Genomic DNA, 52,161 nt, shown 5'->3' with positions numbered 1-52,161 from the left:
TTCTGTGACATCTTTGGCTGTGGTTTGCTTTGCAGACATGGTCCCACTACGTGATAATTTTTTGGCAAACGGTTCCCAGCACTTGTTACCATAGCTTCTCCAGTCCGCAGAGGTCCGTTTTCTGCTTTGTAATTATTGCTCTCTTCTGTATTTTTGGCCCACCACATTCTGAGATCGCCAATGCCAGCCCACCACATGTTGTAACTGGTATTTGCTGCCTGACAACAGCGTCCACTTGAACTTGCAGAGATCAGCATCCCACTGAAATGTCTACATCTTGCGTGAGATGTGCTGACATTATCCTTTTTTGTGTTTGCTGCTTGTTGTTTTTCATCCTGGTGAGAAAATTTAAAATGAAAAATAAAAACTTTAAATAACAAAATAAATATAGATTCAATAACATTATAAAAAATTAGAAAGATAAATACAGTGATTGTATATACATTTATTCGAGTCCAGCATAGCTCAACAACAATGTATTTCAAAATTAGATTAGACAAAAACTACTACAGATGCCAGCCATCTCTTTGTTTAGCTGCTGTTTAGAGCATGAACTAGTGCTATTAGATCCAATTTTCATTGTTCTCACATAATAACATTAAAATTTAAAACACACTCACCTATTATTTCTCTCTCTGTATATATCTGTATCATCTATCGATGGATGATATTAAAATGTCTGTCTTTTTTTTAAAACGTATTGAGCAATCACTCCAACAGTTTAAATGCCTTTCATGACCGGCCTTTTTCACTCATTCTTACTCGAATACTACCGACTGACATTATTCTGAGAAATGATGAGACTTCTTGACGACCCAATTAACTCGAACTTTTTAGTTGCTCTAGAAGAACAAAGGAACTACGAACATAAGTCATGATATGAACCAGTATTTTGGCTGCCCTTCAAGATTATCGGATCAAAACAGGAACGACTGCCAAGAAGTAAGAATCAATGAAGCGAAATATGGCTCACTGACTGTGATATGCAAATTAAAAACATCAGTGGCCACAGTTTTTAATGGGTGATGAATCGTAAAATTACATTTTTCATTCATATCATCATCTGTAGGTTATGAGAATATGAGTCGAGATACATATTAATATCTACAGCCAATGATTAAAAACAAATATATTGTCACTGTTCAGGGATGTAATTTGGCCATTGGTGGTGTTGTTCTCAAGGCTTCTTCGAGGAGCATCCGGGAGAACTACTTTCAAAGTATTTAAATAAGAAGAAAGCTTGCTTTTCTTTAGAAGGTTCCCTTAATAAATATTTACTAGCAACCTCTTTAAAATGATAATTAAGGGTTTGTGTTTATACATAAAAAAACAAACTAAAATCATTAATCATAATAATATTTTTTTAATACAATTTAAAAAAAATTATATTATATATATTATATAATATCTATATATCAAACCTGTTTAGTGACAGCTTCAGTCTGCTCTGTGGGCACATCTGAGTGTGTGGTGGTTCTTCTTGATGATCCTTATAAAAATAATAAAATTACAACTTTACATGGAAGAACACAGAAAACTTACAGAACACACATGAAATGTATGTCTTTAGCAGAACTCATTTTCTCGATCTATATACTACATAGGTTTAGACAATTCAGTCTTGTCTTTGTTTATATGTTACTGCATTTACAGAACAAAATGTTAAGTGATATAAATGGTCTTCTACAACAGCATAACTAACAATAATGCTAATTATTCACTAACATCAAGTTATCTTTCTTTGCATTTTTCCTCCTTGTCCACAAGATTTATTGTAAATGGTGCTGATTTTTTAGTCTTATTTTTTACATGGTCATAGATTGTTTGAACAATCACATCAGCACATGCCCTGGCAGGGAAGGTTGTATATTCCTGAACTTACTGCTGGAATTGCAATAGAACACCAGTTTGTGCTCCTCTGCCTTTTGCAAAAACACTGATTATGGCCTGTCGCAACATAGGTTTTGCCTGTGTGACTTCTTTGGCTGATGGTTTGCTTGCAGACCTGGTCCCACTACGTGAATAATTTTTTGGCAAGACAGGTTCCCAGCACTGTACCATAGCTTCTCCAGTCCGCAGAGGTTCCCGTTTCTGCTTTGTAATTATTGCTCTCTCTGTATTTTTGGCCCACCACATTCTGAGATCGCCCATGCCAGCCACCACCATGTTTGTAACATTGGTATTTGCTGCGCTGACAACAGCGTCTCACTTGAAACTGCAGAGATCAGCAATCCACAATGAAATGTCTACCTCTTGCGTGAGATGTGCTGACATTATCCTTTTTTGTGTTGCTGCTTGTTGTTTTTCATCCTGGTGAGAAAATTTATAAAATGAAAAATAAAAACTTTAAATAACAAAATAAATATAGAATTCATAACATTATAAAAAAATTAAGAAAGATAAATACAGTGATTGTAATATACATATTATTCGAGGTCCAGCATAGCTCAACAACAATGTATTTCAAAATTAGATTAGACAAAACTACTACAGATGCCAGCCATCTCTTTGTATTAGCTGCTGTATTAGAAAGCATGAACTAGTGCTATTAGATCCAAATTTTCATTGTTCTCACATAATAACATTAAAATTTAAAAACACGCTCACATATTTATCTCTCTCTATGTATATCTATGTATCGATCTATCGATGGATAGATATTAAAATGTCTGTCTTTTTTTAAACAGTATTGAGCAATCACTCCAACAGTTTAAATGCCTTTCATGACCGGCCTTTTTCACTCATTCTTACTCGAATACTACCGACTGACATTATTCTGAGAAAATGAAGTGACTTCTTGACAACCCAATTAACTCGAACTTTTTAGTTGCTCTAAGAACAAAGGAACCTACGAACATAAGTCATGATATGAACCAGTATTATGGCTGCCCTTCAAGATTATCGGATCAAAAACAGGAACGACTGCCAAGAAGTAAGAATCAATGAAGCGAAATATGGCTCACTGACTGTGATATGCAAAATTAAAAACATCAGTGGCCACAGTTTTTAATGGGTGATGAATCGTAAAATTACATTTTTTCATTCATATCATCATCTGTAGGTTATGAGAATATGAGTACAGAGATACAATATTAATATCTACAGCCAATGATTAAAAACAAAAATATATTGTCACTGTTCAGGGATGTAATTTGGCCATTGGTGGTGTTGTTCTCAAGGCTTCTTCGAGGAGCATCCGGGAGAACTACTTTCAAAGTATTTAAATAAGAAGAAAGCTTGCTTTTCTTTTAGAAGGTTCCCTTAATAAATATTTACTAGCAACCTCTTAAAATGATAATTAAGGGTTTGTGTTTATACATAAAAAAATAACAAACTAAAATCATTAATCATAATAATAGTTTGGTTTATACAATTAAAATATATATATATATATATATATATATATCTCAACCTGTTTAGTGACCGCTTCAGTCTGCTCTGTGGGCACATCTGAGTGTGGTGGTTCTTCTTGATGATCTTTTATAAAAATAATAAAATTACAACTTTACATGGAAGAACACAGAATACTTACAGAACACACATGAAAATGTATGTCTTTAGCAGAACTTACATTATTCTCGATCTATAATACATACATAGGTTTAGACAATATACAGTCTTTGTCTGTGTTTATATGTTACTGCATTTACAAACAAAATGTTAAGTGATATAAATGGTCTTCTACAACAGCAATAACTAACAATAATGCTAATTATTTCACTAACATCAAGTATTTTCTGGGTAGCTGTTGCCATGTGTGGAGCTTACTATATCATGATTTTCATTACCAAAGTTTTCCTAAAAGCTGTGAAAGACTAATGATGTTTTTAATTCTAAAATGTATTATGGCACATAACATGGTTATTTGATGTATACAAAACATTTTTAACACATAGATGAGTTATAATTACTGTACATTTATGTATAGTTAACATCGTTATTTACTTTCATAAACATGCATAAAATGAATTAAATCACAGGAGCATAAAGAGAATTACAGTACGATTACAGTATTTTTACAAGCCTAATTGAACAATTGTAAAAAAAAGCAAAGCATACATTTAAATTTGATTACAACACACAACCTTTCAAATAGAAAATGTTTTAATGACATGCATAGATGAAAGAAAAAATGATGATACCTTACCTGTTTGACTCGTTTTCCCATCAGAGGAGTTACATAGAAGCCTTTTTGTTTTCTACTTTTTTTTCTTCCACTTCTCGGTCTCCACTCGGTAAGACTGAAAAGTATAATTTTGAAATAATTAACAATACTTTTTTAGATCTGATCTTCATGTAAAAAAGATTACGAACATGCAAACCGTCAAGGACATTTACTGTAATCCCAATTTATTGGACCGTAAAATGCTTAATGCTTCCTGTCTTTTGTTTAATTACAGTTGTTAGTCAAATAATCTCCTATATTTATCACATCAGAAATGTCATTCTAACCACATGTAATGCAGTTGAGAACATTTTTTTTAATAACACAAAGTCACAACGACAGTACCAAAGACATTTTAGACTAAAGCATGCACAAAAAACAGACAATTTCTAATGTGAATGGGAATATACATTACAGATTTGATAAATTCAACAACACCAGTGCGAATGACTTTCGTTGTGTAAAAACTGCACCAAATCTGTCCCAAAATTTTAATTATCCTCTTTAAACCTCACCTTCATCCTTTTTTGCCTACATCGCCATATTCTCGGAGAAGAGCATCATGTTTCCTTTGATATATCTGCACAAAGTCATCTAGTCTAGTGAGACGCCTTCGTTCAAAGCGAATCCGTTTCAGGTCCCATTGACTTTTTTCCATGATCCCTTGCGTTCGATTGTCTTCAGTGTAGTTCTGAAAATGGTAATGACATCATTTACACTTTGGCCAAATTCAGCATAATGTTTCTTTTACTGTATTAACTTATTCTACCTGCTTCTTCAACTGCGACCCACTATTGTACCGTTTACTGAGAAAGCCATACGCTGAGCCTTTCCCATGCCGTCCAAGGTCTCCTAAAGAAAAACAGAATTTTTAATCAATAAAGCACTTCAGTAACTACATATAAGTGTTGATTGACCAAAACAAGACATACCAAGCAGCATTCCTGACCACAAGGTAGCATGTGGTAGAAAGTACTTTGAAATACTTGAAATGAATGCTGGTGCATAGTACACATTCGGTGGTCCAGTCACATCAAGGTGGGCACTGGCAATTACTTCAGCAAAGTACTGTTTAAGTGATGAATGACCTATATCTGTCTGAAATAAAAATTTAAATATCACATAATTACAATGTTTTTTGATTCTTAAAGAAAGTCTTAATCTGTTTTAAAAACACAGAAATGTACTACAAAACGATGTTATTGGTGCCACACTATATCATGAACACAATTAATATCTTAACCATTGAAATCCAAGCTGAATTTCTTCAGCATCCCCATTCCCCGTCTGATCGATCAGCATTTTGAGGTTCTGCAGGTGTTTTTTCACTTCTGGTTAGTGATGGTAAATTTGATTCTTTTTACTGAATCGAGTTTTAATGAGTCACTCACCAAAGTGAATCGGGTTGTTTGAGTCATTTGATTCACTGAGTCAGTCGACCAGAGAGTGCAAAAAATGTACATTTTCACTCAAACTTAATTTGTTTCTCTTTTCATGTAAATCCTACTGCTAAGATGAATGATTCTAAAAGAAAACGACTATTTTATAGAGCAAAAAAGAGCAAAAACATTTCTTAAATTAAGCAATTTCCTTTCAAAATTGCTTAATAAACATTTATTTTATTTTATTTTATTAGTATTTTCCTTAAATGTGTTAAATATATATTTTCTCATCTAAATGTCCACTGAGCTGTGAGCCAGGGGGCGGTAATGCGCCTTAACATTGGTTGCCAACCAAGAAGAAGAAGAAGGAGCTGTGAGCCAGGAGGGAGGGGGTTCGTGAGTCCTGAGTGATTCGCTTAGGCTTACGATTCAGCACAGGAAGGAGGGGGTTAGTGAGTGAGTGAGTGAGTGATTCGTTCGCTCTATGACTCAGCACAGGAGGGAGGGGGTGAGTAGCTCAAATGTGCTGTTAGCATGTTAGCAGAGCGATGCTACTGTGAACTGAGGAGCTATTTTCTTGATTTGAGCTTCTACTCAGGTTTTTTCTTCCAGTTCAGAGCAGAAATTTTTTTGTTACGATACTGGATGTTGTGTTTTTCTACACAATTTTAATTATAAGCTAGATACATTGCTGCTAACAGCAACAGGGATGAGTCAGTGAGTCAGTTGGGCTTGTCAATCATGATTCATGAGTCAGTAAAGTGATGCGCGAGTATTGAACGATTCGTTCATGATTCGCGCATCGCTACTTCTGGTCCACTGCATGGACTTTTGAAAACAACTGTTGCACTTATAATGATGCCATCCATGTCTTTCAAGTCTGAAGAACAGGCCAGTAATCCAAAAACGTGCATACCAAATTTGTAGTGTTTCTGTAGTCTATAGTGAAAAAAAGCATATAAACAATAAGCATGCATACTAAACACAAACAAAGTCTAATCATTAGCAGAAACAACATTAACAAAATATAATTATAATAGAGATGAATTAGCAAGTCAACAATAACTACAAGGGCAAGAACACTAACACCAAAGAAATACTTAAAACAGAAAAATAACAATCGTACTCACAGACTCTAGCACAAACACCTCTTTTTGCAAAGATCCTTTGCGTTCTTCATGATGTGACTCAAACACCGGTGGAGAATGGGTATGTTGAAGTTATCCGTGTCTAACTGTCCTGTGATAACCTGGAAGCATCGCTCCAAAAGGTCTTCCAAACTTGCTCTGCAGAATGTTACAGCAATGGACTGGAGAAGCACCAGTGAGCCATCACATATGATCATTACTGGCCTTTTGTTTGCCCTGCTTCCATACATTCGTGTAAGCTCTGTTTGAAATGCTTGTAGAAAATATGTAACAGAAGCAGTGGTATGGTCACATGTTACAAAAGTTGCTGTTGGTAGAGGTGATGATCCCTTGAAGGGATTTCTTACGGTGGCCCCTAGAGACAAAGCACACGCAAAATACAAAACACATGCAAAATACAAAACACATGCAAAATACAAAGCACATGCAAAATACAAAGCACATGCAAAATCAAAAACAAATGCAAAATCAAAAACACATGCAAAATACAAAACACACGCAAAATACAAAGCACACGCAAAATACAAAACACACGCAAAATACAAAGCACACGCAAAATACAAAACACACGCAAAATCCAAAACACACGCAAAATACAAAACACACGCAAAATACAAAGCACAACGGAAGTGCTCCAGGACGCTAGGGGCAGTGTTGAGCTCGATTTGCAAAATAAACGGCAAATTTGTTGCAAACACACGGAGATGGATACCAGCAGAAAACACCAGCAAGGATAGACCAACCACGCCTCATAATAAAGGTAATGTGCAAACTGTTGTTAGTTTGATTGTTGTTGTTTTTTTATTACTATGAACGCTTGGTTTATGCTTTGCTCATGGAGAACTGGTTTAAAAAAATGGATAAAAGTATGAAAACGTCATGTTTTAGCGATTTCTGTCCCTTGCTAAACATAAAAAGTAGCATGCTGTGCCGTTTATATACATATATAGAATGAAAGTTAAGATAAAATATGTAATCTTATTTGAATATTTTGCTCTGAGTAATTGATTGAAAAACATTCTCATGGTCAAACAAGTATTTGCAAGTGAGGTTATAAAAATCTAAGTGTAATGTTTTTGGTTCAGGAGTCTTAATGTAAGATGTGAAATACTTGTATTTTCTGTGGGTTGTAGTGAATCTTAATTTTGTAAAACATTTGATGGGGTCATTTTTACAGATGTACTGTCCCTTCTGTGGACACCTCTTGGCAGACAGTCCTGCCTTTTGTAGTCTATGTGGTAAAAACATCAAGTTTTTAAAGGACATCACCAGCACTGTGTCGAGAAATCCTGCCCTTGGTGAAGAGGCAGCAGCTCTTCCATCTACCAGTTCCAGCATCCTGACTGGCACAACTATACAGACTACACAGGGTAAAAAACATATTTGTATTAAATAAATCTTCTTAACTGTCCGTTCCCTAAAATAATAATTTTTTTTTCTGTTTATAGCTGGGAAATCATTAGTGGAGTCATTTAGAAAATTTAGGGATGTGAAAGAAAGGGAAAGAAAGGCATTTTTTTCAAAGAAACACCAGGAACAGAAGGACCAGAAACCAATTAAGGTATGTCATAAATTTGAACGTGGAAGTTGACCACTTTTGTTGCTAATACAAAATCCAAATTACCTGTAGCACTGCCAAGGCATCGCTGTAAATTTCCATATGCATATGAAAGGAACTGTATATATTGCAAGGGTGGCCAACTATGTCCTCTACAGCTATGGACCCCCCCAGACTATCTCTGTTTAATTTACTTTGAGGCTGATTGCTGTTTATTACCTGCATATGGTGTGTTCAGCTAATCACAACCTTGGACATTAGTGTTTCTCGGGGAACGTTGAAGAAACTAGAAACGATCTAGTTGCCGCTCTTGGGGATTGTAGTTCACCACTGATACAGGGCTTACAATTGTTAACCTGATCAGAATTTCTTAATTGTCAGCCTTTGGTCAACATTCCTTCAATAATATATGCCCCCTGTTAAAACTATATTTAGTCGCTAATGTTGTCTTTTGAGTCACAGCACAGCTGGATCACAACTACAGATCAGAAATAAAATGGAAGACAGGGAACACCATGTAGGAGCAAAGATGTAAAAACATGTTATTGTTAATCTCATTCCTAGATACAGATTGGCATCATGAGAAGGACCAGTGATGGTATAAGACCTGTTCGAGGAAAGTCACTTCCAGTTGATGTTCATTCTCACTGGTCAACTGAGCAAATCTTGTCTGCCGGCGTGAAAAAACATAAGGACTTTAACCAGGACATGGCCGATGGACCCTATGTACTGCTATACCCTGATGCAAGGGAAGTTAACACAATTCCTGGAACCAACACCCCTTTCAACATCCAAAAATACAAGGATGCCATAGGGAAGGCCTATCAAAGAGTAACTCTCTACATTTGCAACCATGATGACTTCTTAAATTATGGTTAGTGATTCTGATAATGCAGTGACAATCATAAATTTTCGATATTAAAAATAATTCAAGATTTTTCAAAAAAATGTTGATCAGAGAGTGACATGGTTTTGCCACAGATTTTAAATATATTTAAATTGTGATTTATAGCCAAAGTGTTCTATATGTTTGCTAATTGTTCGATATAGCTTTCAATACATACATATATTTAAATTAGACTGTATGTTTTGAATCATTGAATATTTGCAGATTGCAACACAGAGTGTGAATCTGAAGAGGACAATGAAGTTCAAGTAAAAGCAGTAGAAAGCCCACTGTCGGACACTGTGGTTAGTCTTTTTTTCTTTACCATTGTTTTGTGTGTGTGTGTGTGTGTGTGTGTGTGTGTCTGTGTTTGTATACACCAATATAATCAAGAAAAGTTTAAAGTTTTAAAAAGTGCTGTTAAGCTTATTTTACTACTTATCAGGTATGGGATTTTCCAGATAATCACAGCACCCCGGAAAGAGCACCTTCAAGAAATAGGTAAGTTTTGTATTGTGGAGGATACACTGCGGCGACCGTGAATAGTGAGGAGCCAAAATACATTATTATGTATTATATTGTAAATTCTGAAATTATTTAAATTCTTTACAGGGGGTCAAACTTGCAAACTTCTTCTGAAGTAAGACTCTGAAAAATGTCATTAATAATTGTCATACAGGCTACAAACATAAAATATATTAACTGTTCATATATTTTTGATATTTAGACTCAAGGTCCCTGCTACAGGTATGTTTTGGACACAGAAATTTGTGTATTGAGACACTAGACCAATAAAATCTTAGTTAACTTTAGATTTTAAGAAATGTTCTACTTTGCCCACTAAATGTTTTTTATTGCAGCACATACACAAGTGTTTATGCACCGATTGTAATTGATAGTGACTCAGACAAAGAAGTTCTCATCGAAAAGGATGAGAGTGAAACACAAAGGTAAGTATACATTTAAATGTGAGAATGTAAATATGCTAAAAGTGAGTATTAACATCCTCATTTTATGTGATATTAAATAATTTTTTTATGTTCTAGTACAAATGGCCTGACTGCTGCAGAAGTACTTGAAGAGCTGGCGTCTAAGACAATAAAAACATCTGTCAGCAGATTTAATATAAACAGAGCAAATGTTTGGGACGGAGCAGCTCGGGGCTTTAGACGTGTGTCTTACAACCCAACTGATGATATACTTGTGAAGTTCAGCGATGATGCAGGACAGCGTGAAGATGGAATGGATAATGGTGGTCCTAAACGTGAATTTTTGACATTATTAATGAAATGCCTTAGATCACGACGAATATTTGATGGACCTGAGGACAGCAAATTTCTTACATTTGACAGCGCTGGTGAGAAAGTTATACCATCTGACTATAAAATTAAATTAATACATTCTGAAGTTAAGCTTGGATGATTCATTGTTTATTAAAATAAAAAGGCATTTAATTTAAAGCATTATTTTAGCATAACTAACTAAATACATCCATTACCAGCTGCAAGAGAGGATGAATATTTCCTTGCTGGCAGAATGATTGCCACATCATTGGTACATGGTGGTCCAGGGCCTGCCTTCCTCTCCAAGACACTCTACCAGCATCTGATTGGGACAACAAAGTCTGATGTGGTGGAGGTCACAATTGAAGATGTAACTGATGAAGCTACAAAAGCTTTTCTGTTGGAAGTATGTTGATTTAAATATTCTATTTTAAAACTACAATTTCTTTTGTTATCACAAAGATTGATGTGTTAATTGCACATTGGACTGTAACACTGTGCTCCAAAGTAGTTGTAATTTTAATCAGCATGCTAAGTGTACCGATGTTTGTTAATTATGAACAAAGATAAATGTTTGACTTTAAGTACAGGAGTAGAAAACAATACCAGAATAACATGCTTTAAAATATAGACCAAACATTGAAGTGCACTAGTAATTACATTTAAAATAATTTTGATGTGAACGTCATGCACAACAACCTGTGATACTGCAATTTTCTTTTTTCTTATGTAAACACTAGATATCCAATGCTGCAACGCTGAAGGAACTCCATGGGTGCATTGAAATGCATTGCAGCTTATTGCAGACAGCTGGCTGCTATGGATTTCTGGACTCTTTAGATGGTAAAGGCAACATCATTAAGGACTACCTTAGGTGGTACATCATATACCGCAACCACTTCTCAATCCAAAGGTAACATATTTGTAAGTATTTGGACTGATACAAAATAATGGGGCAATGTAGCTACACTATTTTAATAATAGTTTTTTAACAAAATTGTTTTTAAACCGTAAGCAACACTATACTGAATTGATAACAGACCACAGCTACAGAAGTGGTCTGCCTATTTTTTTTCTAATAATTTGTATGTTTTTGCTTAATTTTACAGTTTTGCATCTTGCCTTTTTATTTATTGTTTCCATGGTTAATTATACTTGTGTTTGTTATACTAATGTTTGCAAAAAGGTTTTGAGTTATCATGCATGTGGTTTATTCAGTATAGAAAAAATCATGTGAAGCTGCAAGGACAGAGATCAAATTTCAAACTTTTGAACACTTATTCTATTAGAATTCTTGTTACTTATCAGTCCCCACATAAAACGGACAAAGCTGCAAACACTAGTTCAGCTAGTGACCATGTTTAGGCAGGTACTTTAAAAAATCCAGTGCAAATTTGATGTTTGTAGGTGGTTTGATCTTTTACATTATTGGTTTTATTGAGAATAAACCGTACTGTACTGGCTGAAAATGCATTTGCAACATTGTGGCTGAAGTAAGTTAAGCTCCAGTTTGCAACATTCCCTTGCTGATGAATACAAATGCAGATGTTAAAATATAAATTCTGAAGGTGGCATGGTGGAGCAATGGATAAAACAGACTGGGATTCAGAAGGTAGCACGTTTGATGAGAGCACACACACCAGGTGTGTCCTTGAGTAAGACAGCCAGCACTAACTCACTGCTCACCCCAAGGGTGATGGGTTAAATGCTGAGATCTAATTTCCCCCTAGGATCAATAAAGTATTTAAAATTCATTGTGCTTTTGGAATAATTAAAATAAAACATTCAAAAAGTGTTTTTCATGTTTTTATTGTAGTGCTGATGACAATTTTCCCCTTATAGATTTAAGGATGGCCTCGCAACACTTGGTGTAATCCATGCCCTGCAGCAGCATCCTTTGTTGTTCCAACCCTTCATGTGCTCAAGACCAGAGCCACTGACATCTGACTTTTTAGAGGACATGTTTGCTGTGGTCCTGAGCGAACCTGGCAGTTCAAGACGGCAGGAAGAAACCAGGGTGCTTGGATTCTGGCGAGACTATCTGATAGACGCTGAAGGTTTGTATAATACAAAACTTGTACTGCAAACAAATTACTACGATCAGTGCAAACCAATAAAGCAGCTCTTTCATGAATATTACTTTTATGATGTTTTTTAAGTTTAAACTGTCAGGTGATATTTCTGCTATAGAACAGGTATTTGTGCTATTAATCTTGGAAAAAAAGGAAAAACATAATACTTTGGAACATTTGAGGATCCAAGTTTCTGATATTCTGCTTTGTATTTGAAATTTTTAGAAAATAAAGATTTATCTTTAGCTACATTCTATTTAATTCTAGATACCAAAACAGCAGTCTCCCTACAAGACATACTGATGTTTGCCACGGGCCTAAACAGCATTCCACCAGCTGGAATGGAACCAAGACCAAGATTGCTGTTTGGTGATGCATCACGTTTCCCAATTGGGAAAACATGTGCAAACACCATTGTGATACCAATGGCTCAGTCATATAAGCAGTTCCAGGATGATATGGACTTTGGAATATTAAACTCTCCTGGTTTTGGTCTGTATTGATCGACTTACAGTTTGATCCTCATACTGTAATGTAGTCTTCATGTCAACTGTGTTTTTGTTGTTATACAAAAAGGTTTGTTTAAAGAAATTGACTAGATATCTGTTGGGCCAAGGCCTTTGTTTTAGTTACAATGCTAAAGTAAATGTCTGTGATTTGAAATGATTACTTTTAGTACCCTTAGCTTTAGAAAGAATTCCCTTTATATCTATTCTAAATGGTGAATAGTAGTATTCATAGATATTGTACATTTTACACAATTTGTATGTCAGTGCAAAGTGTAATTTGCCTTGTTAAGGTTACCAATAAATCTTATTACTTAAATTAGAGTGTTTTTACTCCTTTATTTTATATCAACCTGTATTAATAAAGCTAATAATACCAACACGTGTCTTGCATTTAAGGTGGAGGTTAAGAGAGTCTTCACAATATCATCTGTTAGGAGAAAGAATTTATTTGATCGCACTGTCACAATTGATATTCTTATTTGGAAAAACACAAAGGCAATTTTTTTTAAGTGACTATAAACTGATGAACTATAATTGTGTTCTACTTGAAGCAAAAAACATTTTTTTTAGCCTTAACAAAAGTGCAGGTGGTGCATTATTATAACCACAAAGTGGAATCCACAGTTCTGGGATGTGTGGGAACCTTGGCATTACAACCCAGCAAGCCTTTTTAGTCTGATGTAGTTCTCCACACAAGATTCAAATGTCTGGGATGAACTGAAGCCACTGTTTAGTCCTTCAAAATATTCCTGTAGGTGAGGGTCTCCACAGAAATCGGGAGTTGAACTCATCCTGAACTGGCTCAGCTCTTGATGTCCAACTGCAAGGCCACAGTCGCGTCCACCAAACCTAAAAGTTTGTACAAGGAAAATCTTTAATATTAAAATACTAAGAAAATGCAAAAACATCCTTGTCTCTGTAAGGGGGGGGGAACTATGCTTAAAGTGAACATATGCTTTTGCTTAAGACCATTGGCTGTGTTATGGCATCGAATACAATAGAAGGTGGTCAGAGTTCCTGTAACTACCTGTCTTGAACAGGTAGTTATGTTGCTGAAAACATTGGCAGATTTTTGTTATGTATTTAAGGAGATAATATAAAACAGCTTTTCATAAATTTTAGCACTGGAATCAACATGTGAAAAAAGTAGACATATTTAGTCCAAATTTTTGGTGGTACAAACACTGTGGTGTCTGTTTTTTATGACCATACAGTAAAAGAAGACTATATGATCAAGTGCATAGATCAGTGCGCCCCAGGGTGGCTGTGGGTACAATGTAGCTTGCCATCACCAGTGTGTGAATGGGTGGATGACTGGTTGTGTAAAGCGCTTTGGGGTCCTTAGGGACTAGAAAAGCGCTATACAAATACAGGACATTTACCGTTTATAGATTAAAGGTGCTAAAAAAAAAAAAAAAAGTCATTTTTGTGATTTCTACTTAAATTAAAGAATTTTGATTTTTCACATTTGTAATTGACAAGTGATACAAACCTATGAGGCAGGTAATACATCACATCCGGTTTACCAGATGGACAGCGTGACTGGCTAACTGGACGGATCAGGTGCGTGTTCCACTTTCTTTTGCATTCATCCAGATCCCTCTGAAGCACAGCCATGAAAATGAAGCGCACCAAGCACATGTGTTCATAACTACCATTAAAGAGGTGCATTTCCTTCATGTCACTCAAAAGGTCCATCCAGAACTGTGTTCTAAAAAAGACAAAAACATACCATCAGATCACAAATCACCAGCCTTCAAAGCCTCACTATTTCTTACATTTATGAAATTGTTTCTTGAGTTGACGTAAAGTGCGTGCATTTTGGATTTCTATTCATCTCTCTTTCTTTATTGACTATTACAGTTTATATTTTCTATCTTATACTTGTATGTAACATAATGGCTACACATTGAAGCTATAAAGGAAAGGTGGTGTAATACACATCAAGGCTTCTGCATCACAGACTATATATTACAGCCACACTTTTATCTGCTTAATATAGTTGTTTCTTGAAAAATTTTAAAACCTACCGCTGTTTTCTGAAGTACGACCACCAGCTTTCAATTCTTTGATTTGTTATTGAAGATCCATACATATGACTGGCAGCTCCTGCAAAAAAATCCTGATGAGATGACCGTAAGGCACAATGCATTGCTGCCATCGTCCCATTTTCAGTGCCGCAGTCTGTGCGAAGTCGCACTGGTATGACTCCAAACTCTGAAGCACACTGAACGTAGTGTTGAGCTATGACTTCTGGGTTGCTGTTAGTTGCTCCGCAAACCAACCATAATACCTTCCGCGAATAGCCATCAATACAACCACTGATAGTCAAACCATATGGCTTTAATTTGTCATATCCATCAACATGCCAAGTGTGGTTTGGTCCAGGTGAATCGTAAACTCTTCGTACAAACTTTTTCCTTGAGCGCTTTTGGACTCCAGATGGGTCGAGCTCTGCCATTAGCACCATGACATCATGCCTTTTCACAGAAAGATGGCGTTTCTGACGCAGTGTCTGCCACATTGAACGGTATCCATAATGTTGACCAGGTCCCTTCAGCTCTTCTATTATTGCAGCACGAATCAAGGCCTGACTTGAGTAATCTTTTTTGCGGGACAGTGATAAACTTCTTAATCTACATTTAAGTGTGGTCAGACTGATCTTCTGTTTATGTTTTGAGGCCAAAATGTCCAAAATTTCATTATAGGAGTAACCGTCTCTGAAATATTTCTGAATGAGGTCTTCGATGGAAATGTTTTCTTGAATTGATCCTTATAAACAGAATTAAAAAAAAAAAAAAAAAAAGATGGGAAATGGTAAAATAGATCATCAGACAAGAAATGTGCAGTTTTAAATAACAATGACATTTTAAAACCAATGTATTGTTTCATTATTAAACTAAATTAATATGTTGCTTATTTGGGCCTCAGTAAATTCAAGACAAATAAAGTCTACAACTATAACCCTAACCTGGACGACTAAGAATCTTCACAGATATACCTTAATGGTTTAAATGATTGCAAAATAACGTGTATGCAATTTATATAACATAAAAATAATATAGTACATAAGGACTGCATTCAAATGTAAATAAACTGTAAACAGCCAAATGGCAGCTTTGTGAACTGGTTGAGACAACCTTTTTTTAATATGTAATTTGTGAAATACTTACTGTTGTCGACAAACGCCAAAAACTCAATATGTTTGCCACATGAACCGCAGAACTTGACAACTTCTCCCACGTTATGGCCACAATATGGACAAAACATTCTTATCCTGAAAGACACAGCATTTTTCTTTTAAAATAGAGTATTAAAACGGCAAAGGGCAGACCTAAGCTAAAGTGTATATACACAAACGCATTTCCAACACAACAGCTACGTTGCTAGCGTAAAACAGAACTTCCAAAACACAACTACCTACATAACTTAAATTACACAATCGAGAGTATATGTGTATTAGTTGTTGATTTATAGACAAACACTAATATATATTCAAATAATTAAAAAAAAAAGAAGGTTCATTTACCTTTTACTGCCACACACCAAATCCGGTCATTAGAAACGTCATGGCTTATGTAGCCACTAGGTAACAAAAACTCAACACTGCCCCTAGCGTCCTGGAGCACTTCCGTTGTGCTTTGTATTTTGCGTGTGTTTTGTATTTTGCGTGTGTTTTGGATTTTGCATGTGTTTTGGATTTTGCGTGTGTTTTATATTTTGCGTGTGTTTTATATTTTGCGTGTGCTTTGTATTTTGCGTGTGTTTTGTATTTTGCGTGTGTTTTGTATTTTGCATGTGTTTTGTATTTTGCGTGTGTTTTGTATTTTGCATGTGCTTTGTATTTTGCATGTGTTTTTGATTTTGCATTTGTTTTGTATTTTGCATGTGCTTTGTATTTTGCATGTGCTTTGTATTTTGCGTGTGTTTTGTATTTTGCGTGTGTTTTGTATTTTGCATGTGTTTTGTATTTTGCGTGTGTTTTGTATTTTGCATGTGCTTTGTATTTTGCATGTGTTTTGTATTTTGCATGTGTTTTGTATTTTGCATGTGTTTTGTATTTTGCGTGTGCTTTGTCTCTAGGGGCCACCGTAATTTCTAACTAGAACTTCATACACATAGTACGGAGTAGCAGAAGCATTATCTTTAGAGATAATGCTTCCTGTTGCATCAAAATATACTATGTCATCTTTGCACCGCTGGTAAAACACTGAAAGTGTTTTTTTTGGACCACAGCATTATACCTTTTGGATGCAGGAGCACTCTCTGAAGGACTTCGTTTGGAAGTCTTGTTTTTATTTCCTTTGTGTTGTGGCACACCTCACCTCCTTGGAAAAGCACATCAGCCTTCAGGGTTTTTTCATCTTTAACCTCCACTTTCACAGTCACTGGACAATCCTTAAAACGGCAGTATGCCGTACATGAGAATACAGCCTCTCCATCACAATCGTCTACATCCCTCGAAAAGGTAAAGTATTTTCCACATAACATTTCTGTCATGAAATTACATCACCTATTTTTAATAAATTCTTTTTTATGCATTATAGGACCGGAGTAGAAATTCATCAAACAGAAGTGACAGTAGTAATGCTGAAGAGGAATTCTACAAATGCTCGTTGCCACAGCAGCCATGTTTTTTTTTTTCATTGACCAGAAAGACTGGCAAGACCTAAAAAAACCACAGAAAGGGAGGCTTTTCAAAGGTATGCAGTGGACTAATGTTGTAGCCACTGGCATTAAGTCAGTACACCCATTTTGCAGTTTTGGATTTAAGAGGCATACCATCAAGACCAGTCAGTCACAGTCTAAGACGAGACACACCAGTTTGTTTCAATTCAGGAGAAATGTTTTGGACAATGCCATTGTCATCACTGTCCTCCACAACATCCTTTGAGTATCATTTTATTTGTCAAACAAAGAAATAATTTTTAAATAGAGACATTGTTTTCATCGAGTAAAAGTAGTTAAAAGTAATGTAATAAATAATTCCAACCTGTTTGAGCAAATAGAGAGATTCATTTCCTTCCATTGCAGATGGACACATCTCCAGTGTTTCGTCGCCAGTGTTTCCTTCATCCTGAGTGTGAAATAATTATTAACTCATGAGTATAGTGAGGTAAAACAAGAACTACATGTTTTAGTTTAAAAGGTTTAGCATAGAGCTTACTCTATATTACAAATATAATAGATGTTTATATAACCTATGCAAAAAGGCATGGGAACTGGATAATAGAAATGTGAAATCAACTACTCTGCATTGCATGGTGTCACAGCAAGTTCTTTAGTAGAGTTTAAAGCAATGTTTGTTGAACACCACAATGTTGTGAAGCCTTATATATATTTATATGGCTTTTATATGAAAATATTGTCTTCTGCAGTGTGGACATAATACAAGTAATTTACTTACTTTATGTTAATGAGAGTGTGGGGAGTGAGTTGGAGGGCAGGGTGGGCTGCTTTTAACCATGTAAAGCACTTTGTGCTACATCTTTGTATGAAAAGTGCTTTATAAATAAAGATTGATTGATTGATACACACACACACATAGATGATAAATGGACTGATTTATATATATTGCTTTTCTACTCTCCCGGAGTACTCAAAGCGCTCTGTACAACATACCACATTCACAACACCTCATACATGCACTTCTAAAATCAAGTGCAAACTAATAAACATCTACACACATTCACACTCCGATGAGCGCATCAGAGGGCAACTTGGGGTTAGTATCTTGCCAAAGGATATTTGGCATGCAGACTGAGCCAGGAATCGACGAGTATATCTGCTCTACAACCTGACCCACAGCCACCCAGTAGCAAATATAAATAATTTATATTTGTTTGATACAATATTGAAGCACAAGGTAGGCAGTGCTAAAGGTATTGGTGGTTGATTTAACTTACATTTTAGAGTAAACGTTAAAATCTGCATGAAAATGTGAAGGAAAAAAGTGTAACACCCAAAAAGCAAAACATAGAAATTCCTTTAGTGAAACAGCAGAATTGAAATAAAAAAAAAAAACAATCTTAATGTACCCTGCTCAAAGACTTGAATGGGTGTACTGTAGGTGGCTAGAGCCATATGCGTTTGCCCTTCCAAAAACAACGGTTCCTGTTTTTTGTGCCTCCATCCATTAATGCAATATGTCTCATGTTAGGTGTTATTATTAAACACTACACTACAATTGATAGAAAACCATAAATTCATGTGTAAATGATTGTTTAACCATGTAATCTAAACATTAATACAATTTAAAAAATGTAACTTTTGAATTCATAACAATATATGTAACATCAAAGAAATCATGTAATTTTGTTTTGAAGTACGTACCAGAGAAGATGTGTTCTCTCCGGAGGTCCCACTATCACCTTCAACATCGATACTTTTTGGTTTGTGCATGACTTCCATGATTCTCTGTTTAATACACATGTAGTAATTACGTTTTCATCTATCTGTAATGTAAAACAGTATCCTTCCACCTAGTTATACTTAGGTGTGCCTGTGCAAGGCACAATTTTTATTATTCATCCACTGTTCTTCAGGTCTAAACAAACTTCTGTTGCTCACTCAATTTTTGCTCTGTAATTCATTCAGAGCTTAAAAAATGTTTGCCACTCTCCTTGATAAATACTAAGTCCAGAGTAGTATTCAGACTCTAAACATAGATATCATAGAGTGCTTACCTTTTGGTAGTGCAGAGCAACATGATTAAGTTTTTTATGATTTGTACAATTGTTTGGCACTCCCAAGTCTTTGCACACGTTACTCCAGAATGCGTCTCCTCGGTGAACATTGTGTTTCTTTCTGTTTTGTGGTTCGGAGAAAGTCTCAATGCATTTTATTATATGTTCGTGTTTCAGACGAATTTTCCGTGTCTGTAAATGCAAGTAAAACAATTAAATAAAATAGAGAGATCTAGAACTATAAAATTATACTTTAATTTTTTTACACTATATAACTTCAAAATATTGTTTAAGAATAAAACTTGCCTTTCCAAAGGATGAAAATGTGGAGGTTCTGTAACACAAATAAGAAATTAAAAAACAAAGGCTTCAATGTATTTGCCAAACAAACAGTTTTTGTCATGCACTTGTTATATTTACATATTCCTGTATTACTCGAAATGATATATTTAAAACCACTGGGGTGAGCGAAATGGTCTCGGATGGAAACAGGCTAATCATATTATTGTTAACGCACCATTATAGTCAAAGATATGGACAAAGCAACAGTCTTATAATTTGTGTTTCAGGTTCAAGGAAATAAGCCTACATAGGAAAAGTTATTAAGTTATGTATTAAAATCAAATTTATTTCTAAAAAATTTGTTAGTTTATTTGTTTATTTGTTTATTTATAAGGAACCCCATTAGCTTCCACAACAGTGGTTGCTAGTCTTCCTGGGGCCCAAACCATCAAATACCACCAAATAAAATGTTACACAATGAGTTGGATGCAAATTGTCCACATAATTTGGCTCTTACATCCACAATAAGGTTTTACAATTCTGAAAATGTAAACATGTGAATATTAAAAATTATATAATCCCCCCCCCCCCCCCCCCCCCAAAAAAAAAAAACAAAAACCAAAACACTCAAACAAAATACACAATTTCCATTACAAGTGACATTACCCTCTTACAATTTTTACAAATAAATTAAAAACTGCCTAAATAGGCTTTTAGGTGATTTTTAAAATTATGAATAGAAGCCAATTCTGTAATTGCATAAGGCGACTTATTCCACTGAAAAGATGCTCTAAATATAACAGAGTTTTTCAAAAAGTTACTTTTAACTCGAGGAGTTACTAAATTGTGGTTAGTTGAGAATCGTGTAGCATGATTATGTATTTCATCTGGATACTGCAACTGAGCATAAAAAAGTGTGGTGTGTTTACCAGTATTGCTTTCTTTAAAAATACAAGTAAGCCATAGTATAATTTAGCTTGTACAGAAAGCCAAGAAAGTTTATCGTGCATTTTATCAATACTTGTATAATATGAACACCTTAACACTAATCCGGCCGCCCTATTTTGGACTAACTGAAGTCTGTTCAGATCTGTCTTATTAGCTGCTGACCAAATGACTGGGCAGTACTCTAGATGAGATAATACTAGTGCATTAATGACATCTTTCATAATTGAAGAAGTGATATAAAAGGAGCATTTCCTAGCTATCGCTATGCCCGGTCCCATTTTCTTAATAACAGAATTGATGTGCTGAGACCATGAAAGGTGGTGGTTTATGGTAACACCAAGTAATTTAATCTGGGTGACCTGTTCTAATACCGATCCAGCTATGGAAAGGTTTAGCTGTGGGCTGTTGACTAAGCGTCCTCTACTTCCTATTAACATGGATTTGGATTTAGACACGTTTAAAATCATGTTGTTTTTACTTATCCAGTCAAACACGTTCAGCAAATCGAGTTGTAACACGCTTGTCAGTTCAGAGTAGCTACTGGCTGAATAAAACATGGAGTCGTCAGCATACATTACAAGACGAGATTTATCCAGGACATACGGCAAATCATTTGTAAAGACTGAATAGAGAAGTGGACCGAGGCAGCTGCCTTGGGGTAGAGCACAGTTCATTTCACAGCCCTCTGAGAAATAACCGTTATAATAAACCTTTTGCCTTCTTCCAGACAAATAACTTTCCATCCAGCACAAAGCAGCTGGTGAAAATCCATAACATTGTAGTTTATCTATCAAAAGATCATGATTTATCAAATCAAATGCAGCACTAAAATCCAAAAATACCACCCCGGCCAAATTCCCATTATCTAGATATTTGTACCAGTTATCTGTCATGTGAATAAGAGCTGAACTGGTGGAGTAACCAGGTTTGTAGGCATGTTGAAACTGAGTGAGTAACTGATTTTCTGTTAGGTAATGTTGAATTTGTTCATAGACAATCCTCTCCATAATTTTACTTAGAACGGGAGCAGACTAATAGGTCTGCTATTGACACCATTAAAAACGTCATTCTTGTTTTTAGTAATGGGAATTATTTTCGATTCTTTCCACTGCAATGGAAATAAGCTGCATGCCAAAGATCTATTACATATGTGACATAGGGACACAAACTTGGCTGCAACTTTGAGCAGTTTACTGTCTGTGTTATCAGAGCCGGAGGATGTATCGTCAGGAAGTGATATCAATAAGCGCTCTACCATCTCCACACTCACTGCCTCAAACTTAAATTGGCTTTGCTTATTATTCATGATAACATCCTGTATAAGTGATAAGGTGGGATCGCCTCTGCTCAAATCAAATCAAATTCAAATTTTATTTGTCACGTACACAGTCATACACAGTACGATATGTAGTGAAATGCTTGGACAACTGCTCGTGACCTAAAGAAAACAAAAAAAAGGAAAGGCTATGAATAAGATAGGAAATAAATATGAAAAATTAAAAAGGGTAAATTTAACTAGGAAGGAATAAAATATAAATTAAGGTTAAAAATGAAATAACTGTACAACACAAATTAGAATGAAGGGTAAATTTAACTGGGAAGAATAAGATAAAATATATAAATTAAAGTTGAAAATAAAATAACTGTACAACAAAATACACAATATAGAACTATATAAGAATGTATGAAGAAATCTAAATCTAAATAAATATATACACAATAACAGCAGCTGTACAAGTATTAACCGGAAATGAAGAATATAGTGACCAGTGTTGTGGAAAAACAAAGTCCAGAAAGTCCAGTGTGTGTGTAAGAACCATATGTGTGGGTCAGTACTGTGTGGTGGTGTGATTGAGAGACCGTATCGCCTGCGGGAAGAAGCTCCTCCTCAGTCTCTCTGTGTTGGTCTTCAGGGAGCGGAATCGCTTTCCTGACCTCAACAGAGAGAACAGTCTGTTGTTGGGATGGCTGAGGTCCTTCACGATCTTCCTGGCCTTGGTCCAGCACCGCCTGCTGTAGATTGAGTGCAGGTCAGGGAGCTCGGAGCGGATGGTGCGCTCAGCTGACCGCACAACCCTCTGTAGAGCTCGTCTGTCCTGCATGGTGCTGTTCCCGAACCAGGTTAAGATGTTTCCCGCCAGGATGCTCTCTATGGTGCACGAGTAAAAGTTCCTGAGCACCTTGGAGGGCAGTTGGAAGTCTCTCAAGCGTCTGAGGTGGTAGAGACGCTGTCGGGCCTTTTTCACCACGGTGTTGATGTGACAGGACCATGACAGGTCCTGCGTGATGTGAGCTCCGAGGTATTTGAAGCTGTCCACTCTCTCCACTGGGCACTCGTTGATGACAGGGGTCTGGTAGTTCCTCTCCTGCTTAGTGCTGAAGTCCACTATCAGCTCCTTTGTCTTACTGACGTTTAGAAGGAGGTTGTTCCTCTGGCACCAGTTCTCCAGATTCCTAATCTCCTTCAGGTAGGCCGTCTCGTTGTTATCAGAGATCAGGCCCACCACGACGGTGTCGTCAGCAAACTTGATGATGGTGGTGGAGCTGGTAGTGGCCACACAGTCATATGTGTACAAAGAGTACAGCAGGGGGCTCAGAACACACCCCTGGGGGGCTCCAGTGCTGAGAGTGGTGGAGGCTGAGACATGTCCGCCCATCCTTACTGCCTGTGGTCTGCCAGTTAGGAAGTTGGAGATCCACTGACACATAGATGAGCTGAGTCCCAGATGCTCCAGCTTGGTGGTGAGTGTGGAGGGAATTATGGTGTTAAATGCAGAGCTGTAGTCTATGAAGAGCATTTTAACATAATTCCCCCTTTAGTGTCCAAGTGAGTGAGTGATGTGTGGAGGAGATGAGAGATGGCATCGTCTGTGGAACGATTTGGACGGTAAGCGAACTGTAGTGGGTCCAGTGTGTCTGGTAGTGAAGAAATGATGAAGTCTCTGACCAGGCGTTCAAAGCACTTCATCACTACTGAGGTGAGGGCTACAGGGCGATAGTCATTGAGAGAAGCAGGGTGGGGTTTCTTCGGGACAGGAACAATGATGGACTCTTTGAAGCATGTGGGGATCACCGACTGAGATAAAGAGATGTTGAATATCTCAGTGAACACAGGAGCTAGCTGGTATGCGCAGTCTCTGAGGATACGACCTGGGATGCCGTCTGGTCCTGCTGCTTTCCTGGTGTTCACTCTCTTGAAGGCTCTCCTTACTTCATGCTCGGAGATGACAAGCACGTTTCCGGTGCTGGCAGCATCTTCCTGTCTGCAGCCGTTAGCGCCGCTAACACTAGCATTGTTGGAGACCTTAGCTGCAGCCTCGAAGCGAGCATAGAAAGTGTTCAGCTCGTCTGCCAGAGTCACGGCCGCGTTCGTCATACCGGTTGTTGGTGCTTTATAGTCCGTTATTGTCCTTAGTCCCTGCCACAGGCTCCTAGAGTCACTCTGTTGGAGTTGTGACTCTAGTTTCCTCCCGTAGCGCTGCTTCGCCTCTTTCACCGCCCTCCGCACGTTATATGACGCGGCTTTGTACGGGTCCATGTCCCCCGTCGTGAGTCCCGTGTTGTAGGCAGCGGTGCGGGATCTCAGAGCGTCGCGGATGGTTTTATCCACCCACGGCTTCTGGTTGGGAAACGTTGTGATAGTCTTTGTCTCCACGGTATCATCCGCTAGTTTCCCGATGAATCCCACAACCGCTTCCGTAAACACGTTGACGTCATCGTCGGAGCTGTTCCTGAACATGCCCCAGTCTACGTCATCGAGTGCGTCCTGTAACGCGGCCACCGATTGGTCCGTCCAGCGCGCGACCTTCCTCTGAACCGGAACTTCCTGTTTCAGCCTTTGTTTGTATTTTGGCATGAGGAAAATGGCGGCGTGATCAGATTTGCCAAACGGGGGGCGGGATTGTGCCTTGTAGCCGTCCTTGACCGTAGTGTAGCAGTGGTCCAGTGTCCTTTCACCCCTGGTGGGGCAGGTGATGTGTTGATAAAAGTTCGGCGCTGCGCGTTTGAGGTTGGCGCTATTAAAGTCCCCCGTCACAATAAGCGCAGCGTCCCGGTGTTGTGTCTGGTGCTGTGTGAGTGCCTCATGCAGCTTGCATAAGGCGGTGACCGTGTCCGCTTGTGGTGGAATATAAACGGCACTTACAATGACCGATGTAAATTCCCGAGGTAGATAAAAAGGACGACACATGATGGACAGTAGTTCCAGATTTGGTGTGCAGGAGCGTGTGAGAGGAACAACGTTCGCACTGTTGCACCAGTTGTTGTTCACCATTAAACACACGCCGCCTCCCCTTGACTTCCCCGAGTCCCGTGTCCTGTCCATGCAGTGAACCGAGAAGAACTCGGCCGGCTGGATGGCGTGGTCCGGCACCGCTGGGTTCAGCCATGTCTCGGTGAAGCAGAGGAGATTGCAGTCCCGAATGTCTCTCTGGAACTTTATCCTGGCCCTGAGGTCGTCAAGCTTGTTCTCCAGTGACTGGACGTTGGCGAGCAGGATGCTAGGCAGAGGTGTGCGGTGTGCACGAGCTCTCAGCCTGTTCCTGACGCCGGCTCGCTTCCCTCTAGGCCGCCGCCGCTTCCCTTTGTTCTCCCTCGAGATCTCACTCGGCCAGCTCGGATCCGGAGTTAAAAACTTCGAATTGTGAGTACATTGTAAACCAATAGAAACAAGAGTGTCACTGTCATACCTAATGTACCCAATGGTGATGATTTTGCCGATTTAGAAACGCTGAAAACTAACTTAAAAAACAAAGACAAAGAAAAAGTGGTCGGAGCAGTCGTGACGGCAGCCGACCTCACCGGCGCCATCTTCACTGCTCATATTAGATTTTAAATTTGTTATTTTATTGCTGTAATAATTCACAAAATAATTGGCTATGTCCTTAGCTTTACTTACAAACGTACCACCCGTGTAGATGTGAGACATCACCGGAGCAAGATCTCTACCCGTTATATTATTTAAAACTTTCCACACCTTTTTGCTGTCCTTATTGGCCTCCTTGAGCTTAAGTTGATAATATTCTTTCTTCTTGCGCCTATTCAATTTAGTTACTTGATTTCTTAACTCGCGATATCTTGCCCACTCTTGTGGACTGACAGACTTATGTGCTTTTGCTTTTGCTATATCCCTTTCTGACATTGCAGCCTTAAGTTCATTATCTAGCCAAGGTGCGTAGTTCTTTTTAACAGTAAATCTTTTTAAGGGGGCATGTTTGTCAGCCAGGTAGCAAAAGTTTTCAATAAACATAAATAATGCCATATCAGGGTCACCCTCGAGGCAGATGTCAGTCCAGTGAATTTCCTTTACGTTGTCTGCATTGAAATTTTTGTATGATCTATGAAAAATAATCTTTTGTGCAGTTTTCAGTGGTTTCATTTTCTTGGTCAAACCTACAAGATTATGGTCACTATAACCAACTGGAATACAAACAATATTAGAGCAATGCTCAGGAACATTTGTATATATATGATCAATACATGATGATGACCTATGACCTCCTGCGTTGACCGTGACCCGGGTGGGAATGGTGATCATCTGAGACAGGCAACAAGCCGACGCTGATGAACTTATCTTTTTCCTTAAAGGACAAGAAGGAGCTGACCAATTGATATTAAAGTCTCCCAATAAGAACATGTCTTTGTTTTCCTCAGTTACTCTTTCCAGCATTTCACAGATTCGTTCTACATGCAACATATTACTACTTGGGGGTCTGTAGCAGCAACCTGCTAATACAGGCCTGCCATAGAGTGGGTGTAACTGAACGGATGATCTGATATCCTCGTGTTGGTGTTGTTCCCAGACCATCATGAAAATGTTGTTCCAGGTTCAACATTGCAAGTGACCAATCACATTGTTGTGACGTTATTCTTTTGCGCACCAAGCCATTCGTGCATTTACGAAATTCCAATGTTGCAAGGACAATATCAATTCTGCTTACTGTTTATTAAAGGGTTACGGTTAGGGTTAGGGTTAGGGTCCGTTGATCGGCGGACAGAGGCGGTTTCACGCAGCTTTAGTACAGTTTTTTGTTTTACGCCGGTTTTTCCCGAAGTCGTAAAAGTATGACGTCACAACATTCTGATTGGTCACTTGCAATGTTGATCCTGGAACAACATTTTCATGATAGTCTGGGAACAACACCAACACGAGGATATCAGATCAACCGTAACTGGACGCACACAATTTCCAGGTCGTCAAACATTAAGTCCATACGTAGTTTGCTTGCCATATTATCATTAATGTATAGGGCTACGCCCCCTCCAAATCTGTTTCTGTCCTTCCTATACAACTTATAACCGTTTATTTCAAATTCATTATTCTCAAAGGCAGCATCTAAATGTGTCTCGGAAATAGCCAGCACACTTATCGTATTTGTTGACAACAGTGACTGAATTTCCTGAATCTTATATTTAAGGCTACAAATATTGACATGAGCCACTGAAAAATCTTTACCGGAGAATCCGGGAATAAGTATAGGATCCGACATTTGCAGACCGATCGATCTCAACAGCTACAAACATTGCTGAAGTCTAAATATTAATTCCGGCGTTCTGTGACCTCGGTTTAACAATTAATTTGTCATATTTCAGGACGGCAATATCACCTCTGTCTCTGGCCGCTCTCAGCTGTGGTGACAGTTCTTTCCTCTTCTTCCTGATGGACTCTGAAAAAACCTCGTTGATGTAAAGATTGGTACCTTTCAGTTTTGTGGCAGATGAGAAAATTAATTGTTTATCTTTAAATCTTTGTAGTCTGATCACAATCAGTGTAAAGTGGTTGTTTGTTTATAGGGGCTACCGAGAGCATCACGTGGTTATACCACATCTATTACGTAATGTGTCCCTACTTAAATACATAGCACTCAAAAACACGTTAAAACCAAATTTAACTGTAAAAAAAGTAATAGGAAGCAAAAAGCATATGAAGCAAAAAGCCATAAGGAAAACTTCATAAAGGTTTTTGTCAATAAGGCAAACGTAATGATTTGCGGCTTAAGCTAATTTCATGCTTATCTTATCTGTCGTTTTGACTCACTCATGATTGTCTGTTGCAGAACCACAGGAACTCGTAACTCTTCCAAGTTTACAAACGTAGTTTGTTTAACACTGTCAAGTAAAATTGTAATTCCGTAGTTCCTACAGTTGTTGAAGCATGTGCACGCATCACACCGCCACCGCAAGTACTTGACTCATTGGGCTATAGGCTACTATCACCTTCACCCTTAATCAGTGTCCCGGATGAATAGGTCACCGGATATCATCAGACGCATTTCAGAAACGTAAACTAATGCGTGATTTAGAAATGTTCATAACTCATACTTGCCTGTTCAATTTTGATAATTTGGATAATTCCTATTAGTTACACATAAATAGTGTTTACAGATGACCTTTGACTTTATATGTTCAATTAAGCAACGCGAAAATGTATTACAGGCACATAAAAAACGAACCCATTGATGCATCAATTGTATTTAAACCAACAAATACCCTTGAAGGGGGTTTAAAATGGACATTTCAGTAGAAAAACGGTTGAAAACTGTAAAATTACTTTGTGTCACATTGAAAAAATATTTTTGACGCATAAAAATAATTTTAAATGAATTTTACAAAATAATTTAAAAAAGTCTTTTTTTGTAAAATTCCATTATGGTATAATAACCTTCATACTTCACTGATGAGTGAATACTCTTGAGCAACTGTTTTGTGATTTTGTTAACTGGTGTTATGGAAAAATTGTCCAGGTTTGTTGAAGTAGTTTTGGAAGATGATAACACATTGGTTGAGTATAGGAAAGTGTGTGTAGGACTTTGGAAAAACATTGACAACTGGTCCCCACTATCATTGTGAAAATAAATTTTAAAACAGTCTCCTAGAAAGCTAAATATTGAAAAAAGATGAGTAAAACTAAGAGAATTTGATACTCAGCACTGCTGTGCATTTTCGTATTACAGTGTAAAATCAACCAACAGTAAAAACAGAAAACAATGACAAAAAGAGATAAGATAAGATAACCTTTATTAGTCCCACACGTGGGAAAATTGTTTTGTCACAGCAGGAAGTGGACAGTGCAAAAGTTATATAGCAAAATTGGAATACAATAAGAATAAAATGCTGTACACAAATATACAAAATAGAATAAAATATACAATAGGATAAAAATAGAATGCAAATGCTTTGTACAGATAAGAGAAGACAAAGTCACATTTTTAACTACTTCAGAATTTTAATGATTCTGATAATTGCCACTGTGATAATCAATTCTTAAGTAATTAAGTAAAGTTTATAATTTTTGTCATAATGTACCAACTAGATTAAAACATCCATCTATTCACTTGCGCTTGTCCTCTTCAGGGTCGCGGGAGGTCGCTGTCATAGGGCGAGAGGCGAGGTACACCCTGGACAGGTCGCAAGTCTGTCGCAGGGCAAACACACAGGGACAGAAAACCATTAGCACTCACACCTATAATTTAGATTAATCAGTTAAACCCATGTCTTTGGACAGTGGGAGGAAGCCAGAGTACCCAGAGAGAACTCATGCAAACACGTGGAGAATATGCAAACTCCAGACAGAAAGACACCAGCCTGATGGTGGAATTGAACTCAGAACTTTCTTGCTATGGGGCAACAGTGCTAAACACCGTGCCACCGTGCAACTCAGATTAAAGGATCTGAGATTAAACTGAGTATTTAAAGACTATCAAAATTACCTTTTTAAAAGCTATTCTGCACCTCAATGTAATTTTATTTATGCCAAAAATAGAATCAGAATCGGAGAAGCTTTATTAATTTGACAGACCAGTGCAGTTACACACACCTCTGCTCGACATCAGGCCTCAAACAAAGACACAAAACACTAACTTGACTCTAAACAGAAGAAACGAGCAGCTGTTTCTGTTCTGTGCTTATTTATATTTGACACACATGCTTCTCTTTGTGCAAACACACATCGCACTATAAGGGTAACCTCGCACACAATGATTGGACAGCACAGTGATGATGCTGGGAGATCCTATACGCAGCAACACAGAAACACTGAGAACTTTAAACATTGATTATATTGAGATCAGCAGCCGACCCAGTCTAGATAAAGGCGAGCAGCTGGGACCGCTGCTGCACCACAAACAGGTTTCAGTGTTTCCATGTGTGTGTGTGATGTCTTTACTTATACTGGTCAATAGACTTTAGTCAACACATCATTGAAAGGTGTTACACATGAAATAAAAACAGTGTTTGTTCCTCTGAAGCAGCTGCATTATAACCAATCTGCTCCTTTGTGGCCGTTTAAAACAGCCTTAAATAACTGTTGTTATATTTGTTGCAGCTTCTGCTCCTCTTGGACAGACGACTCTGGAAAAGACGTTTTTGAATTTCAGCTTTTAACTGGATAAATATCGGATATATAAACGTCTGCAACAAACTGATTCCAGCTTCTACCTCATGATAGGAATGTTTTTGTGGCTCAAGATGCCCTGATATCTTTCATGATGGAGACATTTGACACATGTTTCACATATTATAGACCAACAAGTTCTTCATAGCAGTTTAAATACAGGAGTCACTTTTGGGCCCAGCAGATAAAACAGAGCCAATATTTCCTTCTTTATTTAAGTGACATGTGTCACAGATGTGACCTAGTAAAGTGTAACTAGATATTAGTAACCTATTAACACTCTCATGGCATGCTTTGAAGTTACCGTCAGCTAAAGTAATATACTAGCAAAAAACTATTTCCAGGCTTAACTTCCATCATACAGATGATGCTCATGGCAAAAGAGTAACGTTCAGAAGCCTTTTCATTATGAAATCTGTTTCTGTTAATCAGGAAATAATATTCAAACTGATTAAATAGCAGCTAACTACTGAAAAATGTCTATGTGCCCGTCTCAGTGTGAAGTGAAGTCTGTCTGTACTGGATCTGGATTCATCGTCGACCCTTCAACAGCGACACAGCTATCCGGCTCACCAATTGGTGATAACGACCTGCTGAGCCTGCTAGCAGGTGCAGGAGGGCCAATCTGAGCCACAGTTATGCGGCTGATAACTGCTAATAACGCCCATTGATGGACTGTGCACACAAACAGTAACACAAAGACTCAATCAAGAACTGGTGATGTATGTTTATTAGGACATGGAAAACAATGAAATTCACATTTTTCATCATGCCTGTACTTTGACAAAAAGTCAGCTTTGATATCTGTATGTATACAGCAGCAGCAGTAATGACAGAGAAATCATTTCTTCACATTTGACTTCAAATGTCTCAAATCGAGTATTTAAAGTCCATTTTTGTGGCTTTGATGAGTTGAATCAAGGATTTGGATCATTGATTAGAGATCATACAGCTAAATGCACATTAGAAATGGTCCAGCAGAACAACAGCTAACATATGGAATGTGTGAATGATTCCACTGTGAAAGTTTCACATGAATTGTGGGTAACATGCAATAATGTTTGTGCTAACATAAGATCTAAACACAGACTGAACAGCTGACTGAGGACATTCATAATCTGACCTCACATAAACACACGTTCATCAATGAATTATTGTCAAAGTTTATCATCTGCAGTCTCATGAATCCTCTGGACATCAAACACTGATGGTGTTATTGGAGCTGAGTGAAGTTTGATGGCTTTATTATCCACATTGTGACACATGGCAGCTGTCAGAGCAGAACACATGAAGTCAGCAGGTGTGTTTCAGTTCAGCCTCTGCTTCCTCTGAAGGTCCATGACATCACAGCGAGGCCACGAAGGCCGTCCAGAATCCCAGGGTCCCACAAATGTGTCCTCCTTTTCCCTGGATTTGAAGCACAGGTGGGCCCACCCTATCCCAGGATGCATTGCAGCATGGTGGTGGAACATATATCTGGGTCCAGAGATGGAGCAGCGCTCTCTCTGAGTCTTTGAGGCTGTTTTCTGTTTGAGTCTGGCTTCAGTCTAATTTAGCAGCTGTGACATCAGAGATTGTAGGGGAGGAACAGCCACGCCCACGGGTGAGTTTCCCACCCAGAAACAGAGCGTGAACATCACCTCTGTCTGCGCTGTGTTGGTCACAAGGTTTGTTCTGGGCTTTTAAGTGGAGGGTGGAGCTTGTGAGTGAGGGAAGCTGAGAGCTGTGTTTGCACATGCTCAGTGTGACAGGATGTTGGCTGCTGTGAAAGCTGAATGCTCTCTGGTTAAAAGTGATGTCACACATTAGGACTGTGCTCAGACCTGCTTTGCCTTGAGAGCCACCTTAAATCTTCATGGCTCAGATTCAGCGAGGTGCTGGAAACATCCCTCAGAGTCATGTGATCAGTAACGTCTGCTTCAGCACTGACAGAAAAGTGAATCCACATAAACATGATATATAATAATAATAATAATCAAATAATGATTTTCATCTTTTCAGCCCTTTGTTTGGGTGCTATTCCAGCTGTGCGTGTTTGTGATGACAGTAAATAAATGTCAGACTAACAGCTCCTGTTTACTGCATGTCATGATCCTGGGCCATGTTGGCCCAGTATTCTTAGTTTCTTGTATTTTTGTATTTTGTTCCTTTTTTAGGCCATGTTTCCTGGGTTGCCCTGTTATGTTATTCCCTAAGTGTTTTCCCTTTGTGACTCTTACCCCCTGTGTGCCCCTCTGTGTATTTATGAGCCCTCGTCTCTCCTTGTGTTTATTCCATGTTTTCCCCAGCCCGTTATGTCTATGTTCTCCCTGTGCTCTCTCTCTCTCTCCTCCTGTCTGAACCCCCGTGTACTTCCTGTTTTACTTTGTGACTCTCGCGCCTGTATACGTCATGTTATGTTCACTCCTGCCCTGTCTCGTTATGGTTACATGTGTCAGCTGTGTTCCCTGTGTGTTCCCACTTCCCTCGTTAACCCTCTGTGTATTTATGTGCATGTCTCCCTCAGTCCAGTGTTGCGTCGTCAATATCTCTTCCCCGAACCTGTGTGGCTTTCTCTTCCCTCGGTCTTTAGTTTATATTCCCGGTTTTGTTCTGTTACTTTGCACTTCTGCAATAAAGCAGCATTTTTCAGTTCAGTTCCAGTCTCCGTGAGTTTTGCGTTTGGGTCTTCTCCTGCCTCCACACAGCCAGTACATGACACTGCATTAATAAAGTGATCAGATTAGTTCAGCACTTTGACATGGATGGAAGTGAAAGCAGGAAATGACAAATGTAGCACAGCAGCAGCGTTTAACACGTCTAAGCTAGAAACAGAAACTCTGGGATGAACATCATTCATAGAACAACTTCCAGCTTATTTTGTTCTGCTACAGTTTGGATGGATTTGCATTTAAAGATGCAACAAGACTAAAATGGTTAGGGTCAGGAGGTCAAAGGTCAGAGCTCCTGTGGGTCTGAGGGCGGCCTCACGCTGGAGAAGGATGAAGGAGTCTGACCTGAGCCAGTGTTTGACATGAACACATCAGCACTGCTGTCAGTGAGCCTAACGACAGCCGTTAGCATCATTTCAGTGTTTCAGTCATAAAAACACTTCCTGTCACTGTGGTGGTTACAGTGACATCATGCAGTTTGTTCTTTGACCTCCAGAGGGCGACAAATCAGCACATACAGAGAGCTCCATTCAAACTTTGCTGCCATCAGGAATAATTCTTCAAATATAATCATCAGTGTTTGAGCCTTGGGCAAGTCACTTCACCCGTTGCCTACTGGTGGTGGTCAGAGGGCCCGGTGGCGCCAGTGTCCGGCAGCCTCGCCTCTGTCAGTGTGCCCCAGGGTGGCTGTGGCTGCAATGTAGCTTGCCATCACCAGTGTGTGAATGGGTGGATGACTGAACGTGTAAAGCGCTTTGGGGTCCTTAGGGACTAAATAAAGCACTTTACAAATACAGGCCATTTACCATTTACAACCAGCCACTGCAAAATCCAGTTTGCTCATCCCGGAGTTTCTGGTCAATGGCCCTATGTAGTCTTCAGAGGAGGAGGATGCTAAACACCTTGCCCAGAACAGAGAGGAGTGTGATTCCTCTCCAGTTGTTGCAGTCTGGCAGGTTGCCTTTCTTTGGGAGCTTTCTTTTGGCACGCGCGTCGATGACCAGCATGAATTGAAAAGGTCTGTCATTTCACTGACAAGGCACTGTCCACCGTGCTTGAGCATTTCAGCAGACACCATGTCCAGACCTGGCACATTGCCATTATTGAGGAGTTTGATATTGGCTGCGGTTTATTCAGTAGTTATGGTGTCTGTCCTCACGTCCAAGTCATTGGTTTGGTTGGGTGTGTTGAATGTGAATGAGCTATCACGGGGACACTGATTCAGGATCTCTTTGAAGTGTTCCATCCCATGGGTGTTTTGTTTGTCCCTAAGCTCAATCGCATTAGGTCAGTGCCTTCATTTTTGGTCATTCTCTCTTCATAACTCCACACGCCTGCTGCCGCAGCCATGACATCATCATTATTATCTCTCAGTCAGAATATGGTACATCATGTTTAGGTGGAAACTAGCGAGCAAACTTCCTGCTAACTTCTAACTCCGTTAAATTTAATAAATTCTGTTTTCATGCATGCCTGGATGTTAAATATATATTTTACACCTGGTAAAGCAGCCACACTGATACTTTTATTAAAGATGAATGAATTTAGACAGGTTTTAACTCTTAGTGATGCAGAGGGTTCATTTGACTTTGGGACCTGAAGTGGAGTTTGGACCCAGATTACTCCGCGAGGCTCCTGACTAGAGTAGCTGTAATGCTCCAACAATCCATCAAGCGGTGCAGCTTCATAGCTAATCAAAGTCGTGCTAAAACATTTTTTGACAGATTTTTTGAGCGTGTGTAATATAAAATCTGTTCAAGGTCAGTAAGAACAACCAGACTTCATACATAAGGCGCACCGGATTATAAGTAGTAGGGATAGCTCAGTAGGGTAGAGTGGTGGCCCGGATCGGAAGGTTGGGGGTTTGAATCCCCTGAACAGCTACCCTGAGGTACCCCTGAGCAAGGTACCATCCCTACACACTACTCCCCAGGCGCCCCATGGCTGCCCACTGCTTCACTGAGTGAATGGGTTAAATGCAGAGAGGAATTTCTGCATGGGGATCAATAAAGTATACATTATTATTAAGGTGCACTCTCAATTTTTGAGAAAATTAAAGGATTTTAAGTGTGCCTTATAGTCCAAAAAATATGGTACGTGTAAAACTCTGTGCTTAAGTTCCCTGGCTGTGTGTGAGTTTCAACTTGCGGGTACGAATTTTGACTCAATTTTTATTCCTTTCAGCTGATTGTGATTGACATGACATTGGTAAAATCTAACAATCCAATAAGAGAACAGATGGGTTTGGCTGTTGGAGGGGTGCTTTACAGACCCTCAGGTCCTGGAGGGTTAAATGCCCTTACACATGCATGCATTTTCCCTTATCACCTGACGACACATTCTCTGTGTGTCTGAGTTTGCTGAATTTTTTGTCACAGGTTTACATGCTTGTACAGGGAAACCCAGAGCCATTTCAACAGTTCTGTGGACCCTGGGGGTTAAGCAGTGTTGTGGAAATGACACACTTTTCACTGGACAGGATAGTTATAAAGCTTTCTTTGTTATGAATGAGCGAACCATGTTTTTGTTAAACATTTGAACATAATACAACACAAACTCTTGTAGAGGATATAAAGTCAGCAACATACATGTTTTGAAATTAGAAGGAGCAGGCGCTTCTAGTACACGTAGAGTTGCTGCAAAAAAGCAACATACAAGCAGAGCGCAGCAGCCAGTGCAAAAAATTTTGGATCTTTTGCTTAGCGATGAGCACATGTGAGCCCTGGGTCAGTGATTGATATTGACATTCACCAATCAACTGAAAGGAAGAAAAATTGAGTCAAAATTTCTACTGGTAAGTTGAAAATTACACACAGCCAGGGAACTTGAGCGCAGAGTTGTTCATGTAGTTTTTTGCTTTGTATTTGTAACCAGTTCTTCCCAATTTTCTTTTTAATTCTTTAATTGTAATTTTGCCATTTTCTTAAGAAAAAAATGGGCATGTGGCTGTCAGGTTCTAAAGAACCTCTCATTATCAAACTTAATGATCAACTAATGAATCACTTTTTGTTTTTTAATCAAGCTAGGCTAAATATGTTCTGGATCTGCCTCTATTCAGTGATCAATCTACTCTACTACTACTAAAATTAATACATTTTTCTAAAAATAACTGCACATTTAAATAGAAATCGATCCATATGGTGAAAAAATGAAAAAGCACTGTGAGTGTTTCTAGAGAGGTTCTCATTGGAGTCGCCTACATAACATATCCCTTGTTCTTGCTCTGCTAGACTAGTGTTTCTATTGTGGCAAAGGAAAAATGTTCCTGCATGTATGATTTTTCATGTCACCTTTGCAGGAAACAGGAACAGGAAGTGAGCAAAGGACACAGGAAATGTTTCCAGCTCTTTCTCCTCTATCAGACATTCTCTCCATACCTGAGAGTGTCCAGTCTCCAGCTTGGATCCTTCAGTCCAGCCGACAGCAGCTTCATTCCTGAGTAACCTGGATGATTGTAACTCAGGTCCAGCTCTCTCTGATGGGAGGGGTTGGAGCTCAGAGCTGAGGCCAGAGAAGTACAGCCTTCCTCTGTGATGAGACAGCCTGACAGACTGCAGGCACACAAAACAATCTACCTGTGATAAATTTCAGTGCTTAGTGATCAGTGCAATGTGACACTGGGAAGGAAGACGTCTCTCCGCAGCAAGGGACCTCGAACAGGAATGGATTTAGGGAGGAGCATAACGGCTGAGTGTTTGATTGGTAATGGGAAAGAGGAGACAAAAGAGGAGGATACAAGAAGCACCACAACAGCATAACAAAAATCACAAAAAGAAATGCTCAATGGGTCATTGGAAGTCCTCCAGCTGCCTAAGTTTATAGTAGGAAAACTGTGATAAATACTTTTATGCTTTACATCACTTCATGCTTTGTGTAATGTTTCTGATTTGATGACAGGTAAAACTTGTTTAAGTCTCGAGGTCCTGCTGATTTTTTATTTAAGTTTATACATTCTTTGTAAGCTATAGATTGTTATTGCAGGAGGTCAGACAAAATAATTAACAATTAGTAATTGCCCAGATTAACAATCAAAGAAAATTTTTTTTTTTTTAACTTGATAACACACTCACAACAAACTAAGTCATGTGCATCTAAATACTTGGCTAATCGTTTACTTGGATTTTCTAAATGATAGAATGAACCATCAATAGCTTCTAAATAACTGTTTTGTATTTAATATAATACTTGATTTAGAAATTGGTAATCCACGATGTAGCATGATGTAGCATAAAAATGCTGCTATTAATTGTTTGCCATTATACAGACTAAACCACATATACATATGTATAAATTGCAAAGAAGTGAAATTTATAAATGATCAATTAAACATTTACTAATACTCTAATAGTTTGTAGTTTAGTAGCTAGAAAGTCAATTGATCTGACCTGAGAGTTTCCAGTTTACAATGGGGAATCTTCATGCCAGCAGACAAAAGCTTAACTCCTGAATTCTTCAGGTCGTTATTACTCAGGTCTAACTCTCTTAGACTAGAAGACTTGGAGCTGAGAACTAAGTAAAGAGCTTCACAGGTCCTCTTTGAGAGGTAACAGAATCTTAGTCTGAAAAAAACATATTTGTGATAAAATTTCATCTGTTGACATTAGACAAATTAAATAAATAAATAAAGACAGCACAGTGCAAGATCATGAGTCACTCCTCAATTCCTTACATTTTGCAAAGAAAGTCTGAAGTAGCTGTGAATTTAAAACATGCTAATTTTAATTAGTCTGGGGCAGGCTTGGGTGCGTGGGTTTCTTGGGGTGCTCTGCCTCCATTCTGGGGCTCTGGCTGCATCTTTGGGGCTTGGGTCCTGGTTGGTGTGTATCGCCGGGGTTGTGGGTGGCGACACACCAGAGGCCTTTCATGGAACTGGGGGCCTGCATTGATGGGACTGGGGGCCTCTTCAGCTGGCGGAGAGATTGTTACATCCTTGCAGGAGGTTTCTGCTCTCTAGGAGACAGGCCTGTGCCCCCTAGCCTTGGTGGATTCCAGGGAACGTGGGTGCCTACTGTGGTCAGTGGTGGACCTTGCCCCATTGACGGATTACTTTTCCCTCCATTCCTTCCCTCCCTGTTACCAACTGCCTCCCTCTTCCCGCTCCACCACACCTACACGTGACTGTTTTAAAAGATTCCTCACCAGCAGTTGTCAGCAGCAGCATCTGACAGCAGCAGCAGACCTGACCCTGGCCTTCAAACCCTGTGTTATTCTTGTGTGTGGCTCCTGAGATTTACATAGTTTTGTGTATATATAGTGTAAATTTGTTTCCACTTGTAAATAGACACTGAAACAGAAAGGGTGAACTGCCTTATTATTATTGAATTGTTTTCTCCTGTTTATTTCAGTTAGGGAGTTAGGTGTAGCACGTGTCTTTTGTTTGTTTTTTATTTCACATAGGGTTTTACATAGCACCTCTTTCCTGACTTAGCTTGTTTTCTTTGTTATGTTGACCTTTGTTCACCGTGGATTTAAGTTTTCAATGCAGTCACAAATAAACCACCGTTCACTGCAAAAATTGGCTTCTGGGTATGGTTTTGGGGACCAGTGGGGGGGTCACTTCCTTTCTAACCCTTATGTTACATTCCTGTACCCCTAGACTGGGGCGTAACAAGGGCCTTGGGGTATAGGTGTGTCACTGAGGTGCAGGGAGGCATTTCTCCTCTGTCCCCTTCTCCCCACCTGTGCCTCAATTTTATTCCACAACCTAGACATCCACATTACTCATACTCCCATAACACATACATATAGGTCCTTGAGGGTGGGCATGCTGAACAGCGTCCAAAGGACGCTCTGTGTATTCAACCTCACCTCTGGTGCTGGTGCCCACCTCTCAATTTTAAATACATGTAGCATTGAGGGTTCTCGGCAGGGGCCACGCAGAGAGCTGCTGCTCTCTGGCAGAAAGCACCATGCCCACGGTCACATCGCTGCAGGCTCTTGTGGCTTCTGCACCAGAGCTGCTGGGTGACCCCCAGGTCTGGGGCTCTCCTCAGCTCTTTCCAGGAGGGTGGCGCAGCATCCCCTCTGGTGGTCCTCCTCGGGCTCTTGGGCTTTGGGGTGGCCTCTATTGTCTGGGGCCTGGATTGCCTCCATGCCTGTTTCATGTCCTGCAGGGCAGGGCTATGGCTCCCCACACCCACTATTAGACATTTATATGGAGAAACCTGTTGAATACAAGCATGCTCACGCACACAGGTGTACACAAAGGTGTGCACATGGGTGTTCACAGACACACTATCTTGCTTGGCTGCTGCCTCAAAGCATATCGTGCGTTGTCAGTTTTGTGACCTCAAAATAAAACATTTATTATTTACTGTTACTTATACTTATCTAGGTTGTCGCTGTGGTATCCCTACTGTCTTGTTCTCTTTTTGCATGTTTTCTTTTTTTTTTCCTCCAGCTTGTGATCCAACTGATTTTTTGTGTCTTTTCTCACTGTCCCTCTTTCCTTTCTTTCCCTCGCCTTTTCTTGAACTTCTCTTGTCTACGCTTTTCCCTTTCTTATTCCCCAGTCATGTCTGTTCCTGTTGTAATAACTTAAAATGTAGGGACAAGCTGAAGGTAATTCACGTTGAGCGTGTTTGGAAAGACAACTTTTCTTTTCTTAGAACAGAACATCATTCAGGGTCCGTTTTATGCAATCAACATTTCATGGTTCATTTCATGAATTTAAAATTTTAAAATAAAGCAATGAACAAATATTTACTTACAGAATTTTGTTGGAGGCTTTGACCACTGGCAGCAGCCTCAGAAGAGCCTCCTCTGAAGCAGAGTATTTCTTCAGGTCAAACACATCCAGATCTTTTTCTGATGACAGTAAGATGAAGACCAGAGCTGACCACTGAGCAGGAGACATTTTATCTGTGGAGAGACTTCCTGATCTCAGGGACTGTTGGATCTTCCTCACTAGAGAACGATCATTCAGTTCATTCAGACAGTGGAACAGATTGATGCTTTTCTCTGCAGACAGATTCTCTTTTTTTAAAGCGTGGAAGCACTGACCTTACTTTGAGTTTGACTCTGTAAAAAGTGACAAAAACATTAGCATCCGCTGTTCACTGCGTGGGAAGACAACATGCTCACTCACTATGTGGTTTTTTTTTTTTTGTTTTTTTTTTCTTGTTTTTTTTTTCATCTGATCACTTTCTTTTTTTTTTTTTTTTTTTGTGTCCCGTTTGGATCTATAGCCATCAGAATTGTTGTCTTAAGGCCAAGAAAGATGCCAAGCGGATTTATTTTACCAAGTGGATCATCATGGCCTTGCCATATTGGTCCATTTGATTGACCTTTATTATAATTATGAATTTATTTTATTTTCAGTTGCTACAAACGGGACAGACATGACTGGGGGATAGGACAGAGAGAGAGAATGAAAGAAAGAGAGGGAGAGAGAGAAAACCAAAGGGGAGAAGAGACGGTGAGAAGGGGGGGAAGAGAGAAAAAAAAACAAACAAAAAAAACAAAACACCTGGGTCACCTGTATGGAGAAAAAAAACAGAAGAGAAAGCAAACAACAAAGAGCAACATAATTAAAAAAAAAACGGCACCATCACAATAAACTAGCTAGCAGTAGATATCAGTGGATACTAAATAAACGATATTGTGCAGCACGCAAGATAGACAGCGCACAATGTGCTTTGAGGCAGCAGCCAAGAAAGCTGTAGTCCGCGTCTGTGAACACCCGTGTGTACACCTGTGTGCATACCTGTGTGGATCAGCATGCTTGCATTCCAAAGGTTTCTCCATGTAACGATCTGCTAGGGAGTGTGGGGAGCCACAGCCCCGTCCTCCAGGGTATGAAGCAGGTATGGAGGAGATCAAAACTCCAGACATCCAGAGGCCCCCAGAACACAAGAGACCAAGGAAGACCAACAGAGGGGCAGCCGCGCCACTGTCCCAGTAAGAGCTGAGGAGAGTCCCAGATGAGGGCTCACTCAGCAGCCGCGGAGCAGAAGCCAGGGGGAGTTGCAGTGACGCGCCCGTGAGCTCCGCCGGCAGCCAACACCTCCTAGCCCCCCCGCTCCAGCAGGCCGCAGAGAACGGGGGTGAGAGAAGACTCCAAACCTCCCTCCACCCGCTCATTGTAGTGTTGATGCATGTGTGTTCTAAGGTGCAATTAAAACCCAGGAGGGCATGGAGCTACCTGCCAGAGAGCAGCAGGTAAGCGCATAGTCCCTCCTGCTAGCCCTCAATGTCTACGTGTATTCAAAATTGAGAGGTGGGCAACGACGCCAGGGGTGAGGTGTACACCCTGATGGTAATTTGGACTCCGTGTATTGTGCCCACCCCCAAGATCCTATATGTATGTGTAATGAGAGTGTGAGTAATGTGAATGTCTAAGTTGTGGGATAAAATTGAGGCAGAGGCAGCCAGAAGGGGACAGAGGGGGAGGGGGGGGGGGTAGCCTCCTCTGCACCCTGGTGACATACCCCTACTCCAAGGCCCTGCATGTGTGGGTGGTTGTGGTGGAGCGGGGAGAGGGAGGCAGCTGGAGATGGGGAGGGAAGGAAGGGAGGGGCAAGTGACACCTCCCTTCCTTAGTGTGGACCTTCAGACAGATTCTCACTGAGTTTCTTTTTGATATACTGGACTGTTTCCTGATTGGTCTGTGAGCTACCTCCTGGCTGTGTCAGCAGACCTCGTAGGAGAGTCTGATTGGTCTGCAGTGAAAGACCCAGGAGGAAGCGGAGGATCAAGTCCAGGTGTCCATTTGGACTCTGTAAGGCCTTGTTCACAGCACTCTGGTAGAAGTGTGTCTCTGCAGATCCATCTTCTCTCTTTGATTCTTGTTTTTTAAATATTTTAGACAATTTAGCGGTCATTTCTCGCTCTCTCAGCAGATTGATTCCAGAGTTGATGAAGGTCAGATGGACATGAAGAGCAGCCAGAAACTCCTGAACACTCAGATGGATGAAGCAGAACACCTTGTCCTGGTACAGTCCTCTCTCCTCTTTAAAGATCTGTGTGAACACTCCTGAGTACACTGAGGCTGCTCTGATATGGATGCCACACTCTGACAGGTCTGATTCATAGAAGATCAGGTTTCCTTTCTGCAGCTGATCAAAAGCCAGTTTTCCCAGAGACTCCATCATCTTCCTGCTCTCTGGACTCCAGTGTGGATCTGTCTCAGCTCCTCCATCATACTTGACCTTCTTCACTTTGGCCTGAACCACCAGGAAGTGGATGTACATCTCAGTCAGGGTCTTGGGCAGCTGTCCTCCCTCTCTGGTTTCCAGCACATCCTCCAGAACTGTAGCAGTGATCCAGCAGAAGACTGGGATGTGGCACATGATGTGGAGGCTTCGTGATGTCTTGATGTGGGAGATGATCCTGCTGGCCTGCTCCTCATCTCTGAATCTCTTCCTGAAGTACTCCTCCTTCTGTGGGTCAGTGAACCCTCTGACCTCCGTCACCATGCCAACACAGTCAGGAGGGATCTGATTGGCTGCTGCAGGTCGTGTGGTTATCCAGAGGCGAGCAGAGGGAAGCAGTTTCCCCCTGATGAGGTTTATCAGCAGCACATCCACTGAGGTGGACTTTCTAGGGTCAGTTAGGATTGCAGTTTTGTGGAAGTCCAGAGGAAGTCGACACTCATCCAGACCATCAAAGATGAACACAACCTGGAAGTCTTCAAAGATGCAGATTCTTGCTTCTTTGGTTTCAGTAAAGAAGTGATGAACAAGTCCCACCAAGCTGAACTTTTCCTCTTTCAGCACATTCAGCTCTCTGAAAGTGAATGGAAATATGAACTGGATGTCCTGGTTGGCTTTGTCTTCAGCCCAGTCCAGGCTGTATTTCTGTGTTAAGACTGTTTTCCCAATGCCAGCCACTCCCTTTGTCAGCACTGTTCTAATTGGTTCGTCTCTTCCAGGTGAGGCTTTAAAGATGTCTTCTTGTCTGATGGTTGTTTCTGGTCTGTCTGGTTTCCTGGATGCTGTTTCAATCTGTCTGACCTCATGTTCATCATTGACCTCTGCAGTCCCTCCCTCTGTGATGTAGAGCTCTGTGTAGATCTGATTCAGGAGGGTTGGGTTTCCTGCTTTAGCGATGCCCTCAAACACACACTGGAACTTCTTCTTCAGTGCAGATTTAAGGTTAGGTTGACAAATTGCAGCTGGAAGTTCTGAATAACAATAATAAAAATACAACATCAACAATCAGTTCATGTTCTTTACAAAATGCTCATTTTAATTTCAGTCCCGCTAAGAAATGACCATATACAAGGTAATCGATCTCTTGAGACATTACTTAATGTTTCATTCATCCAGGAGTTTAAAACGTTATATAAATCCTCTTACTGGTCAGCCAGCTCCTCTTGCTTCATTCTCCTCAGGAAGTCCACTGCAATCTTCACAAATGCCTCTCTGCTGCTGCTCCTCTGACTCTCTAAGCATTCTGGGTAATCTGGACTCAGAACCTTCTGGATCTTCTTCAGCTCGTTCTTCACAAAAGTGATGATGTTGTCCTCCAGCAGCTGGAACAGAATATTTATGAATGAGCCAAGCAGACTGAAATCATGGAGCCAAACATCAGATCCATGTTGGACACACTGACGATCCACTGGTCTACAAAGAGCAGCATGGAGATGACTGTGAACAAAATAGATGTAAAAGTAGTTCATGTACAGACCATAAATATGGAGTCCAGGTGTGTTTGATGCTGCTGGGCAGACTGTCCACAGGGAACGTTTAAGTTCTGCTGGTCCACTCTGTGGAGGAATCGTGGAGAATTGGTTCAAGCACAGAGTAACAATCCAATCAGTTACATATATTTTTTGCTTTTGTATTTATAAATGTTCACTTATCCAGCTGTCCCCACTGAAAATTCCGCTTAGTCTTTTGCTTTGAGTTTCAGTGCTCTGCTGAGCATAAGGACTCAGAGTTGAAGATTTTAAAGCTTTACATTTTAACTTAGTCTATAAACCAGATCCTTTACCGACAATAGCTTAGGCATTAGATGGAATACCTTTGATATAAAATTGAACTGCAATCAGGAACATTGATAGTGAAATCTCAGTTATGTATGAAAAAGTCCCCTAAGGAAAAGCCGAATTCAGTTGCTAACAGTACATCCCTAAGATTAACAGCAGTAAAACCTTTACTGCATGAACATTCAGCCTTGGGAGATATAATTTGTTTCTCTATGGCTAACCAAACTTAATCTACCTGATCCTAGCTCCCGAACTTCATCATCTGCTCTTTTGGACTTGACTACTGAACTATTGAGAAACTCTGATTCAGGTGTTTCCTGGTAATTGGCCATATATGTATCTGAGATGCTGAATTATTGGCTTTTTGTCACAAGACAAACAGTGGTACAATACAAGGCCTGAAGAAGTTGAATCATTGCTTCAAAATCTAAAGGGCTCTCTGTTGCCTTAGGCATACAGAATTCCTTTTTACCTGCAAGGTTATTGACCAAGATGAGACTTTTCCCCTCTGTTGATAAAAAAACCCCCATCAAAACAGGATATTTCACATCCTTGTATTAAAGCATTGCCACTGCCAAAGATTTCATCAGATAAAGAAATACACACAATGTATTTCATCTTATAGTCTGTGAATCAGATTAAAAGATGACTGTTCCAAAACCTGAGTGAAGATTGTCAGATGAGCATGACATCTGCTCTTGGTCAGCAGTAGAGAGTTGGTATTGTATGGGACTAAACATTGCCAAAGTGGTTGTATTGTTTGCTTCTTTTCATCTAAAGGGGGCTACTATCTACAGTCAAGGATCAGGATCCGGAACTGCTTTTTAGTCACCACACTCTGTGATGTACACCAAGTAGGGTTACACGATGAGGGTAAAAATGGTGATTGCTATTACTTTTAGCTAATTTATGTAGTAGCCGTGAAACAACTTTAGTGGTGATACTGTAATGTCCTGTTTCCACAAAGGCAAAATGTCATTGCTTTTACTTTGTGAGTACTGCGCTCAGTCCTGTCACACATTTTCTACCAAAATCAACCAAAAGAACTCAGTCAGTCAATTCTCTCACACACACGCACCCACCTTTATTAAGGTAACATTGGCATGATTATTTTTATTTTCCACACTTCCCTTACTATACAGTGCAAAAGTCATAAACCACTTCTCATTTCTTTATGTTTTGCTTGGAAAATGGGAAATCCATCCAAATGTAAATGTAAATACATCATATAAGGGAAACGCATGCTCAAGTCATTTATAAGTATGGTGGCCCCTAGAGACAAAGCACGTACAAACTCCAAAACACACTTACAAACTCCAAAACACTTACAAAATCGGAAACACATGCAAACTCCAAAACACTTACGAAATCCAAAACACTTACAAACTCCAAAACACGTACAAATCCGTATATCCGGAGTTTGTACGTGCTTTGTCTCCAGGGGCCACCGTATATAAGTATAAAGTAGCTTAACAAACAAAATAAAAATTCCTCTTAAAATTGTCGGATAAAAGGACTGGATTAAAAAAGTTTCACAAAGAAGCATATACCCAAAGTATAACTTTGAAATGTGTTAATAACAACTCACCTGTCTGCAGCAGGTAGCTTTTGTTCTTTAAACAAAATGGGGTGAGCTGCAGACCTGTCACTTTTTAAGGACACAAAGCTGGGTTCAGGTCCAGCAGGTCTCCCATAGATCCTGTTAGAGAAGAAAATCTGTTTTTCATTTGCTTCATTCCTATCGATCAACCAAAGACCAAGACAGACTTAGGCTACGTCCACACTAGCCCGGATAGATTTGAAAACGGTGTTTTCGTCTGAAAAAGTGTTTTCAGTCATTTTCACAGAGTTGTGCGTCCACACTGAAACGGCCGAAAATGCTTACGTTTCAGTCCTGTGCATGCGCAAAAGTACGTGAGAATTAAATAATTTGAAGAAAAGCTATCTGGAGCATGTACAAACTGATATTAATCTTTTTTAGGGCTGTCCAAATTGAGAGCAATCAAAACAACTGCTGTATAATGCACTCCGCTATCTTTGTTTAATTGGTCACATGACTGCATCACATGACTAAAATGCATCATCGTTTTAGAAAGTCTGCGTTTTCGGGTGTCCACACTGCGACGGGAAGCTCCGTTTTGAAATGTATGCGTTTTTGAGACCGTTTTCAAAACGCTGCGTTTTTTTCTTGGAAAAAGCGCCATCTCAGTGTGGACGAAAGGCCAAAACCAAGAGGAAATGATGCGTTTTCAAAACGCATTAGTGTGGACCTAGCCTTAGAAAGCCAATGTGTCTTTTAGACCCCATTAATACAAAACTGCCCAAGGAAGTTAATTAATGCTTCAATCTTAAATATGATCAACCTATCTGTAATAATCGGCTATGTACCACAGGCCTTGAAAGAGTAGTTGTCAAACAGCTAACAGATCATCTGCAGAGGCTTATTTGAAGAGTTTCAGTCAGGTTTCAGAGCTCATCACAGCACAGAAACAGCTTTAGTGAAGGTTACAAATGATCTTCTTATGGCCTCTGACAGTGGACTCATCTCTGTGCTTGTCCTGCTAGACTTCTCTGCAGCATTCGATACTGTCGACCATAATATCCTATTAGAGCGATTAGAGCATGCTGTAGGTATTACAGGTACTGTGCTGCAGTGGTTTGTATCATATCTATCTAATAGATTCCTGTTTGTTCGTGTAAATGGAGAGTCCTCTTCACACACTGAGGTTAATTATGGAGTTCCACAGGGTTCAGTGCTAGGACCAATTCTGTTTGCATTATACATGCTTCCCTTCCCATATTATCACAAAACAGAGCATACATTTTCATTGCTATCCAGATGACACCCAGCTCTATCTGTCCATGAAGCCAGATAACACACACCAATTAGTTAAACTGCAGGAATGTCTTAAAGACATAAAGACCTGGGTGTCCTATAACTTTCTGCTTCTAAATTCAGATCAAACTGAAGTTATTGTACTCGGCCCTAAAAATCTTGGTACCTAACCAGAGAAAGTTTGGTGACAAAATTCAACCATTTTGCCTCCCCGTCTCCTTTTTTCAACCTGGACACCTTTTGTTACTTTCCCTCATCCCCTGGGCCTTTTAGGGGAATGTAACATGTAGGGTCTTTGAAAAAGGAATTTTTAGCATTGGTAGGTAGGTAAAATTTGCTGTGGTTAGGAACTGGGTAAGTTTCTATTTGTTGTTTAATGTGTATACCGCAAGAATTAAGTTGGTCAATGGAAGTAAATTGGTTAATTGTTGGTAGCCTGTGACTGAGTTGGAAGAGGTGTGTGGAGGTGTCTTAATTAGATGTGTGTTTGTAAAACTATCTCCACCTATGAAATTACTTCAAAGCTTAGAGTGTGTCTGGCACATCTTCAGTTGGCAAAGGAGGAACAAGAGAGGGAGTTTTCAAGGTTTGCAGTAGAGTTGGACCGATCCAATATAAAGTATCGGTATCTGTCCCATCCTGACCTAAATTACTGGATCTCCTGAACCCCCAGCTAACTTGACATGATGCTGCCGGGCTCTCCAGAACCCCCAGCTGATGTGGCTTGATGCTGTACGTGCTCCTTGGCCCCTCCAGCTGACGAGGTGTGATGCTGGCTGGGTTCTCCTGAACCCCCAGCTGAAACAGAAGCTGGACACTGGACGGGCCCCTTGAACCCCATAATGGTAAATGGTAAATGGCCTGCATTTGTATAGCGCTTTACTCAGTCCCTAAGGACCCCAAAGCGCTTCACACTACATTCAGTCATTCACCCATTCACACACACATTCACACACTGGCAATGGCAAGCTACGTTGTAGCCACAGCTGCCCTGGGGCGCACTGACAGAGGCGAAAACAGGTGGCTGAAGCGGCCCCTCGGATCCTCCAGCGGGAACAGACGGATATAGTGGCACCCCCTATTACACCAGTGAGCATCCACGGTTTGGACATTAAAACGGTGGAGAAGTACAAATACCTGCTATGGTGGCTGAGATCCTTTGGGGTGAACAGGACACTCCTGTTTTATACTGTGGTCTGCTGGAGTGGTGGAATGGCAGAGATGGACAGGGGGAAATTCAATAAACTGGTCAAGAGGGCCAGCTCTGTCCTGGACTATCCGCTGAAGTCCATCAAGTAGGTTGGGGAGGAGAGGATGTTGTCTAAGCTAACATCCATCATGGACAACACCTCCCACCCCTGCATGAGACTGTACGAGCACTGAGCAGCTCGTTCAGCAGTAGACTTACACCCACAGTGGAGTGCTACCAAGGTCATTCTTACCAGTTTAACATAGCTATCCTACTCAACACCTGCTTAATTGACACATCATACGGTTTTTAACACACACAAACGCACACACAAACTATATCTTTGTACACTTTTATACACATCTCTGTACGATTTTCAGTTGCTTATATACAGTGGGGCAAAAAAGTATTTAGTCAGCCACCGATTGTGCAAGTTCCCCCACTTAAAATGATGACAGAGGTCAGTAATTTGCACCAGAGGTACACTTCAACTGTGAGAGACAGAATGTGAAAAAAGAATCCATGAATTCACATGGTAGGATTTGTAAAGAATTTATTCGTAAATTAGGGTGGAAAATAAGTATTTGGTCACCTCAAACAAGGAAAATCTCTGGCTCTCACAGACCTGTAACGTCTTCTGTAAGACGCTTTCCTGTCCCCCACTCGTTACCTGTATGAATGGCACCTGTTTGAACTCATCATCTGTATAAAAGACACCTGTCCACAGCCTCAAACAGTCAGACTCCAAACTCCGCCATGGCCAAGACCAAAGAGCTTTCGAAGGACACCAGGAAAAGTAGTGTAGACCTGCACCAGACTGGGAAGAGTGAATCTACAATAGGCAAGCAGCTTGGTGTGAAAAAATCAACTGTGGGAGCAGTCATCAGAAAATGGAAGACATACAAGACCACTGATAATCTCCCACGATCTGGGGCTCCACGCAAGATCTCATCCCGTGGGGTCAAAATGATCATGAGAACGGTGAGCAAAGATCCCAGAACCACACGGGGGGACCTGGTGAATGACCTGCAGAGAGCTGGGACCAAAGTAACAAAGGTCACCATCAGTAACACACTACAACGGCAGGGAATCAAATCCCGCAGTGCCAGACGTGTTCCGCTGCTGAAGCCAGTGCATGTCCAGGCCCGTCTGAAGTTTGCCAGAGAGCACATGGATGATACAGCAGAGGATTGGGAGAATGTCATGTGGTCAGATGAAACCAAAGTAGAACTTTTTGGTATAAACTCAACTCGTCGTGTTTGGAGGAAGAAGAATACTGAGTTGCATCCCAAGAACACCATACCTACTGTGAAGCATGGGGGTGGAAACATCATGCTATGGGGCTGTTTTTCTGCCAAGGGGACAGGACGACTGATCCCTGTTAAGGACAGAATGAATGGGGCCATGTATCGTGAGATTTTGAGCCAAAACCTCCTTCCATCAGTGAGAACTTTGAAGATGAAACGAGGCTGGGTCTTCCAACATGACAATGATCCAAAACACACCGCCTGGGCAACAAAGGAGTGGCTCCGTAAGAAGCATTTGAAAGTCCTGGAGTGGCCGAGCCAGTCTCCAGACCTCAACCCCATAGAAAATCTGTGGCGGGAGTTGAAAGTCCGTGTTGCTCGGCGACAGCCCCAGAACATCACTGCTCTTGAGAAGATCTGCATGGAGGAATGGGCCAAAATACCAGCTACTGTGTGTGCAAACCTGGTAAAGACCTATAGTAAACGTTTGACCTCTGTTATTGCCAACAAAGGTTATGTTACAAAGTATTGAGTTGTATTTTTGTTATTGACCAAATACTTATTTTCCACCCTGATTTACGAATAAATTCTTTACAAATCCTACCATGTGGATTCATGGATTTTTTTTCACATTCTGTCTCTCACAGTTGAAGTGTACCTCTGGTGCAAATTACTGACCTCTGTCATCATTTTAGGTGGGGGAACTTGCACAATCGGTGGCTGACTAAATACTTTTTTGCCCCACTGTATGTAGGACTACTTTGTGTCTATATTGCTGTTGTTATAAGAGCTGTCTAACACAATTACAAATTTCTCATTCGTGGGATAATAAAGGTTTATTCTATTCTATTCTAGTCTATTCTAAACAGCCAGTTTAGCCAAAACATGGCTTAAAGACAGGTAAAAATAACAGTTACGCCTGTGCCTGTGTCCTTTGAACCACTGCTGTCCTACAGAGAGGCATTTTAGAAACCAGGAAACCATTATTAAAATCATTTAAATCAGACATTAAAATGACACCAAAGAATTCATGTTACTAACAGCTCACCTCTCTTCAGGAGATGCCTGCTGAACTTTAAAGCCAATGTGGAAATCTTCAGACTGGTCACTCTTAAAGGACACACTCCTCAATACAGGTTGAGGATTGACTTTCTGACGGATCCTAAAAATTAAAAAAAAATAAAAAGTAAAAAAATAAAATAAATGAACATAAATACAATTCTTAAAATCAATTGAACAGAGACAGCTGATAGTATGTTATACATTTTAAAATAGTTTAATACAGATTCTTTGAAAGACTCAAGTCTTTGATGAGATCTTTTAATGTAATTGTTCAAGAAATCACTCTTCGAGGACACAGAGCTGGGTGGAGGTCCAGGTGGGTTCCTGTGAATAATGATGCAGCAGTGATGTGAGTGCTGAGCATGGAGAAGAGTCATGGACAGTTAGAGATGGTCATCTCACCTCTGAGCTTTGGTCTGGCTCTCATGTTCCCCACACAGAGTGCTTTTAGAGGGAGGGACTCCCTCCTCTCTGTCCTCACACTGATCCATGCTGCTCAATTCACATCAGCTCACACCAGGGCCGTGCAGAGAGGTTTAAAGGGGCGGGTGCTCAAAGTTAAAAAGGGGCACATTGAACCAGGCTGAATAACAACAACACACATTCATCAAGAATCTAATATGGGAAGGGCAGGGCTGTGTTGATCTGAGACTGTAGACATTAAAAAGTCCACAGGAGAGATGGTAGCTGATTAAACAAGTGTCATGAGATAATAACAAAATGCAAAGATTGGTGACAGCGCTTGGAACCATAAGGCAACAAAAAACTGTGAGAAATAATTTAGGCTCTGCCTGTGAATCACTCTTTGCTTCTCTTCTTCCTTCCATCCCATCATTTCATATATCACTCTCCACTTGCTGTCTATGTGAGAACAAGGCACAACTTGCTATTGCAATAAACTATAATCTAATTATCCACACCTAACAACTCTTGCACTTAATCTATAATAAAATGATGACAGAAAAATGTTATAGCACTGCCTTTAGTAGCCTCACACAGCTCCTGCTGTTTCCTCCTCATGTCCTTACCAGCCATGTCTGCACAATGTTATATCATGAGTAATATTTTTTTAAATCCAGCTAAATAAAACACACACATGCACACACAGTGACATTTTAGACCTTCTTCAGAATACTGTATATACTGTGGGCATCATGGTGCTGATCCAGAATCCTTACATTATTATTTATTACTAGAGCTACAATAATAAAGCAATGAGGAGGGGGAAGTAATAAATATGAAATAATGTATTTATGATGATTCCATTTGTTTCACTATCCACTCTGTGCAGGGCAAAGCTTATACATTTTTAAACTGTAGAGATACAATCATTTTACTGCTGTAAAATCCAACTTTTGTCTTATTTAAAATATAAATCTAATACAATCTGCTTCTTAATGTATGTTCTTTAAAATACAGCGTGTGTTTTTAATATATTATAATTATAATAATGCATAATTATGTGGACATGCATATTAGATCGTTTTTTTGTGAAATATAATCCCTCCAGAAATGCAGGAAAAGCCCGGAAGCTTACTTTAAAACTAAATATGTTCCCTAAAACGGTGACAGAGCTACAGACCCATGACAGCCTTACACAGGTAGCCAGCAGCTGTGACCAGCACTACTTGTGCAGTTAATAAAAGGACAGGTAATGTTTGTCGCGCTGTTGCACACACAGCACGCTCGTTTGTTTCAGTTCGTCAGCTGCAACAAGACATCTTACCAACGTGTACGTAATAAGCTGATACTCCTGGGTGCTACACACTACAGTGTGCGCTGTACACCTACTTACTGGTTGTGTCGCATCAGTCTGTGTCTCTGAGTTTAACTTGTGTGGTCATCCCTAGCTCTATTTTTTTTTATTCCGACCGCTAAAAATGCGCCGTGGCTCTTTGTGAGTCTCGTTCCCGCTTGTAACCAGCAGCGTTTCTGC

General features: G+C 39.8%; 2 protein-coding genes and 2 long non-coding RNA genes across 6 annotated transcripts; 1 reads left to right on the top strand and 3 right to left on the bottom strand.

The window, feature by feature from the left end:
* Positions 1 to 4,780: 4,780 nt before the first annotated feature.
* On the bottom strand, positions 4,781 to 5,572 carry LOC120741028. The gene is made up of 3 exons (XR_005697540.1): positions 5,098 to 5,572; positions 4,935 to 5,017; positions 4,781 to 4,856 (listed from the first exon to the last, which is right to left on the bottom strand). It is a non-coding gene; the product is annotated as an uncharacterized LOC120741028 (long non-coding RNA).
* A 1,708-nt stretch (positions 5,573 to 7,280) lies between these two features.
* Positions 7,281 to 13,199, top strand: LOC120741033 (G2/M phase-specific E3 ubiquitin-protein ligase-like). Of its 2 annotated transcripts, XM_040043624.1 has the most exons (14): positions 7,281 to 7,455; positions 7,873 to 8,065; positions 8,144 to 8,256; positions 8,818 to 9,127; positions 9,365 to 9,444; positions 9,585 to 9,640; positions 9,752 to 9,779; positions 9,867 to 9,886; positions 10,000 to 10,089; positions 10,186 to 10,496; positions 10,641 to 10,828; positions 11,163 to 11,335; positions 12,265 to 12,479; positions 12,762 to 13,199. In XM_040043624.1, the coding sequence occupies exons 2-14, from the start codon at positions 7,873 to 7,875 to the stop codon at positions 12,995 to 12,997; spliced, it is 2,013 nt and encodes a 670-aa protein (XP_039899558.1). In that variant the 5' UTR covers positions 7,281 to 7,455; the 3' UTR covers positions 12,998 to 13,199. The 2 variants fall into 2 exon arrangements, with proteins under 2 accessions (XP_039899558.1, XP_039899556.1); XM_040043622.1 differs by lacking the exon at positions 7,281 to 7,455 and having other exon boundaries at positions 7,509 to 8,065; positions 12,762 to 13,198.
* Positions 13,200 to 13,427: 228 nt separating this feature from the next.
* LOC120741035 lies at positions 13,428 to 16,572 on the bottom strand. Of its 2 annotated transcripts, XM_040043625.1 has the most exons (5): positions 16,533 to 16,572; positions 16,177 to 16,280; positions 15,034 to 15,775; positions 14,496 to 14,714; positions 13,428 to 13,852 (listed from the first exon to the last, which is right to left on the bottom strand). In XM_040043625.1, exons 2-5 carry the CDS (start codon positions 16,271 to 16,273, stop codon positions 13,654 to 13,656), a joined length of 1,257 nt encoding a protein of 418 aa, XP_039899559.1. In that variant the 5' UTR covers positions 16,274 to 16,280; positions 16,533 to 16,572; the 3' UTR covers positions 13,428 to 13,653. The 2 variants fall into 2 exon arrangements, with proteins under 2 accessions (XP_039899559.1, XP_039899560.1); XM_040043626.1 differs by lacking the exon at positions 16,533 to 16,572 and having other exon boundaries at positions 16,177 to 16,443.
* Positions 16,573 to 17,712: 1,140 nt separating this feature from the next.
* LOC120741032 lies at positions 17,713 to 36,878 on the bottom strand. Its single transcript, XR_005697544.1, has 4 exons — positions 36,339 to 36,878; positions 19,690 to 20,023; positions 19,337 to 19,420; positions 17,713 to 18,080 (listed from the first exon to the last, which is right to left on the bottom strand). It is a non-coding gene; the product is annotated as an uncharacterized LOC120741032 (long non-coding RNA).
* Positions 36,879 to 52,161: the final 15,283 nt, after the last annotated feature.

The sequence above is a fragment of the Simochromis diagramma genome, unplaced genomic scaffold (genome assembly GCF_900408965.1).
Source record: "Simochromis diagramma unplaced genomic scaffold, fSimDia1.1 OVJJ01000101.1, whole genome shotgun sequence".
Lineage (NCBI taxonomy): Eukaryota > Metazoa > Chordata > Actinopteri > Cichliformes > Cichlidae > Simochromis > Simochromis diagramma.
The sequence above is the reverse complement of the archived record's forward strand: the minus strand, read 5'-3'. Positions and strand labels throughout refer to the sequence as shown.

Coding starts and splice junctions, on each gene's coding strand:
- LOC120741033 (XM_040043622.1), top strand. CDS start 7,855: ATGGGGTCATTTTTACAGATGTACTGTCCCTTCTGTGGACACCTCTTG. Junction 10,090..10,185: donor GATGAGAGTGAAACACAAAG/GTAAGTATACAT, acceptor TTTATGTTCTAG/TACAAATGGCCTGACTGCTG. Junction 12,480..12,761: donor CTATCTGATAGACGCTGAAG/GTTTGTATAATA, acceptor ATTTAATTCTAG/ATACCAAAACAGCAGTCTCC.
- LOC120741035 (XM_040043625.1), bottom strand. CDS start 16,273: ATGTTTTGTCCATATTGTGGCCATAACGTGGGAGAAGTTGTCAAGTTC. Junction 14,715..15,033: donor TCGTACTTCAGAAAACAGCG/GTAGGTTTTAAA, acceptor TGTCTTTTTTAG/AACACAGTTCTGGATGGACC. Junction 13,853..14,495: donor ATGTATTACCTGCCTCATAG/GTTTGTATCACT, acceptor ACAAACTTTTAG/GTTTGGTGGACGCGACTGTG.